This window comes from Lytechinus pictus, chromosome 5 (assembly GCF_037042905.1).
Source record: "Lytechinus pictus isolate F3 Inbred chromosome 5, Lp3.0, whole genome shotgun sequence".
In the NCBI taxonomy this organism is placed as follows: domain Eukaryota; kingdom Metazoa; phylum Echinodermata; class Echinoidea; order Temnopleuroida; family Toxopneustidae; genus Lytechinus; species Lytechinus pictus.
Genome location: NC_087249.1, coordinates 37585985 through 37658073, shown reverse-complemented (window position 1 = coordinate 37658073; position 72089 = coordinate 37585985). Strand labels below are relative to the sequence as shown.

Here is a 72089-nt window from a genome sequence, read left to right as displayed (position 1 = left end):
CGGTTTAGGCCTGTTTTCTAGTCCTGGAAACCTAGATCTAAACAAGTCCCCAAAATGTATAAAATAAAAACTCCTCCAAACAAACAAATGGACCCTAAAAGTAACAGTCAGTAGATCTAGATCTACTAAACGGCGTAGGCCTAGTTGACAAGCAATGCAGAGCGATAGATCTAGCCCTGTAGACAGGAATAACCGTCGTTTCTGGGGATTTGTTTAAAAGTTTCTGACATTTACTGTCATATCACATTGGCGAGACTTGGCCATTGTAGTAACGTTAGACTGTCGAGTGTTGTACTCGTACTTGGGCTTAGCGGAACAACCAAAATACAGTCGGAGACTGAAGCTTTTGGTCTAACGTTAAGTCAGATCTATTCTAGACCTACATGTAGATCTAAATAGATCTATCCCTGTCCTAAGGCTAAGCCAGGCTAAGTCGTGAATGTTCTCGGCCTAGACCAATAATAATATAGGTCTAACGTTAGATCTAGGCCTATGTAGCTTTAGTCTCGGTTGCTCCACTATGGCACTAGACTAACAAAGTTACGTTTTGCTTCAGCCTTCAGGAAAGTAAAAAAGTCAAAACAATGTTCAATTCTCCTCCAAACAGACGGATGTTAGTTGTACATCTTGGGCCTAGGCTAGATTTAGGCCTAATGTTAGACCCAAGACTAGTCTTGAAAGTTACAAAAGTTTTCCCTTAGGTCTAATTCAACTAAAGTTAGAATAAAGATGTCGAGAGGAATCTATTCAATTTAGATTTTGACAAACAATACATGAAAAGTAATAAATGGGACTGATACACAAAACACTGTGCAAGTCACTCGGTTTGGGATTGAAATGTTTCGGTAATTAATCAAAATATAGATAATCTGAATAAAAAAATCTTACCATATATGGGTGATGAATGCTCTTCTTTTACTACAATAGTTGTAAATAGTTTCCATAAAATTAAAATTTTTAATAAAAAACAACTTTAGTAACATTTTTTCAACTTTGTTGCAGTCACCCCTGCAGCAGTAATTTACCCAAAAGTTGCTAGTCTTCGTCAAAAGAGGCTGAATATTTCCAAAAAGAATTTTAAACCCGGGTTTAACCCAGGTTTAGTTAAACCTGGCTATCAGAATACCAAAATAATTAAACTACACTTAGACCAGAGGTGAGGTTTAGAGGAGGTTTAGTTAAACCAGGGTTAACTTTAGACCAGGGTTAACTTTAGACTAGGGTTAAATTAAACCTGCTATCAGAATACGGGCCATTAGGTTTACAAGGAAAAGTTAACGGACGGACAGACAGAAAGACAGACAGACGGACAGGCACCTAGCATGATACCATAATACGTCCCGTAGGACGGGCGTATAAAAAGAAAGAAAATGAAAACTGGACAAGTTTTTCATGACAAAGCCATGAACATAGCCATCATAAATGATGGGAGAACTAGATTATCAATCTGTGTTGTAAATGCTTCTAATAGAGAAGTAAGAATAATGGTCCATGTGATGGGTATCCAAGCACTACTAAATGATGGTTCAACTCCAAGGAAGATTGATAATAATGCACATACTATCAGCTGAGACACCACAGCACCTAAAGTCCCTTCTATTGTTTTTCTAGAACCTGCAGATAGAGAAAAATACAAGTACAATATTAACCCTTTGCACAATCATACAATTGATTTGAACTCCCTTACGTTTATACTAGAGAAGCTATAATTGGTGAACACTCTTAGGTAACATCTACAGAATGAATTATCAGTATAAATATTGCTCTATGGAAATCTACATTCAAAGAAAATATTGTGAAAACAATTGTCATTATATTCTAGAAATTAATTTGACATGACAACAGACTATTATTGACCTCAATTATATTGCAGCCTTGTAATTCATGGTTCGGTCGGATGAGAAAATGGGCCAGGCAAAACCAGCCACTTGCCTACAAAAGAGAAAATCTAAAATTCCCTAATGATAATACGATCACCTCAGGCATTCATTCTATAGGTTATTCATCAAATTATTGTATTTCCAGGGGGGAAGAGGGGGGCAATATGTATCCCAATGTGTATCCCAATCATATTCTTGTATTTTCAGAAGGCAAGGCATAAGTTTTCTCATCACATACCCATTGTACAGTCATTTTTTTGACAAATTTGGTCAAAATACATATTACCTTGGGAAACATCTAGGGTAGTATGTCTCCAGAACACAATTTCTTGTAGTGTTTTAATATTCACAAAACATTCATTTGATACCAGGGGGGGGCAGTTTATAATCACTCGCGTCGCGTTCTGGTTCGTAATCACTCGCGTTTTGAATTTTTGGCGATTTTTTTTATTTCGGTGCGATTTTTTTTTAACGGTGTCTTCAATGGGACAGACATGCAGGGAAATTTGAGTTTCGTTTTAAGCCGGCAATTAAGTGCCTTAAAATAAAATGTACTCGACTACTGTTCTAAGTACCAATAATAGATAACAAGCTTGATCCGCCCCAGACAGCTGGCAGCAGTCTGTTTCGAGGAGTTTTTTTCAAACATTTTTAATTTTTTTTTAAATTTCTCTGTATTTGGTGAGTGGAGCCAACGGAGTTCAGCGGAACAACCAACATAATAATTAATAGACACAAAGACCGAAGCTTTTGGTCAATATCAACGAACGTAGAGGGCAGCAACACACAAGCGTGTTGCTCTAAGGAAGGTCAACTCCGCTCGAATTTTGTGACCACTCTAAAAAATAAAAAAAAACTTATATCACACACACACACACACACACACAATTATTTGTATAAAGGAACAATTTTGCTGGTCCCTCGGACTTCTTTATAACCAGAGTGCACTTTACTCCCCCTCCTACTTCTCTTTCTTCTCAGTCTTTTTTTTATTCCCATTATTATGTCATCTTATTCTTCTCCCTGTTCTTCTACTTCTCAATTTCTTCCCTTTCTCCTTATTGTTCATCTCCCTTCTCACTTCTTCCTTTTCTCTTCTCAGTCTTCCCCTTATTTTATCTTCTCTTTCTCTTCTTCTACATCCTCCCCTCAATTTTCTCTTTTTAGTTTCATTTTTACCCCCTTATGTCCTCCAACTTCTTTTTTCTTCTTCTACTTCTCCTCCTTCCTTCTTGCTTTTCTTCTTCAGCACTTTTTTCCTCCCTGATTTTTACGTTAGTGTAGAATAATTCACAAAGAAAGGGAGAAGTAAATAAATAGTGATATTATGAAATTGTAGCACGTACCTCACTATGCTTTATAAAGAATACCACAGACTTCAGGAAAATCCTCCAAAGGCAAAGCTAAATCGAAAGTAGCCTTTCCTCCTTTTTCTTCTTTATTCCTTTTCTCCTTTCTTTCTCCTTTTTTTCTTGCTTGTTTCTTTCTGTCTGTCTTTTTTTTTCTTTATCTTTTCTCGCTCTTTCCCTTCCTTTCTCCCCCCTCTCTCTTTTTTTAGGGGGAGCCCCCCACCCCCCCCCCCCCGCTTCCGCCGCCTATGGCTCTAAGATTTAAGATGTGGAATGTGATTATGTTAAAACAGTAGTCAAAATTTGCTTGTTATCTTAAAACAGTGGTCGAGAACGTTTTATTTAAGGACGTTCCACAGTTATGTTTGTGCGCATTATGATCTGCGCATAGTTTACACTCTGCGCGCTGACGTCACAATGGATGAACAAGTGATTAATTAGCTGCGGGTATGAGCTGATTTTTCTCATCTTCTGCACTTTAACTGCAGATCCGATGCGTTATTTCATGAAGCTAAAAAATTGAATTATTCCATGGACCATTAAAAAAAAAATTATACAATTTCAAAATACTTTACTCTGCATTGCTGCCAAGAATCACGGATATTACCCCGAGTTTGAATAAATGGTAGAGTGATTTTGATTTTTTTCTTCACATAGATACAAAGCATTCGGCGCATTTTTGGTGTTTTAAAAAGCACATTTGCTCTAATAAAAATGCTGATAGTTTAAAAACAAGCACATGAACCCCTATTTTTCAATGTTTGTACCTCTTAGGTATACCTTCCTCTACAACTCTGCAAATTTTGGTGAAAATGACATGGATTTTGAATAAAGTGCAGCATTTATTGTACGTTTGTAGTTTGTTACTGAAATTTTAAATTTTTCAGATTGGGATTTTGTTATCGTTTACGCCTTTTTTAAGAACTGACAGAGCTGTTAAACTTAAAATTGCAAACAAATAGCACTATAAATAGATTCTCCATTCTAACGATACAATTATTAACTCTCTTGCGAAATTTGATGACTTTTTCATGTATTTTGACTGAGTAATAGAGGTTTAAACTCATTGTAGTAATCTTGGGCGGTCTAAAAATGCCAAATTCTTTTGAATGCGCAATTTTTAAGAACATCAATTTGGGTGAACTTTGAAGCGCTATAGCAAAAAATCAAGCACATGGACCTATGTTAATTTTTGCATATTTCGAATATTAAGGTTCTAAAGTATCTATGTGCAAAGTTTGGTGAAAATGACATGGATTTCACTTTAACTGTGGAACGTCCTTAAGGCACTTACCAGCTTAAAATAAAACGAAACTCGAATTTCAATATTATTTTATTTTTCCAGTACGTTTGTCCCATTGAAGACACCGTTAAAAAAAAAATCGCACCGAAAAAAAAAAAATCGCCAAAAATAAAAAACGCGTGTGATTACCAACCCGACGCGAGTGATTACGAACGCGAGTGAATATAATAAGCCCCAGGGGGGGGGGGGAGGCACTTACATTGACGAGTGGATACCATGCGCGACCCCAAAACACGTAAAAAGGATGTCTTTTTCAAGATAGGGCATGTTACGTACGTAACATAATAAGGGGGTCAAAAACGCTAAAATAATTTTAAAAGGGTATCTATTTCGCTAGGAAAGTTATGTGTTTAGGGTCAAATTTGCGAGGGTGTAAAAAAGACCATATGTTTTATAAAGGATGTACTTTTTACCCCAGAATTCAACACAACGTGAACGTGTTTAGAGTCCGTTCTGCGCGAGGACTAAACCCCGGCCATGATGTAGGTAAAGGTAAAGCCAACGTCCAAGACATAGCAATTAAAAATAGCGCTGTACTTGTTTAGGGGTTCAATTCAGGGAATACTTGCCAAGGGTATTGTTTTGTTTCCAATACTTGTTAAGGGTAGGGTTTCACACGCCAATACTTGCTAAGGGGTGCATTTTCAGAATATGGAAAATACTTGTTTAGGGTGCTTTTCGAGAACCCATGGTTGCGCATGGTATCCACTCGTCAATGGGAGTGGCCCCCCGGGATTTAATATTTATTTTAAACCTGGGGAACGAACTGACCACCAGTGTGTCTTGTCTCTCTTCCACTGTGTGTTATAAATTTCTTGTCTTAAAATATACCTTTTGAGAATTAATTTTTTAATAATACAGATAATAAATTAGCATATAGGAATTAAAATCTTTTGAGAGAAAAGTACTTGTTTTGCTATTTGGTAACATCTTTATCATGACATTGAGTGTAGTGAATTGGGGGAATTACGTCAAACCCTTGTTGGGGAGATGGCTGCAGTTAATAGCCTGAACTGCGGTTTTATACCCCTTAACAATAACCTCGTTAGAGGATCCAAGACATTTCATTCCCAAGCGCTATCAACCCTGTATCGCCTAATAATCCCTCTTATGTAACATTTCACCTCCGCAGGCAAGCCCGAGGGTTAGACCATAAACAACAGCTGTGATATTACGTAAGAACAGCTCTGCCTGCAGTAGGCCTTTCGGAATTTCATTATTGTATTTGATATTTAATCAAATTCTCAAAGGCATATTGTATTTTGAAATCCAATGTTATTTTGTTTTCAATTTCGAAAAAAATCTGCCCCAAAATAAGGAAACAATTAAAGAAAAATAAAAACAAAGAGTGTCACTAAGGCGAGCACATAATACGTCCGCCTGTAACACAGAAAATTGAATTATTGGTCAAGCAAGAAAAGTGAAAGGTGGAGACTTCATCTGTGACTGTCTGACCTCAAAATCAATAGAATTCCTGGGATCTTTGCTGGTATCATACACACCAAATTATATGAGCCTACACTAGTACAGGTTAAGTTAAACTAAAGTTATCACGTTAACTATGAAAATACTTACCATGAGTTTCTTATTTACAAAATAACTAGATATACTCATTTGATTTGCTAGTTCGTTATGATTAACTTGCACGCCGAATAAAAGGTACACAATTTTCCTGCGCGCACGTGCTGCATCTCCCTATGAACGCACTCCGAAGATCATCGCGCAGTTGGGCGTCCATTTCCTCTCATGAGCCTGTACGCAAGACATGTTGCCACGCAAGGCGGAGGGGTAGGTGGGAGGGTTGAAATGAGTATATCCAGTTATTTCATAAATAAGAAAATCATGGTAAGTATTTTCATAATTTACTATCAATAACTGGGATATACTCATTTGATTTGCTAGACCAACACGGATTCAACGTGAAGGGAGGCATGTCTAGAAAAAAAGAGCGCAAAATAAGGGAGATTAAGACACGGAGGCCGCTGCCTTGAGGGCAGAGGAGGCAAATAAGGCCTCTCCCGAAGGAATGTCCTTAAAATACAAGGAAGTAAAGGCGTTGGAAGAGCGCCAAAAGGCAGCTATTAAAATGTCGTCTAAGGCGACTCCATTGAAAAGAGCCCAAGAAGTAGCGATACTTCGAGTATCATGGGCTCTCGGCCTAGTGTCCGAAAGGAGAGCATCATCACCAGCTGATTTGATCAAGCGGGAGATGGTGTCTCGCAACGCTGCCGCAAACGGCTCGCGCGACGTGACAAACAACTGATCAGAGTTGCGAAGCGAGTTCGTTCTATCCAGATACCATTTCAACGCCCTGACCGGGCACCAGACTTTGTCCTCGGCAACTGAGGAAAGATCTGAAAGAGGAGCTAGGAAGAACTCAATCGAACCAGAGGTGGCAGTCTGGTTCTTGGCAATGAAGGACGGTGTGGGGATCAAGCGGACTCCACGCCGTTCCCACCGGATGTGACCAAGAGAAATACACACAGCGTGAATAGAGCTGTGTCTTTGACTGGATGCTACAGCGAATAGAAAGGCAGTCTTGACAGACAAATCATGCAAGGAGCTCTTGGCCAGAGGCTCAAACGGAGGCCTAGCCAAGGCGTTAAGCACAGCCGGTAGACTCCAGGAAGGAGCCAGACTTTTCTTCGGAGGTCGCTTTAGGAAAAACGCTCTCATCAGTCTAGTGAGAAAACTGGAATTAGAGACGTTGGAGCCATCTGGGAATCCGGAATGAAACGCGGAAATAGCCGACCGGAAGCCCCTAATGGTGGAAAGCTAACGACCGATGTCGAAAAGGTGAACAAAGAAATCCGCGATCGCGGCAAGAGAAGCGTTGCGAGGATCAACAGACCGCGCAGCGCACCAATCTGAAAATCGGCCCAAACGAGAATTGTAAAGATCAAGAGTCGAGTTTCTCTGACTTTGAATCACCAATTGTAAGGCACAATCAGAAAGGCCTAACGCTCTCGCGTCCTGCCCAATAACGGCCATGCGGTTAAGTGGAGGACCGCTGGCCGAGGATGCACGATCCCCGACAGAGGTTAAAAACAAGTCTATTTCCAGGGGCCCCCAGTGGGCTTGGAGAGACTGAAATATCTCCGGGTGGAGCGACCATTCGGATGGTAGGCACCAGCCCCGGGACAGAAAATCCGCTATCAGGTTGTCGCTGCCTGGAATGTACAAGGCAATTGGAACGATCTTCGCATGGCGGCACCACTCCCAGAGCTCTGCAGCGAGGGCGTTGAGAGAGCTTGATCGGGTACCGCCTTGGCGATTGATGTACGCCACAACTGACTTGTTGTCTGTGCGAATCAGGACCGTTCGATCGACTAACCTGTGTCGGAAATGCTGAAGGGAGTTGATGACAGCCTTCATCTCCAACACATTGATATGAGGTAAGGTGTGTTGGGACGACCAGACACCCGAGGCCATCTCCCCTGCACAATGGCCGCCCCATCCCGTAATCGACGCATCTGTGGTCAGAGCGGCTGATGGGAGGGGAGTTAGGAAGGGCTTGCCCCTTGCTACAAAGGACGTTTGCGTCCAGGCTGATACGGATCTCCTAAGACAGGGGGATCCGGAGATGCAGAGAATCTGCGCTCGGTCTGTAGGATGTCCACAAGGCTTGCCATAAACCCGAGCAACCTCAGCCATGTGCGAGCTTTCACAAAGCTGCGCTCTCTGAGAGAGCAAGCCAGAGAGACGATTGCCCGAACTCTGTCAGGGCTTGGTCGAGTGATCTGGTTTGGTAGGTCTAGAACCGCGCCCAATTATGTGGGTACGCGGGAAGGCGAGAGATCCGATTTCTCCCAATTCACAAAAGGAGTTTGGTCTTTGGGTTCGCGACGAGCAACCAGTCGTCTAGATAAACGAAAAGCCTCAGGCCTCGTTCTCTCTAGTCTAGTTCTAGACGATTTTCATCGAATCTATTTTCACCAATATATACGTACTATTCCGTGCGTACGCCCAGCCGAGTGTGCGCGCAAAACCGAGAACCTGTACTCCGAGGAAAAATTGTCTAGACCAGTTGCTCAGCGGTGACGTCAGAGGTCAAAGGTCAACGGACGAGTGCTTCATAAATATGCATGAGTTACCTGTCAATCTCGCCGCGCCGTACAACAGTGCAACGTTGTTTACGTTTTGCACGTGTTATCAGCTGTGTGCATGCATTGTGCACGTGGGATTGATGTAATAGATCTATGTGATATGAATACATGTACATGTATCATACGAAAGTTTGAGATAGTTCATTATTTTTAAGGCTACAAATAGACATTTCATTGTTGGGAAATTACTGTAACATGCATAGGCCTATAGTTATTTCACTCAATGTGCATATCTTGGTTAAATATGTGGGTATGATGTTACCATCATGATATATGAAAGAAGGTGCTAATGTACCAAATTTCAAACTTCTAAACAATACAGACTACTTTTTCCACTTTATTCAGATATGGAATAATTAATATACATGTTTGAATGATATATTTTATATTTTTCTTCATCTACACATGTAATTACATAGAGGTATTTTGTCTTAGTATGGGTATTGAAAATTCAGACTCATACATGTAAACTCTCATTCTTGTGAATGGATCACATCACGGTACATTTTACTGTGGGCATTTGTAAATATATTATTTTCAATGTCTTCTTCACATATTTCACTGTCAGAGAGTATGACAAAAAGGGTTGAGAAGTACATGTACTTTGTACAGATTAGTACAGAGCTGTGAAAGGGATAAGGAAAACAGAATAAAAATCATTATTGATTTTTAAAAGTAGATTAATCTCCCCGTTAATCTCACAAAAATTTTGTATGCGGATTTTGATGCGTGCATCAGATTTTGGAAGAAAATCTTTGCAATTGTCCTTGGAACTTTTAGTTTATTTATTTACTTTACATGAACATGTAGATAATGCGCACAATTATTTTTGTTGTTCAGCTACATTATAATCTAGCTACATGTAGCCAGGAAATGATATTGCCAATGATGTACATGAAGCCTCTTAGATAAATAAAGGCACCTTTTCTCATTACATTTGAAGTACAGTATTTATGAAATATATTTTTTGCAGCCATTATGAAAGAGCATTATGTTCAGATCTACATGTACCTTGCCAGTTAATTAAATTGCTAGTAACTATTCCATTGCAGTGTAAGTTTTACATATAGTTTGCATAGGCGGATCCAGCTTTTGGCGAAAGGGGGGGGGGGGGCACACTGCCGAGCGGCGCATTATATTTTTGCTCTTCACCGGTGCCATAAAAGAAAATGTTGAAAAAGGGGTAAAGTCTGACCCTGTCAAATGCTCTTTTCAAAATGTAGGATTTCCAGTCATGCCATTTTGCATGACCACACGCAGATAATATTTCCGGGGGGTGGGGGGGGGGGGGCAATTAACTCGAACATATTTTTGAAAAAATTAAAAATAAAAACGATAGAGTAAACGGACTGAGCTGCTCAATGGGGCGATTATTTTTTTTTTTACAAGTGTAATAAAAGTATTTGGTGCACATCTCACATTTGCACATTTTTCATAGTTTTCATGAAATGTTAAGGGAAAAAATGTGTTTATACAACAACTGATCGGGAATTTGCCCCCCCCCCCCCTGCTGCGTACGAACATTCCCTGAAGTCCACTTAAACATAAATCATTATAACAGAAAATATACATGAATTTAAACATATAATCTTTCTAAGACATATATAGAGAGAGATTGAAAAACTTATTAAAGAAAGAAACAAGCAAAAAGTAACACAAATTATGCATGTTATGTGCGATTTCAAAATCTCCTGTACTTACCCTTTTATTGCGATGAGGCAAATACTTGTGTATATTAATTGAGATACAAGTTTATTTTTACTATTATGTACACAGGGGCGTCGATCCTTTTTTTCAGATGGGGGGGGGGCAAAATCATGAATCAACTTTCCAAAGGCGCTCGATCACACATAACAAACAAACTAACACACACTCATATGTATATATATATATATTTTAGCGCGAGCTGAAATTTTTAGTATACCGACCTGAAAACAGGAAAAGGTGCCTTTTAAAGACTGTTTGTAGTAACTCATGAGGAGAATACATATCTCACTACACAGATAATGCGAGTGCCGAGGGCGAGCTGAAATTTCTTTATATTCTGACCAGAAAGCTTGATATCCTATGCATTTTGGTACCAATGATTAAGATGGGTATCTAAAAAAGAGAGAGCTTTGGAAATCGTTCTCCTGTTTTACAGGTATCGTTATCTTTGTTTTTAACTTCTTCCTGAGTGATCAGATATTTAACTTAATGGAAGATGAAAATAAATCAAATTTTGTGGCGTAAACATTTAAACGTTAAAACAAAGATATTGACAAACTGTATTAATACATGGAAAATGATATTTAGTGGTTTAAGGTCTAACGAATATGCGTCTGGTTGCGTAATTATACACTCCCGGTAATAGCAACGGGTTTTAGCAAAGTTTTGGACTAAAATATCGAATCATCTTCATAAAACACTTTAGTAGCTGTCTTACACTAAAGGCCATAGAGGTGGCACAACGTGGAATGTGTAAAGAAGAAAAGTGACTGACCTTTTTTATTAAAGCATTGGAAAATAAGATCAAAATTAAAGGATTTGCTCTACGCTTTTGTATGATTCTGGGATATTTTTTAATAACAAAATTTAAGATTTCATGACATCTGTGTGAAACTCCCCCGCCCCAGTCCACTCTGTAAGGGCATGTGATAAGCTTTGTTATGACCATTCAACAATAAAATGTATAACCAGGTGCCGCTTATCATTCTTGACCGTCGGCGATCTAGATTTGGTTGGCAATAGGCCCTTCTTCATTATTCTACCGGCGCCTAATTATTGGAATCAGGGGACGCTGATTATTCTTGACCGGCGCATATTTAAATTTAGGTGGCGCCGGTTAAGACAAATCGGCGCTGCCTTTGTCTTAACCGGCGCCGATTTAGAACAAGTAGTGCTGATTATATTTACCGACGTCCAGACGTCACGTAAGATTCAGGCAGCGGCAAATAATCGACTGGCGCCGATTTAGAACCAGGAGGCGCCGATTATTCTTGTCCGTTGCCGATTTAGATTTAGGTGGAGCTGATTATTCTTGATCGGCGCCGGTTAAGACTCAGGCAGCGCCGATTTATAACCAAATGGCGGTGATTATTCTTGCTTATTCTTATTTTTGCTTGTCAATTTTTTTTGGCGGACGGTTTTGCCCCCCCCCCCCCCTGTGGAAAATTCTAGGTACGCCACTGTTTAAATACTGTACGTACAAATATGACCGACTTGTTTCGAGTTTTGTTTTACCGCATTCAGGTCATGGTTCTTTATGATTTTTTTTTTGTTCCAGAGAGAGTTTACTCAGTCCACTTCAATATATGCAAAATGGAGACATTCTTGTACTACTGCAATATGCCAATTATTGTTTGGTCAGCCATACTATGAAAAAACAGTACATTTCAGATCAAACTTGCCAGTTAAAGGACAAGTCCACCCCAACAAAAAGCTGACTTGAATAGATAAAGAAAAATCAAACAAACATAACTCTGAAAATTTCATCAAAATCGGATGTAAAATAAGAAAGTTATAACATTTTTAAGTTTCGCTTAATTTTTCAAAACAGTTATATGCACATCTTAGTCAGTATGCAAATGAGGGGACCGATGACATCATCTACTCACTATATCTTTTGTATTTTATTTTATGAAATATTTTGATTTTCTCGTCATTGTCTGTGAAACAAAGTTGTCTGTGAAACAAAGTTTCATTCCTCCCTGAACACAAGTAATTCCATTATTCTAACATTTTGTGGTTCGAGCAAAGGGGTACTAATTGTCGAATTCGTAAAAATTGAAATATTGTATCATTCAAACAATAAAAAACACAAGAAATAGTGAGTGAGTGACATCATCGACTCTCTCATTTGCATATCACTGAGTTGAGTATAGAACTGTTTTGTGAAAAATAAGCAAAACTTTAAAATGTCATAACTTTCCTATTTTACGTCCGATTTTGATGAAATTTTCAGCATTATTCATGTTTGATTTTTCTCTATTTATTCAAATCAATTTTTTCTGGGGTGGACTTGACCTTTAATGACTTTGCCATTATTTTCCTGTTATATATTACTGTCATGTGAACAAAGGAAGCAACTCTGTGGAACAAGTTTATGAGGAAATGAGTAAAATTGTCATTGTCATTTTACATGTGGAAATATAGAATTTCTTGCTTTTTAAGTGACTCCATTTAAGAAACTTGGGGCCATGTGACTTCAATTAAACTGGCATCATGAAGAGCTTACATAATTAACCCAAATCAAGGGGGAGGGTCAATTTTGAAGGATAAAAAGTTGCTACCCTCCCAGTAGGTACACTCAAGAAGACATCGTGGCCTCGGAGGAAACTTTTTAATTTGAGAACTTTGTTCTGTTGGATCTTCAAAGTCGTTGTTCCCAACTGTTTGGACATATAGTCTGGTCTGTTAGCGGAATTATGTGGACACGGTGGACAAAAGCATGATTTTTTCTCCAGACCTTTGTTTATGTATGAGAATTAAAAATGGGGTATGCTCCAAAAAATCTGGCTGCAGGAACAGTGAAAAAATGGGTGAAAATGTCAGAATTTATGAGTTTAGATTGGTCTGATATATAGACTAGCGCTAGTGCAAAACTCAATAGCAGTGCATTATTTTGCATTGGTTTAGTTCTTGAATTCAGACCCTTTTTGAACAGATATTCTGTTTGTCCTCACATCTCAATGCACTAAATATCTGAATGCAGATGCTAAACAAGCCGAATGGTGGTGATGGAGGGGGTTGAATGTTGGTTTGTATGTACATATTTTGGTCTTGGGGTAAAGATGTGCAAGACACATTTTTTTTGCATGTGTTGGAAATTGTGTTGCCATGGTAACAGTGTATTATGGCAAAAATAAGGTACAAATCTTGCAGTTAGAACTACTTCCTCTGTTGTCACCCGATTCTCATGAAATTTGGCACACACATTGGTCTTGAGGTGAAGATGTCTAAGACACATTTTGTGTGTCTTTCAAAAATCTTGTTACCATGGTAACAACATACTATTTGGTGAAAATTGGGGAAAAAATTACAATTCAAACTGCTTCATCAGTTTTAAATCAATTCTCATGAAATTTGACACACACATTGGTATTAGAGTAAAGATGTACAAGGCACTTTTTGTATGTGTTTCATAAATTGTGTTGCCATGGTAACAACATATTATATGGCAAAATTTAGGTAAAAACCTTGCAATTTGAACAACTTCATCAGTTTTGAACCATTTCTCATGAAATTTGGCTCATACATTTGCTTTGAGGTAAAGATGTGCAAGAACCATTTTATGTGTGCATTTGTCAGAGTATATTGCCATGGTAACCACATATGATAGCCAGAAATGCAGGAAAACTCATTGTGGATCAAACAACTTCCCCCTTTTTTAGTCAGTGCTCATAAAAGTTGGAAGAAATATTCATCTTTGGGTAAAGATTCATATTAAATTCTAAACTGCATTAAAATATATGAGTGTGGGGATATTAATCACCTTCAGTAATATTTCTAGGTTTTGGGGGAGGAGCGGGATTGGTCCTTAAAATCTGACATCAAAATAAAGGTTAAAGGCGGTGTCCATTAACACTCTTGAAATAAGCATCCCCTCAAGGGCATAGGCTGGGGGTACACTGGGTGAATGTGAAACCTTCTGCTCTGGCAAAGGAGTTCAACACTGGCAAGCAAAACAAAATGTGTACCCCTTCTACTTTCAACGGCTGATTTTCCAAACCTTAGTTCCACCTTCCCAAGATGTGCACCCCTCCCCATACCACTTCTATCTCCCTATGCTCAACCAGTCTACGCCTTTGCCCCTCAGGGGTCTTTGTATTTTAAAGCGAGACATTACTCCCTTTTTTTTTGGGGGGGGGGTCTTTAGAAAATGACCTCATAAAAGTAAAAGTTAAAGGATTATGACTAAGAACTTAACCCCCCCCCCCGCAAACAAATGGGGCTGATATATTTTTTGAGCAGAAAAATGCCCCCCCCCCCCCATTAAAAGGTAAAAAGATTCATTTGCACTTCAGAGTTCAGACCATTCATTTGATGTTTAATGCATTCTGCTTTGGTAAAAAATTGTTTACAGTAGCCAATTAATCATTGTTTATTTATATTCTCATACTCAGTCTTTTATTCATATTCCATTCCAACTCTTTCTTTTTAACTATATCACATCACTCTTGATTTTGAGCTTCACCATACCATCTTATGTTTCCTCTCTCCTTTTTTTACCCTCTCTTCTCTCCAAGTATATTTTTTCTGACATATTATAAAGTGAACCTTTAATCATGCAACTAATTATAGAAATATATATATATATATATACAAAAATCTCTGCACTTGTTTTAGAAATTCACTTGCAAATCCATGACTCAATAGCATACCATATCAAAAATATGCATATGTGCACAATAATTTTTTGCCTTCAATTTTATTTCATTTAATTTTTTCAGTATAATTGTCAAAAAATGAATATTATGTTTCAGTAGCAAAATTGTTGGATGCAAGATCTGACTGTCACAAAAAATGCAAATAATTTTGCATTGGAGTAAGGACGAACGTATTCACTGTTCATTGAGCAAATGATGACTTTTATTTCTCTACATATATTCTAGTCATATCCCTTTCAGATGGTGGTAACTGCAGGAATGGGAAAACTCAGTGATATAACTAAAATTTTCACAGAGGATTTTCGGAAAACAACTAAATCCATTTTTTTCAAGCAACAGTTATTCCATACTGAATGCTGCAACTATGAATTTGATGCACCTTTACCGAAATATAATATCATGACAGCCATTTCTTCAATTCTTTAAACTAGACATTAAATATAGCTAATAGTATTATTTAGGACAGAGTGTAGCCAAAATAGAGTTTAGAAGATTATGAAGAAAAGAATAAATGACATGGTATTATATTTCAGTGTAGGTGTAAGCATTCAAAATGGAATAATTGTTGCTAGATAATAATGAATTAAAATAGCAAAAAAATGTACTTAGAGAGGGAGGAAAAGAGGGGGGGGGGGAGGAAACAAAACAAGAAGGTATGGTAAAGCTCTAAAGTGCAAAAAGTGCAAAAAGTGATGTAAGAAAGTCAAAGTAAACACTGAAATGAACAAAGACTGAGTAGAAGGAGATAAATAAAACGTTGATTAATTGGGCACCGGAAATGATCTTTTATCAAACCAGAATGTTTTAGGCTTTAAATTAATACGCTGAAGTGTAAAGGATTTTTCTTCCCCCCCTTTTTTTTTTTTTTTTTTTTTTTTTTGGGGGGGGGGGGGGGTCAGTTCCTAGTTGTAATTATTTCCTTTTACTCTTTATGTGGCAATTTTCTAAAGGCCCCCCCCCAAAAAAAAAAAATGGAAGGGGTGCTTTCTTTAAGAGTGTTTAAGTTCCTAATGGCCATGTCCTTTAACCTTCTATATTTTTATGTTGTCAGTTTTTAAGGACCTCCTCCGCCCCCCCCCCAAAAAAAAAAAAAACCTATAAATATTATTGAAGGTGATTAATACCATGAATACCCTGCGCTATTTTATGATGTTAAAGGGGAATCCAAACCAAATAAACACTTGTTTTTATGAGGAAAAGAAAACATCAGACAATAGGTCAAAGTTTGAACAATATCGGACAAACCATAAGAAAGTTGTGAATATATAAAAGTTGTAAACATTGGTAATCACTATATACCCATGAAGACTTCAAATTGGCCGCACATGTGATGTCATAATGATGTAAGGGAAGGACCACTCTTCCATGTACAGAAATAATTATTTGACTAAAATGTCTTTTTCAAAAGTTTTACTTCAAATTGTATCTTTCTTTCATGAGGACATAAAGCATTATACTAACAGGTTTATATTACGGCCCCAATGAAATTTAGGAGAAAACCAAAAATCAAAGTACAAGGCCAATGGGAAAGTTGTCCTTGCGGCCTCACCCCTTGTCATAATTTACTTACCCATTATCAATTTGAAATCTACATACTAGTAGCCTTAGGGATCTTAATTTTAAAGCAGCCATAACTTTATTTTGCTTGTCCGATTGCTTTCAAACTTTCACCATTCTTATTTTTCTCCTTTTCCACACAACATTTTATGACCAAGGCTGGATTCCCCTTTAACACTGAATGTGAATCTTTACCCAAAATGAATATTTGTGTAAACTTTTCTGAGCACAGGCTGAAAACTGAGAAGTAGATTGATCCACAATTGATGAGTTTTCCCTGCATTTCTGGCTATATGTGGTTATCAAGGCAATGCACTCTCTGACAAATGAAAAAAAAAAAGGTTCTTGCACATCTTTATCTCAAGGCCAATGTGTGAGCCATATCATGCATGAGAATTGGTTTGAAACTGATGAAGTAGTTAAAATTGCAAGGTTTTTACCTAAATTTTGCCATATAATATGTTGTTACCATGGCAACACAATTTCTGAAACAATCACAAAAAGTGCCTTGTACATCTTTACTTTAATACCAATGTGTGTGCCAAATTTCATGAGAATTGATTTAAAACTGATGAAGCAGTTTGAATTGTAAGGTTTTTTCCCCAATTTTCACCAAATGTTATGTTGTTACCATGGCAACAAAATTTCCGAAAGACACACAAAATGTGTCTTAGACATCTTCACCTCAAGACCAATGTGTGTGCCAAATTTCATGAGAATCGGATGAAAACAGAGGAAGTAGTTCTAACTGCAAGATTTGTAACCTTATTTTGCCATAATACACTGTTACCATGGCAACACATGCAAAAAAATGTGTCTTGCACATCTTTACACCAAGACCAAAATATGTACATACACACCAACATTCAACCCCCTCCACCGCCACCCTTCGGCTTGTTTAGCATCTGCATTCAGATATTTAGTGCATTGAGATGTGAGGACAAACAGAATATCTGTTCAAAAAGGGTCTGAATTCAAGAACTAAACCAATGCAAAATAATGCACTGCTATTGAGTTTTGCACTAGCGCTAGTCTATATATCAGACCAATCTAAACTCATAAATTCTGACATTTTCACCCATTTTTTCACTGTTCCTGCAGCCAGATTTTTTGGAGCATACCCCATTTTTAATTCTCATACATAAACAAAGGTCTGGAGAAAAAATCATGCTTTTGTCCACTGTGTCCACAAGTAGGGTGTTTTTGACGCTAACAGACCGGACTAATAGGCCTATGCAGGATTTAATCTCTGATAGAAAGGCGTTCATTTCCCGTCGCCATCACACCATACATGAAAAAAAAAACGAAGATAAGTGATCAAGACCTGTATGCACTAGCTGATTTGGTAAACAAGCAAGAAACTGAATTTGGAAACCGCGCGCAGTATACAATACACAATACAACCAGGGAGTTGGGAGTCTCCCTGATACAACAGCACGGTACAGTACACAAATCTATGGCTTATGTTCATGTGTGTGTTGTGCTGCTTTGTGCGATCCAATTGATTCTGTAATCCATATACGATAGTCTACGCTTATAAACCCTATTGTAGGTGTCAGGGGAAACATACACGATACGATTCATTTCTGATGTTTTTGTGTGTTTAAGTTGATTTATTTTATCAATTATTTATAACAAAAAGTCCTTTCTTAGGTAATTAATATTCATTTTATCGGTAGATCACACCATATTTCTCAACCGAGTAATCTTCCCTGCTGTTAACAAAGACTAGCGGCTGAACGGGAGGCGTGTCCACTTTCAACGACTTTCCCTCAAAAATCTGAGGGAGTGACGTCACCGCTGAGCAACTGGTCTAGATGATTTTTCCTCGGAGTACAGGTTCTCGGTTTTGCGCACACACTCGGCTAGGCGTACACACGGGATAGTACGTATATATCGGTGAAAATAGAGATTCGATGAAAATCGTCTAGAACTAGACTACGTTCTCTCAGGTGGGCGGCCACTACTGTGACCACCCGAGTGAAGACTCTGGGTGCCGGGCGTAAGCCGAAAGGCATTACCCGGTATCTGTACGTTGCTTCTTTTAAGCGAAAACCCAACAGGTCCCGTGAAGCGGGATGAATTGGTATGTGGAAATAGGCGTCCCTGAGGTCTAGGGAGACGGTCCAATCCGATGCTTGTAGCAACGGCAGAATCGATGCCAGTGTTTCCATTCTGAAATGGTCTGGCTGGATGAATTTGTTGATCATTTTCATGTTCAAAATCATCCTCAATTTCCCCGAGCGCTTGGGGACAACGAAGGTAGGAGAGAGACAGAGATGTGGACTGTCTGGAACCCTCTCTATCACCTCCTTCTCCAGCAGTGCACCGATTTCTGCTTCGATGTACTGCTGATGAAGAATAAAAACGGTCGGCGGGGTGGATCGAATCGCGCTGTGCGGGAAGGCCTCTATATCAATATAGAAGCCATCTCGCACAACGGATAAGATAAAAGCGTCGTCCGTTATTCCCTCCCATGTGGGGAGGAAATAACGGAGACGACCACCGACCGGTCACAGCACTCGAGGAAACACGTCAAAGAGGCTGTTTGGGCCTGGCTTGAGCCTTGGAGGCTGGCTGGCTGCCCCTACCCCGACCACCACGTGAGGCTCTCACCGGAGGTCTAGTGCGAGCTCTGTGACTTGGCGGAGTGGGTGCACGGGGTCAAGATGGGGCCACCACGGGACGAAAGGAAGGACGGGCCTTGGAGGCCGGCTTCTTCGTGGGTGGAGCCGTCGGGCGCGAGGCTTTGAATTCTTTAAGAAGCTCCAAAGCCTGTTTGCGTCCGTCGATCTCTTCTTTCAAAAGAGAGGCCACTTCGCCCCCGAACAAATGTTTGTTCGATTGGGGGACGCCCGGGAGGAACTCTAGCAAGTCCTTGGATGAGATGCCCAGTCTATTAAGGACACGAGTTCTGCTCGAGTTGGATGCAGTAGTGGCTGCAGTAGCTAGTTGTATCCAGAGCTCGCCTACCAAGGACAAAAGTGCCTCATCAAGAAGGACCCTGTCGTTGGCTGTCACTTCCAGTTCGGAGGACTGCGCTCGTACACCGAGGAAGGCTGTAAGTCTGAGGGCTGAACGAGTCAAGGCCTCATATATAACGTCCGCTTTCTCAACAGTAGCAAAATGACTGGAAGAGAAACGGGTCCCCAAACGTGCCCCGATGCGGTTAAGCTGGGGGGAGAACGTTTTGGGGGTGAAGAACGCCTCGGTGTCGTCCTTGAAGAAGGCAAAGCCCTTTCCGAAGGACACCGGTTTTCTTCCCTGGGCAGCAGGCATGCTAGCCTGTACGGCGGCCCTCTCGTATGCAGCCTTGAAATCATTGGTGAGTGGAATACCTTGAGGGGTTTTCCGTGGCTGCGAGAAGAAAAGAGAGTCCATATCTCCCTCTACCGGCTCATTAGCAGGGTAGATATGCGGGAGATATCTATAGAGGATCTCTGTGGCCGTGCTGGCAGACGGTTGAGGAGCCAGGCTACCTGGGGGATTGAACTCGTCCCCCGATAAAGCCTGTTCCTCCTCTAGAGGGGGGGGGAACCAACCCACGTCTCCTCGCCGGGCGGAGCCCCAAGGGTAGCAGGCGCCCGTGAAAGGCTTGAGTGCAGGCCATGGCCGGGCTCGCAGGGGCGATCCCCTGAAGTCGGCCGAGCCTGGATGCTCACGGGCGTAGCCTGGGTGGGTTCGAGAGCCGGCGATTCGTAAGAATTGCTCGAGGTGTCGGATGGCCGATGTCTGCTTGATCCGCTCGGTTGGTAGTACTGTCGGCTGAAGCAGGTGAGCCTGGGAGTAATAACCCGCAGTGCTCGAAGGCGCTCTGAAGCAACTTAAGTAGTTGTGAGGCCTGGCCATCAGCAGAAGAATTAGAAGGCGGACCGCCTGGTGGAACGGGGCTTACGGCCGCGGATTTCTTCTTCTTCTTTTTCTTCTTCTTAAGCGGCTCCGACGGCGGAGCAGAAGAAGGGACAAGAGACTGGGCGGGCCTTGATCTCTTCGCCTTAGCTCTCCCCCCGGGGAGCGCTCACCGACCGAGAAGAGAGGTCAGCCGAATCTGACGGGGTCAGATGAAATCGAGAGTCCGACGGGGTCAGGCTACGCTGTCTCTTGCGACTAGGGGCTGGTAGCCCTTTGCTGAAACTCCCTTGAGGAGTCTGACAAGACATCAAGCCTAGTCTGTGCCGGGAAGAGAGGCCTGTGCTCTCCCCCGGTCTTTGGGTGACTTGATAGCCGGTGGGTCTGGCAGCCCTGGAGGAGTCGGCGTTTTCTAAGCTAGTACGACGCTCCCCAAAATGGTTCAGGTTCCGGGACGGAAGACTGGGCTATCACTTTGCGGGCACGTGGTCGCAGTTCCACGGTTCCACCCTTCTTAAGTGGGGCAAATGAATGCTCTTCCATGGTTCCACCCCCATGGGCACGTGGACTCGGGTCCACGGTTCCATCCTTCTTAGAACCCACGAGGTCGCTTTCTACATTACCACTGGTGGGAAACAGAACCCCGGTGTTGGACACCTCTTCAGCGGCCATTTCGAGCTCTTCTAGGGAGGAATCCGAGAGGCTCATGCTCACATAAACGTAAATCTAGTAGCGAGTAGAAAGAACAAAACAGAGAGAAAACGGGGGGTAGGGGGGTGAAAGAACCCCAACCCCAGAAGTCAAGTGACTTCAAACAAAACGAACTGCGAGAATTAAATGAATTTAAAAGGATAAGTACAAAGAAGTACTATCACAGTAAAAGGGAACAGTAATAATTAAGAAATTATTATGAAAAAATTCTCCTTTTTTTTGTCCATTAAGAAAACACAACAAGAAAAACCACTCCTGCTAGATTCCTGAAAGGAAAAGGGAAGAAGCACCTAAGAAAAAACAGGGTTTTTTTTGTTGTTGTGTGAAAACCTGTTCCGGAAAAAAAATTTAAGTCTGAGGCAAAGAACAGGTTCAGCTGAGAAAAAAAAACAATTTTTTTTTTTTTTTTTTTTGACAAGAAGTAAAAAAAAAATAAGTATCCGGAGACCGGCAGCTGATCTGAAAAGGAAAGAAGAAAATGACAGCTTGCTTTGCTGAAAAAAGGAAGACCAGAAAGGAAATTAGCAAGAAGGGACGCTAACAAGAAACGGCTTCCAAAAAAGAAATAATTTTTTTGTGAAGGAAAAAAAATTCTCAAGACAAATAATTAATTCAATTAATTAATTCACAAGAACGAAAGAATACAAGGATTGATTGGAACAAAAGAACAATCAACTAACTCGAAACAAGAACAACAGAAGTTGAAACGAGTTTAAGATAAACACGACGCTCCTGACAGTCCAACAGAACCTCTCTGTGGAAAGAGAAATGAATTCAAAGAAATTCAAGACGTAAGCGTAGAAGCGAGAAGTCAATGAATTAAAAAGAATTAATAAAGAATAAAGAGAGCAACGGCTCAACGCATGCGACACGCAGGAGAGCGGGGAGCTACGGCAAGGCAACACGTCTTGCGAGAACACGTATCTTATGTTTAGACTCACAAGAAGAGAAGAACAAAATACGTGAAAATGAATATCACGGAGGGCTCTGCACGATGGGATATGCTTAAAACAATCTTAAATCAAAAAATAAGATTGAAATAAGGGAATAAATGCACAATTATGAAAATACTTACCTGATTTTCTGATTTACGAGATAACTGATACATCTACTTGATTTATGCTAGTTCAGCCCTTGAACAAGCCATACCCGAATAGTACTCCCAAAGATTTTTGCGCCATAGCGCCATCTCCTGTTAGCGCTTACTACCCATAGAACATCGCGCGATGTGCGACCATCTTCCTCGTACTGCAAGCCTCTATGTTGAAACATGTTGCTACGCAAGGCGGAGGGTTGGTGGGTGGGGATCAAGTAGATGTATCAGTTATCTCGTAAATCAGAAAATCAGGTAAGTATTTTCATAATTTACTTCAATAACTGCATACATCTACTTGATTTATGCTAGACCAACACGGAATCACCCGTGGGGAGGCATGTTTTCAAAAGGTAAGCACAAGAAAAATTAAGATAATTTAGGGAGATGAAGATACAGCCGTCGCTGCTTTTAGCGCTGAAGAGGCAAACCTTTCCTCGCTGGACGGGATGTCCTTAAAATAAAAAGCTGTAAAAGAATTGGCAGAGCGCCAAAAGGCGGCTCTCAAGATGTCTTTGACTGGAATCCCTTGGAAGAGGGCCAACGAAGTACTAATACTTCTAGTATCATGGGCCTTTGGCCTGGCTGTATCTGCAAGCAACGCGTCGACGCCCGCTGAGCTGATAGCTTCAACGATCCATCTAGAGATTGTATCGCGAGACGCTGCAGAAAACGGCTCGCGAGATATTACAAACAACTGATCTGATTTCCTGATCGACTTTGTACGGTCGATATACCACTTTAACGCTCCCACGGGACACCACAATTTATCCTCAAGAACTTAGGAAAAATTTGACAATGGTGCAAGGAAGACTTCGACTGAACCAGAAGACATCGTCTGATTCTTGGCAATAAATGAGGTCGGAATTAACCTAACACCCCGTCTTTCCAAGCGAATATGTCCCAGAGAGATACATAGAGCGTTAATAGAACTCCACCTCTGCCCCGAGACGATAGCTATTAAAAACGCCGTCTTAATAGCTAAATTATGGAGAGAAGCCTCCGCTAGAGGCTCAAACGGTGGCTTCGCAAGGGCCCTAAGTACCGCAGACAAGCTCCACGATGGAGCTAATGATTTGACTGGCGGACGCTTAAAAAAGGACTTCAGTAAACTCAAAATGACTGACGAGTTGGATACCGAAGAGCCGTCCGAGAAACCGCGATGCGTCGCCGCAATCGCGGACCGATAACCCCTGATAGTTGCAATCGCTTTGCCTTTATCAAAAAGGCCAACGAGAAACTCTGCAACTGACGCAACCGAAGCAGTGCGAGGATTGAGTGAGCGTTGATTGCACCACTCCGAAAAAACACCAAGTCTGGAGTTGTATAAACCCAGCGTAGAGTTTCGCCTGCTTTCCAAAACAAACTTAGCTGCCCGAACGGAAAGGCCTAGGGCCCGAGCATCCTCCCCGAGAGCGGCCATGCAGTCAAGTGAAGGACTCCGGCCTCGGATGCATGATCCCAGAGAGGGGTTGGGAAACTAAGTTCCGCGTCACTGGAAGAGTGAGAGGATCACCCCTCACTAGCGCAAGTAGTTGAGGGAACCACGACCTCCTCGGCCACCTGGGCACCTTAGCACCCAAGCCCCGTCTGCTTTGATTTTGCGGAGAACCTGCGGAATCAGTGCAAAGGGAGGGAACGCATAACACCTTCGATGCCCCCACTGAAGGGAGAACGCATCGACATGACCTGCCTCTGTCTCGTTTACGCGAGAACAAAACACCGGGAGTTTTCGGTTCAGTGTCGTGGCAAACAAGTCGATGTCGAGTGGCCCCCAACGGTGTAGGATCGACTTGAAGACCTCCGGATTGAGTGACCACTCGGAGGGCAGGCAGCGCCCCCGAGATAGAAAGTCGGCAATCAGATTGTCCCTGCCTGGAATGTAAGAGGCAATCGGAACAATCTTCACGGCACGGCACCACCTCCAGAGATCCGCGGCCATCGCATCAAGAGTGGATGACGGGGGGCCCCCTTGCTTGTTGATATATGCCGCCACGGATATGTTGTCCTTGCAGACAAGCACCGACCGCCCGACCAGCCTGGGCTGGAAGTGGCGGAGTGAGTTGGACACCGCTTGCATCTCCAACACATTGATGTGAGGGAGAGCGCGCGGATAAGTCCAAACTCCTGACACCATCTCCCCCTCGCTGTGGCCGCCCCAACCTGAGAGGGAGGCATCGGTGGTCACCGAGGCAGACGGGAGCGATGTCCGTAGTGGCTTGCCCCGAGCCACAAATGCTGGGCGAGTCCAGACAGCTAAGCTGCGACGGATAGGCAGCGGAAGAGGGATCCGTAAATGCAGCGGGTCTACTCCGGGCCTGTAGTGTCGGAGGAGATGCCTCTGGAAATGCCTCATGTACAGCCGACAGTCTTGAATTACATCGACTAGGCTGGCCATGTAACCCAGGAGCTGAAGCCAGACACAGGCCTTCACCTGACTGCACCCCAGGAGGGAGCGGGCGAGAGACGTGATTGACCGCACCCTGTCTGGACCGCGCGAGCTGGTTTGGGATGTCCACGCCAAGATAAGTGGGGACGCAGGAGGGAGTGAGCTCCAACTTCTCCCAATTGACAATGAACCCCAGCTCCCGAGTCACCCGTAGAAGTAAGGCGAGATGAGATCGTAACTTCGCCTCCGAGTCTGCGATAAGAAGCCAGTCGTCTAAGTAGAGGAAGAGCTGCAGGCCTCGGCTTCTTAAATGGGCCGCCACAGCGGTGACCACGCGAGTGAACACCCTGGGTGCCAGTCGCAGCCCGAACGGGAGGGCCCGATAACGATATGTTACGCCGTCGAAACGAAAGCCCAGTAGGTCCCGCGATGCGGGGTGGATGGGTATGTGGAAGTACGCGTCACGTAAATCCAACGAGACGGCGAGATCTGATGTCTCCAGTGATGGGAGGATCGTGGCCAGCGTTTCCATCCGGATATGCTCGGCCAGAATGAAGGTGTTGATCACCTTCATATTGAGAATCATTCTCAATTTGCCCGAGCGCTTGGGAATCACAAAGATTGGGGATAGACAAAGATTGGGGTTGTCTGTCACCCTCTCGATCGCATCCTTCTCCACCAGTATGGCTATCTTGGCCGCGATGTATTGTTGGTGGAGGGTGGAGGTAGGCAGAGAGGCCATGCGCCGTGCGGGAAGGCTTCTATATCTATAGAGAAGCCGTCTCGCACGATGGATAAGATGAATGCGTCTTCCGTGATTTCCTCCCATGCGGGGAGGAAATAACGAACGGGACCTGCCTTCTTCCTGCCTGTAGTATCTGACCGCAAATTCAGATTACTGCCCATCGAGACCCTTATACTCACCGCCGCCGCTGGAGACTGCCAAAATCTAGGCGCTTGGTATCGGATCGATCCCAGCGGCGGGCACAAGGTCCTCCGGGGCTTGTTCCGCCCCACTCATCAAGCAATTCTCGTAAACCCTGAAAAAACCAGAAAACAAGTTTTTTCTTGGGGGTGGGGGGGGGGGGGAGAAACAGAGAAGAAATTTTCTTGTAACCACCACCAATCTAGGAAACACCTAAAAAGGATACCTGAAAGAAATAACACTCTATCCAATGGGTAAGCTGTGTAAAAAAAAAAAATTATGTTTGCCTATTTGCCAAAACAGAAATTATTATTATTATTTTTTTTTTTTGGGGCGTAAGCTAGAAAAACCTGTAAATAAGAATTCCTGTGAAGGAAAGGAAAAAATAGGGAAAAACAAACTAGAAAGACCGGTCCGGCCTAAACGTCCTCCTATGAGAAAAAAGCCGACAGACTTGCCAGTTTTTTTGTTTTGTTTTTTATATAGGGCAAAAGAATTTACGCTGAGACAAGAAGGAGGAACAAATTGTAAAGAAACTTGTAACTCCCACTCCTGAAAAAGAGGAACCGAAAATAGGAGAGACCTAAGAAGACAGACAGTTTTTAACAATCAACGATCAATTAAAAACAATCAGAACAAAGAGGCGATTAAAAGATTTTAATCAACCAGAAAACAATCAACAAGTGATTGAAGCAAGAATTCAACAAAGAGTGAATAAAAGCAAAAGGAAAATATTTGAAGGCCCCACCTGTGAAGAAAAAAAATTCAGAGCAGGGAGGGAAGGATATAGGAATTGATCAATTAATTAATCAATTTAATGATTCTCTTAATTAATCAGTCCCAGAAGAGTAACAATAAAATTCCTTCAAGAAAGAAAAGAATTGAAGACTCCGCCTTAAGAAAAAAATTTGGAATAAGAAATTTTCAAAACAGGAAGAAGAAAAATAAAAATTGATCAAACGATCAAACAAATAAGTGATTCTCTAAATTAATCAATCCCAAGAAGTGCAACAACAACAATCCGATTTAAAAGCAAGCAGAAAAGAAAATGTCGAGACCAACGTTCCGACAAGAAGCACTTCAAAATTTTAAAGGACAAGTCCACCCCAACAAAAAGTTGATTTGAATAAAAAGAGAAAAATCCAACAAGCATAACACTGAAAATTTCATCAAAATCGGATGTAAAATAACAGTTGTATGCACATCCTGGCTGGTATGCAAATGAGGAGACTATGACGTCATCCACTCACTATTTCTTTTGTATTTTATTATATGAAATATTCTAATTTTCACCTCATTGTCAAGTGATACAACAATTAATTCCTCCCTGAACATGTGGAATAAGCATTGTTTAATACTATATGGTTCAGTCAAGTTGGTCCTTATATCGTCAAATTTATGAAAAAAGAAATATTGTATAATTCAAACAATAAAAAACAAAAGAAATAGTGAGTGATGGACATCATCGACTGACTCACCTAGTTGTGCATATCACTGTTTTGTGAAAAATAAGTGAAACTTTAAAATGTCATAACTTTCTTATTTTTCATCCGATTTTTTAAGGGATAGAGCAACGTCTGATGTGGCGCTGCTAAGTTGCTGCCGGGCTCACAATCTACAGGGTATGGGCAAAATAAATTTTGGGAGCATTTCTGTTACTGAATTCTATTTTGAACAATAAAATATGTATTATTATCATCCATCATTAATATTGATTTCATCATCATACCACTATATAACCATCAGTACTTCAAGTCAGGAGCAGTTTTCTCCATGTCGATTTTTAATAAAATATTGCAATTATTGAAGCAATATTCTAAAACCAGCAGGCCAAAAACCTGCCTGTTTGTCTAAAATGCAGTGCGTCAAATTATTTAAAACCAAGAAAATGATTTTAATGAATTTTCATGACAGTCGATCCTCTCTAGATTTCAAGGTGGTGGCAATTTTGCAGCATATCTATTGGACAGATTACTGGGGGCAATCTCAATATCTCTAGATGCCAAATTTTAAAATAATACGTTACGTGATACTAGATAAAGTGATTGTTTTCAATGATATTTTTTCATGGCAGCCATCTTGGATTTCAAGATGGCTGACATTTTGCTTCTGAATCAGGGGATCAGATCGCTGAGGGCCAGCAATATTTGAAATAAGCACCAGTCGATATGTCAAAGTGCAATACTGCAGATCATATAAAACTCAAAGAAATAATTTACAGCCTCTCAACAGAAAATTATTGTTGCGGATGGTTATTATTCAACCAAAGGTGCTTCAAATGTGTAACTGCAGAAGAAGCTAGCTGGTTTGTGTATTTATGGTGCTTCATACTTACGTAACATCTATATCAGCAATTAAGGGTGCCAAAGTATTATAATCCTTGCAACGGACAAAGATGTGCTTGTGTTGGATTTGTTTTCAGTGCCAATACAATGGGTTTAACTCACCATTATAATGTTGTACATCATTCAAACCTGGTAACCATATTGGAATTCAAAATAGCATCTATTTATGTTTTTTTCATTGATCAAGGATGCAAAGATTAAGTTTTCTCCAAATTCAAAGTGTTACAGGCCATACGTAAGACTTGAGCAAATTATCTTTCATGGCGGCCATCTTGTATTTCAAAATGGCAACCAAACAGGGGTCCGACAATAATCAGTGCCTAAATATATGCCTACATGACAACTTTCAGGGCCAGAGTTCATATTACACTCAAGACAATTATCATTGCTTTTAATTCATGGCGGTCATTTTGCCAAAACCCGGTGGTTACATTGCTGGTGGCCGGCAAAATTCAGTGCCACATACTTCTGTATGCCAAATTTTGGTAATATATACACAACAAAAAAGTAAATCCCCCCTTAAACAAACATCAATAATTTCCGAACCAATGCGAGTTTTTAATATATTTTTACATGAGCGGGTAGGTAATTTTATAAGCTACCCTCTGAGTAAATGTTATGGACGTATTTTACGTCTTGCTTCAGTGAGCACCGTCAGAAGGCAAAAATGTCACTTTTCAAAAGTCACAAGCCAAATATCATGACTTTTATTCCATTTTATTGGAACTAATTGCACATTCTCATCATGAAAAATAGTCAGAAGGCTTGTAAAAGGTTTTTTTTTTTCATTCATTGGTATATATGCACATAAAAATTGACCAGCAGCACAAGCTGAAAAGGTCAATTTACAAAAATTCATGAAGTAGAATATACAAATATAACAAAGCAAATGAATAAAAACGTAATTACAGTATTCTACGTCAAAACTTATCTCCAATTAAAAGATGTATCTCATAAATAAAAGTTTGAGAAAGAGAGAAATAAGCAAAGGGGAGGAGGGAGAGAGAAGAAGAGAGAGAGAGAAATGAGAGTAATGGAAAGAAAGAGAGGGAGAGAGGGAGTATGTCCTCCAAATATCCTTTTGGATAGTGTTACTATGAAGCCATGTGCGAAGTTTCATGAAATAACTGTTGGCAGAAGTAACAAAAACCGTCCATGAAACAAACCCTCATTTCATATTTGTTAAAATTTTGACTTCGTCTCTCATAGACTTGTGTACATTATGGGTCCATATGTTTAAGAATAAGTAACCCCTTATTCAATATGGTGGAACTTTTTTCCAAGGCTGTCTTTAGCAATGTCATTTGGCAGTAATGTTTATCAACCTATGGGCAGAATTCTGTGCAAAAATTAAATCGACTTGTTTATTTATGGATGTGTGAGCACGCATCAAAGTGGAAAAAATTGTATTTTCAACGTCACAGACTCATTTTAAAGGGTAATAAAGTGAATATTGAGGGCAAATTCGGTTTCAAATGTGACTTTAAGTGCTGTTGTTTTTATCATCCATCATTTCTATCACCACACACTTTCCAAATTTTTAACATATTCATGGTTAAGTGAGCACATTAAAAAAAACTTAGGATGAATACTCTTTATACTGCATAAATGTATTCTTTTCTTAACAATTTCTCATGATCAGTTTAATTCATGGCCAACAAATCAGTGGTGGATCCAGAATTTTGAAATGGGGGAAGGGGCCTATAATCGGGGGAGCCACCAACATTTTCAAATTTTAACATGATCTAACAAGTTGTAGAGGATACTACCATAAACCCCTATGATGATACGTCACAATACAGGGGCTGCGGAATGGTTTTCAAAGTGGGGGGGGGGGGGCAGGCTGACCATGAAAAAAATCCCAATCGTATGGTCATTTTTACATTTTGTACATGCTTTTGGAAAAATGGGGGCTGCCCCGGCCCCCTCCCCCGCTTCCGCGGCCCCTGCAATAATACATTGTGCTCACTCAACCATGAACATACGATATCACAAAAGTGTGGAGTGGCTAAAATGATGGATAGTAAATAGCATAACACCATAAAATTCACCTAAAAACAACTTTTGCCCAACTTTGTATTTGCACAATCTGAAAAACGACTCTTGTGACTTTCAAAAATTGTCATTTTTAATTCAATCTTTGACTACTCATGCATGACTCAACCGATCAATATCATTTTTCCTCAGGAGTTGTTTAATGAGTGTAGAAAACCACCTACGAAATATCATATCTCGAAATAATTCCGTTCAAAAGTCACAGCTATTTGATTTAGGGGGGACTTACTTTTTTTGTTGTGTATATAATGTAAAATCCTAGAAAATTATTTGATATGGTTTTTCATGGCAGCCATCTTGCCGCTGAACTGATGATCAGATCACTTGTGGCTGGCAATATTTGGCAATCAGCAACCCAAAATAGGTACTCTATTTGCCAAAGTTCAGAGCACATGTAAAATTCAAGAAAATGATTTTTAGTGATTTTCATGGTGGCCATCTTAGATTTCAAGATGGCGGCTGACCTGGTGGTAAGACTATTTGAAATAAGTGCCCTAACTACACCTACACTGTATATGCTAAATTTCAATACCATAGCTCATACAAAACTAGAGAAAATTATTGCAACGATATTTAATGGTGGCCATCTTGGATTTTAAGATGGCGGCCGTTTTGCCGCTGACCCGATGGTCGAATCACTTGAGGCTGGCAATATTTGAAATCAGCGCCCAAAATTAAGCCTATATGCTAAATTTTAATACCGCAGTTCATATAAAACTCAAGAAAATGATTGCAATAATATATCATGGCGGCCATCTTGGATTTCAAGATAGCGGCAACCAAATTGTCATATTGCTGAAGGCTGGCAATATTTGAAATCGGTGCCTAAAAATCCCCCAACATACCAAATTTCAGTGTCACATGTCATGTAAAACTCAAGAAAATGACATTGATTATTTTTCATGGCGGCCATCTTGGATTTCAAAATGGCGGCCGACCCGATGGTTAAATAACTTGGGGTCGGCAATATTTGAAATCAGCACCCCGAATTAAGCCAATATGCCAAATTTCAATACCGCAGTTCATATAAAACTCGAAAAAATGATAGCAATAATATATGGCGGCCATCTTGGATTTCAAGATGGCGGCCATTTTGCCGCCGACCACATGGTCAAATTGCAGGGGGCCGGCAATATTTGAAATCAATGCCTCAAAATACCCCTATATATGCCAAATTTCAGTGTCACGTGCCATGTAAAACTCAAGAAAATGACATTTAATGATTTTTCATGGCGGCCATCTTGGATTTTAAAATGGCGGCCGACCCGATGGTCAAATCACTTGGGGCCGGCAATTTTTTTGATCAGCGCCCAAAATTACCCCTGTATGCCAAATTTCACACTTTCTGCCAGATTCGAGCATCTTTTTCACATATCTACTGGACTATCCCCTAACCTGTAGAAATGAAGGAAACAACCGTGGCAGAGAGTGAGGTTTGCCACGTAAATACACCGGCGTCTCGCGCAATCAAGCAAACAGCGCGACCCTGACAGTAGGGTGGGACGCCCGCCTACCATGAGACGTGTGTCAACGTATAAATGCACGGACGAGAAAATCGGATAAACAGTGCAACAAAAACACACCAAAGCCGCGCTGGGTATCAAATTATAACAATCTCACACACAATATAGTAAAAAGATTGCAAAAGGGAGATATATGCTTAAACGATAAGTGAGGAAAATGAACAAAATACAATAATTTTCAGCGATTTTCAAGAGCACTTAGCTGATACGTCCTAGTCTTGAGGACGCAATGATGATGACTTTTAAAATAATGAAATATACTTCTTCATCATTGACGTCTTGACACTCTTCCCATAGTCGCAGAAGAGAAGGACCAAAACAAAGATGGATTTCCCTAGGAAATCCATCTTTTGAAACCAAAATCATGTGAAGTTTATGAATTTTATTGATTTTTACACCTTCCTACACCTAATGCGTAGGAAGGTTTTTAAAATTATTATATAAAAATGTAGAAAATAAAGGTCTCTTTTTAACTGATGCCGCGTAGACCCCTCGATCCACATGTAAACAACGCAAAGACAATAACTTCGACCCTTGAACCGTTTATGTATGACGTACTTCCGGCTAGCAATGCCGTTCTGACGAATAATTTATAGAAAAAAATTATTTCACAAATACTAAAATTTATTACGTAATTATGAATAATTAGTTTAATACTGATAATTATTTATAATTACGTAATAAACTTTAGTATCAGTTACATAAGAAACCTTCATTTTCTACATTTTTATATAATAACTTTTAAAACCTTTCTACGCATTAGGCGTAGGAAGGTGTAAAAATCAATAAAATTCATAAACTTCACGTGATTTTGGTTTCAAAAGATGGATTTCCTAGGGAAATCCATCTTGGTTTTGGTCCTTCTCTTCTGCGACTATGGGAAGAGTGTCAAGACGTCCATGATGAAGAAGTATATTTCATTATTTTAAAAGTCATCATCATTGCGTCCTCAAGACTAAATACTTCCTACTCGTAGGCTTGTGATAAGCAAAGAGAGGAAGATGGTCGCACATCGCGCGATGTTCTATGGGTAGTAAGCACTAACGGGAGATGGCGCTATCGCGCAAAAATCTTTGGGAGTATTAATCGGGTATAGCTTGTTCAAGCATATGAACTAGCATAAATCAAGTGGATGTATGCGGTTATTGAAGTAAATTATAGAATCCAAAGTGTGAAACAAAATTGCAATTTTGGGAGTGTACTTAGCTTGCGACTATACTCGACGGCAGGCGAAAGTAAAAGAGGAAATGGACGCCCAATTGTGCGATGATCTTGGGATAGTGCGTTCATAGGAAGATGCAGCGCGCGCGCAGGAAAATTGTGTCGCAAATCAAATGAGTATATCCCAGTTATTGATAGTAAATAAGGACTTCAGAAGGGTTAGAAGAAAACATGTCACTGTGATCTTGGCCTTTGACCTTTTGACCTCAAAATCAATAGGCTTCCTGGGATCTATGCTAGTATCATACGCACCAAATTAAATGAGCCTATAGGTTAAGTTAAACTAAAGTTATCATGTTCACAAGGACTTCAGAAGGGTAAGATGAAAACATGTCACTGTGATCTTGACCTTTGATCTTTTGACCTTAAAATCAGTAGGCTTCCTGGGATCCATGCTAGTATCATACACACCAAATTATATGAGCTTAGGTTAAGTTAAATTGAAGTTATCGCGTTTACAAGGAAAAGTTAATGGACAGACACCGAGCGTGACACCATAATGCGTCCCGTCTAGATGGGCATATAAAAATGACTGCATGCGATGGCAAGCGAGTTTGCTCGAATCGGCAAGCTGTGTATGTAATTGCGGTCTTAGTTCTTTTCGGACCCATCGAGGTCAAGAAACACATGTTTAGATAATTAAATAACTTGCCCGGGGTGATTTAGGTTTTCCATGGTTCGTAACGGGTTTGCCTTCTCCAACGATGGTCTCATCAGTCAAGTGGGTCTATATTACAAGACTTCACTGCATGCACTCTAGAATTGGATCCTGGCCAGAGTTGAGATCTTGGGATGGCTACTGGTTCATATTTGCTTTAATATGCATTGTGCAAAAAGGGGAGGTTTATTTTCAATTGGTCTATTGCCAAGTCGTCCAATTGTCAACTAGTCTACTATCATTTGGTCTAATGTCAGTTCGTCCATTATCCACATGGTCTAATTGCCATTTCGTCCACTCACCATTTCGTCTAATAACCAGTTGGTCAAACAGCCATCTAATCCATATAACATTTGGTCTAACATTTAGGCCGGTTTTGAGTACATGTGTACACGCCCGGTCAAGTCAGTGCATGTGTAGTGAATTCCGTGACTGTGTACACGGTAAGAGTAACTGTATAAAACTTGCGTGGGTGTTGTAAACAATTGACAATTATTTAATTGAACACAATTCTATTACCATGCTCACAGCCTCACATTAAAAACAAGTTCTCAGACACAACACAAGTTTGAATCACTAAAATTCCACTTTCATACCCACCCTTGAAGTTCTGTATTTGCACACAAAGCCTCAGTGCTCACTCACAATTTTTTCTTTATGAATGAAATCTGTCTTGGGCCCGGGGTGCGGGCAGCATGCACAAAGTTTACATACAATGCAGTGATGTTATGCTTGATAAAACAATAGTACTTAACTACCAATACTTGATTTATATCTCCCCAAAATGAAACCTATTTTGTAATTATGATGCCTATTCTACATTAATTTTACGTTCTTTTGATCCTAGTTCCAGTCTCACTCATATGTTTGTGCTGAATATGTTTCATCTTTATTAATTAAAAGAATTTATATATTCAACCCAGGTTCATGGCACAGGACTAAAACAATATAATCATTGTGCCATTGGCAGGGTGTAATACATAGGCAATACATACATACATTGGTGTTGTATAAACACATATCTGGTATTAGACCAAAACCAAACTGGTGTTGTTTAACACTTCTCTGGTGTGGACAGATATAGATTCCGGGCTGGTGATAAATCAACACCAGAGTTTTTGCAGTGTAAGAGGAAACCAAAAAAAGAAAATTAATGAAAAATAACCTTCATACCTCCAAAGTCATGTATCAATTGCTTCAATGCAAACAGAAATAAATGCGAATAAAGCAGAAATTTGACATAACCTTGAAAGAAGTCAAACATCAATTAATTTTTCTGATGAAACATATTGCCCTGCATTAGATAATAGTAGGAACATATCTAATTTTCTGAACGCTTAAATGCATTCCTATTTGTACACATCAAAACATGTTACGTAAATACAATTTAAGGACGTTCCATAGTTATGTTTGTGCGCATCTTGATCTGCCCATATTTTACACTCTGCGCGCTGACGTCACAATGGATGGACAGGTGATTAATCAGCTGTAGGTATGAGCCGATTTTTCTCATTATGCACTCTAACTGCAGATCCAATGTTTTATTTTATGAAGCTAATAAACTGGAATTATTCCATAGACCTATTCCTAAAAATACTTCGACAAATTAAAAAAACTTTACTCTGTAGTGCTGCATAGTATAATGAATATTACCCCGCCATTGTGGATTGCTGCCCTCTGTTGGGCAGGGTTGTATATGTTACACATGCGATCGTTGTCATCGGCCCTTATCCGGCCGGCTCTGTGTAGAGGTACATTGTCATTAAAAATATAGACCATAAGATTATTGTGATTGACGTCTAATCATTTAATGGTGTGGTGACAGCTGGGATCTACCCTGTCATTGACTGTTTATGATGGCATTTGCTAAAACTAGCAGTCAGTCGGTCGGCCAAAACTAGTCGTGATAGGTAATCTTTCTTCATTTGTCGGTCTTGGCTCGTACCTCTCGCAGTAGCTGTAGTCCCATGTATAGCCTCAGCTATGGCTTTACCCCCACAGAGGTTGCACCCTCAACCTCGCCCCCAGTGCCAGGCCCCAACCCGCGGCCGCCCTCACGTAGATTTCTTTAATCACTATAACTTACACATTAATACAAATCAAAAGAATGAAAGAGTGACTGAGAATGCGAATGAATGTAACAGTCTTGATTATGATTATGATGATTTTGATGATTATGTTGAGAAGTTAAATGATGGTGATTGTAGAGAAAAGATCTCAGAGTCAGAGTTTGAGTTAGTTGAGTTTGACAATCATAATGAGTTTGAGTTTGATTACAATCTCAATGAGTCTGAGTTTGATTACAATCACAATGAGTCTGAGTTTGATGATGAGCCCATATGGGACAATCCTATTCCTAACAATCATCCTCCCTCAGTTAAGGTTTTACATACTAGTAACAACAGTAGGCCAAATGTTAGTCTAGGTCCTATAGATCTAGTAGATCTAGATAGTTGCCCTTTATGTTTAGGAGCTAAGCGCCCAAGTCACCACCACATCGGTGACTGTGAATACCTCCCTCAACATGAGAATAATATCATTGCGCAAGCTCGCCAAGCAACAAGTATACTCGGATATACTAGAAAACTCACAGTGAATGATTGTTACGAAAAGTATAATTGTGAGTCTGACAATTTGTCAGATTGTGACAGTGATTTAGATTATGATAGTGATTTTGACAATTTGTCCAATATTGATTGTGACGAAGTTCCTGGTAGTGCTCTAACCGCAGATCCAGATATTTCTGGAATCAGTCGTCAGTCACATGTTCATTGTGATAGTCCTCTTGGTTGCCTTGTCGACACGTCGAAGTCAGACGAGTCGCCTCTAGTTCTTGAAGTTGCTCTCAGTGGTACTAATGAAGTTGATTCATCGAAGACCGATGGATTACACCAATGATACCAGTCTTTGCCACATTGTCCAGTGGCTGACTCATCCGTGGGGCCTAAGCAGGCCAAGATACTTCCATTTATTGACCTGTATCATGGTCAGCAGTGTGTCCGGGTCACCTTAGTCAGTGGGTCATCACAGAATTTCATAGGTTACTCAACTGCTATGAGTCTTTGTGCTGATATCTTTGACACGTCCTCAGGTATGTGTCATCTCGATAGTTCAAGCCTACCTTATGTAATTGTTGGAGAAACGCAGTTCGTACTTACAAGGGATGATAATGAATTCATCTTTAAAGGCCTAGTCGTCGAGGCCGATACGGAATTAGCCCGAGCTGGTATCCCTTTCTTAGAAGTGAATGATATCTCTGTTCGTCCTTCTCGGCGTTCGGTCACGATTGCTAATGGGTCCTCTTACACATATGGCCCAGCGCCGGCCCCTGCGCATTTCGATACAGCGCATTCGGTTGTCGCCTCGTCAGTCGTTCCTCCCATTAGCGATCATAGCATTACATCTCGGGTACCTCGCACTGATCCTCTGGCCAATGTGGAGACAAATTCCTCCAACTGCAACGTCAATGACGAGTCTCACGTTCACGTCAAGCCTATACTTACCAGTAACCAAGTCACCGTGGATGCCTGTCAGGATGCAGTTTGTTCTGAGATACCCCGATCGTACAACCTTGGTGGTACCTTCACTGCTCTTGAAGTCCATCCTGATAGTGAGATCACCACAGTCCAACCGGAACCTCAATCCGGTATTCAGTCCTCCCAAGTACCATCATCAGATACCGACCAGTGCCGCCTTGGTGATTCTCTGGCAGATGCGTCCCCTACTCATGAGCCCGGGGATTGCTCCTTAGTCACCAACCTCAATGGCGAACCAAACCTTCACTGTTCCTTGAAGGTTGAGTACCCTCCGGGACGCCCCCCTGATTGGACTCCTCCTACTACCCTTGAACTGTTTGCCTCCATCCCTGCCTATGTGCACTCCAGGATGGTCTCTATCACGCCCATGATGTCTGACGTAAGGTTTGCCCTGCCCCTTCCATTGATCGCTCGTACTCGGCCAGGTCTCCCTTTCAGCTTGAGATTGGGACCCCCTCATGGACGCCCCCCGGACCACACCTATAATCGCTACCCGTGATTGATTCTCTGGACACTTGGACCATGTTATTCCCATGTACCATGCTGGATGAACTATGAACTCTTAGCCTTTACCCAGGATTTGGTTGCTTCTGTTTTTGCGAAAAATGGACTGCTTAATTGGTTTCCTTTAACTTTGATGTCATTATGGACATTCTTGCTTTTGGTTGTAATCTGATTTTATTGATATTAAAATAATTGATTGCCTTATGTATTTTTTATGTTTTTATACTTTTGTTTGTATGGACTTTTTTGGGGTTTAGAATAACCCTGATAATTGAAGTCGCTATATGAATAAAGCTTTTTATGCAATTCATGTATTGATTTACTACAGAAACTGATTTGATGTCTGCTTGTAATTATGAGACGTGTGTGATCTTGTATGTAGTGTGATTTTTAACAGATGTTTGTTATGCATGGGTATGAGTTTGTTTTAATGCATGCCTGTTGTTCCTTTGCTGGAATTATTTTGGGTGTATCAAATTGTTTCATTTATTTGAACTTTATATATCATGACAATGACATTGTTGTATGATACATGTATTTTGCATTGATAAGCTTTGATTGTTGTACACCCCCCCCCCCCAGTTTATTGCCCTTAATTGTTTGTGATTATTTGGTATGATTAGGATTGCTCTCTTTTACACGGGCTTTTACAGCTATATGAAGTGAGCTATTTATGTATTGTTTATTGTGAATTGCTTGGACTATAGTTTTAAATATCTCCCTTTTGACTGATGGTTTTATTGAGAGTGGTCATTTTGTATATTACTTTATCAGTTAATACCTTTATTTATGTTGTTTATTAGCTGTACAGGTTGGATGGACTGTTGTCTTATTATTTCTTGGTGTAATTCTTTTCATGTTGCAGGTAGGGAGTTGTGTACAAATAGGCCTATGTGTGTGTTTTAGTAATTTGTACTCATTTATTATATTTATATATCAAAAGTTGTAGTTTATTTATGATTTATGGATGATTTTATTTGACTTGTATATATGTTATAACATGTGGTAAGTTTTAGACTTATTACTGTAACCATATTTAGAGATTGAGGGGTATCAGTTTGCATGCCCCTTGCACAGTATTCATTCTAAGGCTTTGTATAAAGGAAAGGGTTTTTTATTTTATTTTAGTTCATGGTGATTAAGACACATATCTTATTTTTGCTTTTTACAAACAACTTAGGCTGATTTATATGGGCAATGTTTTGCATAGGTGGAAATTGATTTTTATTCTAGTTGCTGTATTTACATAGCTTGTTCATTGTTAAAAGAAGTTGGCTTTTATTCAGTTCCCTATTATGTTAAAAGAAAAAAAAAGGTTGCCATGGTAAGCTATTATCTGTCTACGACATGTTGTGATGGGTTAATAGGTGGAAAAAGTAATTGTGTTATTTTAATTGAGTTGTATGTATCTTATGTTGGTAAACAGGTATGTACACTGTACTTGATGATAGTGATACAGGTAATTTGTATTAGTGATAAGACAATGATTATTTATAGTGATACAGGTACTTTGAAATATTAATAAGACAATCATTTATGTAAGTGAACTGGTATATGCATTATAGTTGGTAATAGTGATACAGGCACTTTGAATGATTGATAAGGCAATGATTATTTGCAGAGTCAAAATTGTTACTGTTGAGCATTCCTTTATTTAAATTTAATGGAATTTATGTGAAGGCCAGTTTGCATTACTGTTACTGTTATTGTTTAAATAGTTGTATTGCTTTATATTTTCACAGTTGAGTTGTATTTTTCATGGCTTAAATGTGATCGTATGGTTTAAACGTGATTTTATAGTTAACAAGCTATTCGGATGTCAGATGAGTAATTGCAGTAATTTAGAAAGTTGGTTGAAGGGAAAGTTAGAAAAGTTAGTAGAGGGAAAGAAAAAATGGTCACGCCATTGTGGATTGCTGCCCTCTGTTGGGCAGGGTTGTATATGTTACACATGCGATCGTTGTCATCGGCCCTTATCCGGCCGGCTCTGTGTAGAGGTACATTGTCATTAAAAATATAGACCATAAGATTATTGTGATTGACGTCTAATCATTTAATGGTGCCCCGAGTTCGAGTTTGAATAAATGGTAGTGTGGTTTGAGATTTTTACTCACACACTGCAAAAACTCCGGTGTTGATTTAACACCAGCCAGGAATCTATATATGTCCACACCAGAGAAGTATTGAAACAACGTCAACACCAGTTTGGAATCAAATCCATGCTGTTTTAATTCCAATTGGTGTTGTATAAACACCTATCTGGTGTTAGACCGAAACCAAACTGGTGTAGTTTAACACTTCTCTGGTGTGGAAATATATAGATTCTGGACTGGTGTTAAATCAACACCGGTGTTTTTGCAGTGCAGAGCTACAAAGCATTTGGCACGTAGTTTTGTATTTTTAAAAAGCACATGTGCTCTAATAAAAGTGCTGATAGTTTGAAAACAAGCACTTGAACCCCTATTTTTTTATGTTTGCACCTCTTAGGTATGATTTCCTCTACAACTTTGCAAAGTTTGGTGAAAATGACATGGGTTTTGAATAAAGTGCAGCATTTATTGTACTTCTCAAGTTTGTTATTGAAATCTCAGTCTCACAGGCTGGGTTTTTGTTATCCTTCACATCATTTTTAAGAACTGGCAGTGCTGTTTAGATTTAAAAGAGCAAAAACAAATAGCAATATAAATAGATTCTTCATCTTGAGCATACAATTATTAACTATATTTCAAAATTTGATGAAATTTTCATGGATTTTGAGTGAGTAATAGAGGTTTAAACTGATTGTATTGATCGCGTGAGGTCTAAAAATGCCAATTTTTTTAAATGCGCAATTCTTAAAAACATCCATTTGGGTGAAGTTTGAAGCTCTATAGCAGAAAATCAAGCACATGGACCCATGTTATATTTTGCATATTTGGAATATTCAGGTGCTAAATTATCTCTGTGTAAAAGTTTGGTAAAAATGACATGGATTTCACTTTAACTGTGGAACATCCTTAAAATGTAAACTCAACAATTCGAAAAAAAACTACCCGCTAATAATTTTAGTCAGCCTCATATGGTAGACAAAAAAATCAATTTCAACAATACTTTGCCTGAGAATGTTGAAGTAATGTGATAAATCTGCATCATTAGGGTTAATAAAAATTATTTACCAATAACTTGTGAATAACGTGGCAGTTTGAATCATCATATTACCACGATTACAAAATTATCAGGTGTATACTCCCTATCATTAATTATTATTGGCACCAGTGCTTTGTTTTTCTCTCTCCGTAAAAATGCCCTGAACGTATTGGTGATCATAACCAAAATCATATGATATATGTATATTGTGGATGAGGTTCAGCTCTTTTTTTATGTACCACTGTACAATCAGTATAAAGAGAAGTGGCTGAAAACAGAAAAGGCAGAAGAGATACTTTTTTCACTTACGACTTTAAAAGTAATATGACTAAACAAGGCAAAAGCAATTTTGTGTCTCGCCCACTTATGAAAATTAGAGAAGAGAATTATATCGAAACTTCATGGTGAAATGACTGGGATGGAATAACACTTGTCATAAGAGAGTCTTGTATGTAAACAATAATGTTGACCTGAAATGACCTTTGACCTTACCATGTGACCTCTGACTGCAGCATAACATGCACATCCCCCAAGTCTATCTAACATCCAAGTTTGGTTGAAAAGTGACTTACGGTTGCGGAGTTAGGTGTCATAAGAGAGTCTTGCATGTAAACTTTAAAATTGACCTGAAAACGACCTTTGACCTTACCGTGTGACCTCCGACTGCAGCATAACATGCAAGTCCCCTAAGTCCATCTACCATCCAAGTTTGGTTGAAAAGCGACTTACGGTTACCGAGTTAGGTGTCATAAGAGAGTCTTGCATGTAAACTTCAACGTTGACCTGAAAATGACCTTTGACCTTATATGTGACCTCCGACTGCAGCATAACATGCAAGTCCCCTAAGTCCATCTACCATCCAAGTTTGGTTGAAAAGCGACTTACGGTTACGGAGTTCGGTGTCATAAGAGAGTCTTGCATGTAAACTTTAACGTTGCCCTGATAATGACCTTTGACCTTACCATGTGACCTCCGACTGCAGCATAACATGCAGGTCCCCCAAGTACATCTACCATCCAAGTTTGGTTGAAAAGCGACTTACGGTTGCGGAGTTAGGTGTCATAAGAGAGTCTTGCATGTAAACTTTAACGTTGACCTGAAAATGACCTTTGACCTTACCATATGACCTTCGACTGCAGCATAACATGCAGGTCCCCCAAGTCCATCTACCATCCAACTTTGGTTGAAAAGCGACTTACGGTTGCGGAGTTAGGTGTCATAAGAGAGTCTTGCATGTAAACTTTAACGTTGACCTGAAAATTACCTTTGACCTTACCATGTGACCTCCGTCTGCAGCATAACAAGAAGGTCCACCTAGTCCATCTACCATCCAAGTTTGGTTGAAAAGCGACTTACGGTTGCGGAGTAAGGTGTCATAAGAGAGTCTTGCATGTAAACTTTAACGTTGACCTGAAAATGACCTTTGACCTTACCATGTGACCTCTGACTGCATCATAACATGCAGGTCCCCCAAGTCCATCTACCATCCAACTTTGGTTGAAAAGCGACTTACGGTTGTGGAGTTGGGTGTCATAAGAGTCTTGCATGTAAACTTTAACGTTGACCTGAAAATTACCTTTGACCTTACCATGTGACCTCAGACTGCATCATAACATGCAGGTCCCCCAAGTCCATCTACCATCCAACTTTGGTTGAAAAGCGACTTACGGTTGTGGAGTTGGGTGTCATAAGAGTCTTGCATGTAAACTTTAACGTTGACCTGAAAATGACCTTTGACCTTACCATGTGACCTCCTACTGCAGCATAACATGCAGGTCCCCCAAGTCCATCTACCATCCAACTTTGGTTGAAAAGCGACTTACGGTTGTGGAGTTGGGTGTCATAAGAGTCTTGCATGTAAACTTTAACGTTGACCTGAAAATGACCTTTGACCTTACCATGTGACCTCCTACTGCAGCATAACATGCAGGTCCCCCAAGTCCATCTACCATCCAAGTTTGGTTGAAAAGCGACTTACGGTTGCGGAGTTAGGTGTCATAAGAGAGTCTTGCATGTAAACTTTAACGTTGACCTGAAAATGACCTTTGACCTTAGCATGTGACCTCAGACTGCATCATAACATGCAGGTCCCCCAAGTCCATCTACCATCCAAGTTTGGTTGAAAAGCAACTTACGGTTGTGGAGTTATGTGTCATTACAGGTTTGTGACGGACGGACGACGAACGACATTTGGATCCCTAAGTCTCGCCCCCGGGGGGGCCACTTACATTGACGAGTGGATACCATGCGCGACCCAAAAAACACGTAAAAAGGATGTCTTTTTCAAGATAGGGCACGTTACGTACGTAATGTGATAAGGGTGTAAAAAGAAAAAAGAAAAAAAAAAAGGGTATCTATTTCGCTAGAAAAGTTACGTGTTTAGGGTCAAATTTGCGGGGATGATAAAACAGACATAAAATGTTTCATAAAGGATGTCCTTTTTGCCCCAACACTACGTGTTTACAGTCCGATTTGCGCGAGGTGTGGAAGTTGGGGTCGTACACTCGTACTAAACCAACCCAGAAGGAAAAACCAGTTCCACTGGACCAGTTAGACCAGTAGAATTTTCCATAATTCGTCTGGAAATTGGAACATCGGTTTACTGGTCTAACTGGTCGTACTGGTCCAGTGAAAATTTTACTGATCCAGTTAAAAATTAAACTGGTCTTGAATTACTGGAATTTTATACTGGTCTCACTGGTCTCGATACTGGTATCCAATTTAAGCTGGTCTTTACTGGTATGTTCTTGGTCTGACTGGTCGAACTGGTCCTCGTACTGGTCTTACTGGATCAATTTATTACATGCATTTGGTTTCTTATATATCTTCGTCAGTGAAATGTGATGGAAAAGATGGTTAGTAAATTAATCTTTCTGCTGTTATTTTACATGTGATATATGAAATTACACATTTTCATTGTGAATTAGTTCACACACTTATTTAGAAAGTTTTTAAATAACAATGAGTGCCATTGCAAGGATATTTCATTCTAAATCCTGATTTTTCTTTCAAAAACTGGAAATATGCAAATGAGGTAACCCACTTGACCAGTTCAATTTCAAACAATGAATTACTTTAGACCAGTTGACTATATCAGAGGAATATATCTTGCTTTGATCTTAATCATAATTAAAGGAGATAATTATTTTAATGAAAATGTTAATACTTGATAATTATGATGATATTAATAATAATAATTACAATATCAATAACAACTTGATAACAGTAATAAGAATGATAACAATGATCATAATAATCATAATGATAACAATCATGATAATTAGTAGAATGATGATAACAATGATAAATGATAACGATAATAACTCTCTGAATTGCAAGATTCATTTTCCATAATTCGTCAAATGATCTGACTTGTAATAAAGTTATTATTTATTGGACCAGTAACACCACTTTGATGAAATACAATTTAACTGGTATTACTACTTTGCTTCAACTGGAATGCAATTGTTTGAACTGGTCTCCAGTTGATTTTTACTGGTCCAGTTATAAATCAACTGGTTACTGGTCCAGTAAACATATACTGGAAACCAGTAAAAATCTACTGGAAACCATTTATTGGAGCAGTAACACCAGTTTGATGAAAAACAATTTAACTGGTATTACTAATTGCTTGAACTGGAATGCAATTGTTGGAACTGGTCTCCAGTTGATTTTTACTGGTCCAGTTAAAAATCAACTGGCCCAGTAAAAATATACTGGAAACCAGTAAAATTCTACTGGAAACCAGTAAAAATTCTTACTGGTCTTTCCTTCTGGGAAATGATGTGTAAAGGTAAAACCGACGACCGAAGGACCCATGGCATAACAATAAAGTATTCCTGTACTTGTTTAGGGGTTCATTTCAGGGAATACTTGTCAACAGTATCGTTTTGTTTCCAATACTTGTTAAGGGTAGGGTTTTACACGCCAATACTTGTTAAGGGGTGCATTTTCAGTATATAGAAAATACATATGTTTAGGGTGCTTTTCGAGACCCCATGGTCGCGCATGGTATCCACTCGTGAATGGAAGTGCCCCCCCCCCCCCCGGGTCTCGCCTTCACCTCTGGTGGGCGAGACAAAAATTATACAATTATGAAACGATAATCTGAACTTAAAAATTAGTCCAGTTGATTTATGAATGAAAATGCATGAAAGATAAAAAACCAACAGCATATCACAATCCATGAACCTTATTGTGTTATTGCATTACACATGTATGTTACTGTTGACACATTCACACAGACACACAAATCTTAATTTGTTTGTAGTTAGCAAGGCAATTTCTCCAGTCTCGTAACAGGAGGGGGGGGGGAAGCAGGCTGCCTGGCAGATGGAAGATGGGCCCTCACGTACACAGATATGTGTTTATCTGATAAATCAAAACTGTGTAAAGGCATCAATGTTATTATCACTCATCCAAGAATTGCAAGTTTGCAAATAAACTGCACATGCACCAACGCTCTGAATATATGGAGAGCTCCTGGCTTTCCATCTAGGCAAGATTGATTTGACCAATCTTCATATCAGGCCCAGGACCTGTTGCAGATTTCACCGGGGAAAAAAGGGGGGAAGATAAAAGCGAGAAAAAAAAGAAAAGGAAGAAAAAAAAAAGGGAGGGAAAGTGGAAGAAAAAGGGGAAAAGAGGGAGGGGAGAGAATGGAAAGGGAAAAAGTGAACTGAAGAAAAGGGAAAGCAAGAACGTATAAAAGTGAAAGCAAGAACATAAAAAAGGGAAAACGAAAGGAAATCGGGAAAAGGAAAGAAAAACTCATGAGAAAGAACAAATCATCGTGAAATACTAATAGGCTACACTAGCATGTTTGGTAAAAAAGTCAAATAAATGACAAAATTGGACATAAAAGGAGAAGAAAGAGGCAAAAATAAGCGGAAAATGGAATGAGCAAAAACCTAAATTTGAAAATGAAGAAAAGGGACAAGAAAAAAAAGAGAACTTAAAAACACGACCGGTCTGCCGAGGATTAAAAACAAAGAATGGGAAGAAAAATAGATGCCATAATTGTGTATGAAGTCTATTATATACTTTATCAATTTAATGCAGTAATGGTCGCAACCAGGACAAAAAAAGTCCTAGGCCAAGGTCTAGACACATCCTCCTATTTATGTTATATATCCCTACCTAAGTAAAGCTTTACGCAGGCAAGAGTTATCGTAAAAAGCTTCTTAATGTCTACAATCTCAAAAGCTACCGGGGACTTTGCCCCAGACCTCATGCAGCAGGGGCTCTTCATCTGTAATAGTAGAGCGGATAAGCTCAAAAAATCACAACAATTGTGCAAATTTTGACTAAAGCATGAAACTTTCACAAGTATTAGTATATGCCGTAAGATTTATTTTAAAGATGGAAGGTAAATTTAGAATTGATATTTTCGGCCGTTGCCATGGCAACGAATTAATTTCTCCAAAATAACATACATTCCCATATAAATGTTAAATAAACATGATATAGATGACCAAAATGATAATTTTCAGGCCCCAAATTGAATACATATGAAATTTAGAAATATTCAAGATCATCAAGATAGTTCCAATTGGTCCGTTGCCATGGCAACGGCTTGCTTTTCCACAGAAAAATAAAAATTTTGATTAAAAAACGTAGAATATGATTTATCTTTTATTTCCCCTAATTTTACAGTGCTAAGCAAAGATATATTGGTTGCTGAATGTATAAATTACATTTCGAGCTATTGCCATGGCAACCAAATAACTTCTAATTTACAAAAATAATATGGTTGTCATGACAATGGACAGGTGGAAAATACAATTGGAATTGACTTAATCTGTATGCTTAAGTTTTGACCCCCTCATTTGAACAAAAAATACAGAAAGTGTTCTGCAGGAGTTCTTTATAAAGATAAAAACATTATGTTGCCTTGGTAATGCTTGAATTAAATTTGAAAAGAAACAATTTAGCTAAGGGCCCATTGCCATGGCAACAGCTTATTTCCCTCTAAAAAGGTAAAATTATTGATAAAAATGTAGAATACATGTATGATAATCGTTCCATTATCCCTAATTTTAAGGTACTAATCGAGATGTTGTGTCTAAATTTATAGATATAACATCTTAAGCCATTGCATGGCAACCAGATAACATGTAATAAAAAAAATAAAAAAACCATGGATGACAAGGTTATGGACAGGTGAAAAATACAATGAAAATTAACTTAAAGGGGAATCCAACCCAAATAAAACCTTGTTTTTATAAGGAAAAGAAAAATCAGACAAGTTGATAGGTGAAAGTTTTAACAATATTGGACAAACAACAAGAAAGTTATGAATTTTTAAAAGTTGTAAATATTGGTAATCACTATACCCATGGAGACTTCAAATTGGCCGCATATGTGATTTCATAGTGATGTAAGGCAAGGACTACTCTTCCATGTACTCCAGTACATATTATGGCTAAAATGTCATTTTCCCCAAAAGTTTTATTTCAAATTATATTTTTCTTCCATGAGGACATAAAACAATATACTACCTGGGTTATATTTAGATTACTGCCCCAGGGGAATGGGCACTTAGGAGAAAACCACAAATCCCTGATAATAAAGTACATGGCCTATGGGAAAGTTGTCCTTGCCCCTTGTCATAATTTACTTACCCAGTTGCCAATTTGAAATCTACATGGTATTAGTGATCTCAATTTTAAAGCAGCTATAACTTTCTTATTGCTTGTCCGATTTCTTTCAAACTTTCACCATTCTGTTTAATTTATTTTTCTCCGTCCCAACACATCATTTTATGGCCAAGGCTGGATTCCCCTTTAATGTACATGCATAAGGTTTGACCTACTCAATTAATTTAGGGGAAATAATACAGTGAGTGTTCTGCATGAACTAATTAGAATGATAAACATTGATGTTGCCTTGGTAATACTTGAATTCAACAATAAATACATATATCAATGTTGCAAATGGCCAGTTGCCATAGCAACGGCTCATTTACCCAAGAAAAGTACCAGTTTTGATTTAAAAAAGGACTGTATAATCTGATTTTTCTTTCATTTCCCCTAATTTTAGGGTAAGAATGGATATGTTAGCTGTTAACAAGCAAATAACATCTAAAGCCATATTTCTAAATTTCATATGTATTCGATTGGGAGCCTGAAAATTATCATTTTTGTCATCTATATCATGTTTATTTACCATTTACATGGGAATGTATGTTATTTTGGAGAAATTAAACCATTGCCATGGCAACGGCCGAAAATGGCATTTATAAATTTACCTCCCATCTTTAAAATAAATATTGCGGCATATACTTATACTTGTGAAAGTTTCATGCTTTAGTCATAATTTGCACAATTGTTTGGCTTATCCGCTCTACTATAACCTCCAAAGGGCCCTAGTACGGGGCCCCTGTATGGACCCTCCTGCATTGAGCTTTATGTTGAAGCACTGGCATATATGGGAAGGGGGGCTTGGTTCCACAGCCAAGGGGGAAAAAATAAAGATGACAAGGACAGGAAATGCAATTGGGGGAAAATGAAATAATTATGATATATAATAGTAAGATTAAACGAGAACTTACCTGTTTGAAGTTTAATTGTTATTTTATAAGTAATGTAAGGGGAGATATTACGTCACAATGAGAGAGCCCGCCAGTGAGCGCACGAGGTCTTGACTTCAATCTTAGAAGCAAAATTCAGATCGTGACATCTGTAGCAACGGAAAAGGAAGATTACTGAAACTTGACCTGTTTGATAACCACTCAGGGTGGGAGGGAGGGGACGTAATATCTCCCCTTACATTACTTATAAAATAACAATTAAACTTCAAACAGGTAAGTTCTCGTGTAATCTTACTATTTATGACGTAATGACGTTGAGAATTACGTCACAATGAGAGGTTCGAAGCCAGGTGTCACATTCTGACCAGAAATGTATAAAAACAAACAAGATTTTTTCATAGAAAAAATACCTGAAAACCATCGTTTCATGCTCATTGTCCAATCACTGCTGATGCAAAATCTGCTTGATGCACACTTGTCTGAGAGCTTTCCTTTGGCTTGTTATAGTACTTGTGGAAAGTCTTTTCATTTGACCACCCTGCTTGATCAAGTATCAGTTTGACTGGTAAATTTGCACTGTTAGCAGCCGATGAAGCTGCAGCCCTCGTGGAGTGGGCCTTATACACGTCTGTATTGATTCCAGCTGCAGCCATAGTTTGCTTAATCCACCTGGAGATGGTTGCTGCAGTGACACATTTGTGTGGTTTCCGGTAACTAATGAAAAGGGCACGTTCCTGCCCCTGAATTCTTTCAGTTCTCAAAATGTACTCCTTTAGGTAGTGAACAATGCACAGCCTTCTGTCAAGGGCATAAGCTTTAAGTTTCAATACATAGTCTGCTTTCCCTGGTCTGTCTTGTTTAAGTAGCTACTTAAACTGAAAAAGGATCACACTGCCTTTCATGACCATGATGTCCAAATTAAGAAGGTGCAAGGACTGTACACGTTGGGCCGACAGTAAGGCAATCAGCATGCACAGCTTTAGAGTCAATGCTCTCAGATTCAGTACTCTTCTTGGAGATAGGTTTCAAAGGTAATCTAAGACTGGGGACACATCCCAGACTTCCTTATATCTGGATTGTGGTGGTCTTTTGTTGACTTTCGTGATGGGGAGTCGAATTTCCATTTATATGGTGTCTAGTTCAAACCCTAGGAATTGCAATTTAGTTGTGGGAGTTAAGACTGATTGGTCTGGATGTACCAAAAACCCCAATTTAGTTAGCAGATCAGTAGTGGCCCTTTCTGATCAAAGTATCATCCAGGAATCCTAAAACAACATGCCCTGCTTTTCTCAGATGTGCAAAAACAGGCTTCAAAATTTTTGTGAAAAGTCTTGGTGCAGTGCTGAGACCATTGGGCAGAACCTTGAACTGCCAAACTGATTTGTTCCAAATGAATTTCAAGAATTTTCTGTGCTTGGGGTGGATTGGCACTGAGTAATAGGCATCTGGGAGGTCGACTGAGGTGACCATACAGTTAGGGGTTAAGATATGAGCAGCAGTGTGAACGTTATCCATTTTAAAATGATGGTAATTGAGAAATTTGTTAAGGTCTGAGAGATGTAGAATGATACGAATACCATCACTCTTTTTGGGTCTGGAGATGTTGGAGATAAATTCTCCCTCTTCGTGAAAGGTGGCTTCAATGACCCCTTTATCTCGTAAGACCTGAATTTCATTGTTTACTTTATTAAAATCCTCACAGCCACGATATTTGACAGGTGGATCTTGCTGTGAGGGGATTGCTGCAAACTCTATCTCATAACCCTGAACTGCGTTCAAAATAAAAGGGTCAGATGTTAATTTGCACCATTCTTGGTAATGCTCTTTCAGTCGGCCTCCCACTGCTTTCTTTTCCTCACAATTAGTGGGTACATAATTTTGAGAGGCACTTACCTCTTTGTTTTCTGCTTCGTGAGCTATTTCCTCCTTTGGCTCAGCATGTTGCTCTGGCCTGGTCCGGCTTGTTGAGCGTGTGACTTTGTCTGATGGGGCCAGCCCTGTGCTTGGGCTTGGCGTGGTTTCCCTCTCCCCCGACCTCGGGGGGCATGGCCTAAAAAATGACTGTCAGAGTTCCCGCTGTGCGGTTCGTAGGGTTGGGTAGCAGTGCTGCTGGCTTTGCCTTTAGAACGAGCCCACCCCGCTACAGCAAACTTGTGTTGAGCGGCAGTTGAATTCCTCTGGTAGGGGTGGTAGTGGGGTACATGTTATGAGGTGCAAATAAAACCTAGCCCTTTACTCCCGAGGCCTGCTACTGCTTGTTGCTGATCCCTCAAGTCCTTGACTTGTTTACTCAAGTCATCTCCAAACAGAAATCTCGTCACTGGAGTGTCAGGCTTACAGAGGTGGTTATATCTGCGGTGCAGACTAGGCTTGATGAACTCCTTTCGGAGACAATTCATCTCAATTGTGCGTTACAGATGAGTGCCATGGCATCTTGCTGCGTTTCAGTCATAGACTGGGATGAGAGGGTTTGAAGGAAAGCATTCAGTCCTTTGGACAGGGATTTTTGTACCCTTTGCATCTTAAGATACCTCGACTTTGTTTGCGGTGTTAAAATTTCTCATATAGCTGGGTTTACGCGTGGAGTAACGATGGACAGGCAGTTATCTGGTAATGGATACTTCGCAACCACATCGGTAAGAGTTTTGGCCTCTAATTGGTTGCCGACAAGAAAGTTGGCTGACTGTGCTATGTCCTGATCTATGGGCTCCCCAATGTCAGTTGGCGTAGCAAATTTTGCCGCAAGAGAAGGAACTGCGATCGGTTGGGGCTGCTTCTGACTAGATCTAGTCCGACTCTGATTCTGTGCCTGTGGCCAGGAGTCTGCAAATTCAATTTCATCATGTTCATTCCCATAGTCATAACTAGATAAGTTCTCAGAAACACACAAATCATGCTCCATGTACATGTAATCCATAGGCATAATGAATTCTTCGTAATCCAGATTACCGGTAGACTCACCCGCGGTGAAAATCTTGCCAGGCTCTACATCCCTTGCCCTCGGCAACCCCGACCCAGCGGGTGCGGGTTTGGCCGGCTTGCCGACCGGTGCCGGCTGCTGCCCCACAGCGGGAGGCGAAAACATGTGGCGCTGAGTCTCAGCAATATTGGCCACCATTTTCTCTAGCGCTTGGAAACGTCTGTCCATATCGTCCGACAATTTCGGGGCTGTAGATTTTACCTTTGGCTGAGCTGAGGGCTTGGACTTCCCACTCGATTTATGGCTTTTAGCCTTGGGTGGCATAGTCAAAAGTGTCACGTCGCTTCCATTTCCAGCTTTGCTGGCCTCATTGACGGAACGTTCATCCGCCTTCCCTGCGAGCGCGGAGGCGGAGGTGGTGGGCTTTGCCCTCGAGATCGTGCCTTTGGCACTGATACTAGAGTCATCGTTTTTACGATCCGACATTATGCCTTAAAATCCACAAACACGCAAGAAAATCCTTGAAAGGGGTGAACGAAGATCACGACCACGAAAAAGTTGATGAAACTGTCCAAAAACACAAAAATCCTTTGGAAAAAAGTTGAAAAAAGTAGTCTCAAGACTAAAAATATTCCATGACCTTGCTAAAATGGCGCTACTAACGAATTGAAGTCAAGACCTCGTGCGCTCACTGGCAGGCTCTCTCATTGTGACGTAATTCTCAACGTCATTACGTCATAAAATAAATAATTATGATATATAATGTAAACAAGGCAAACGCCAAGCGTTGTCTCGCCTGCATATTGCAGTCATGAAGAGACTGCATGTCAAAACTACATGTATGCTATATGACTTAGATGGACCTCTGTTATGAGTTTGGCGATCCCACCTCGAAGCTATAGAAAGTGATTGATTGATTGGTAGTGATTTTTTTTACCTGATTGCTAAGAAAGCATGAATGCTTGTAAGCAAGCAACCAGAGGACCGACGGCTTAAGGTCCCCTCCGAAGGACCTGGTACTGAGGATTAATGCCTTACCAAAGGGCACTAGCGCACCAAGTGGGAATCGAACCCGGGTCACCGGAATACGAGTCCCCCGCTCTACCGACTGAGCTATCGCGTACAACACAGCAGTGCCAGTCATGGAAAGTTCATTGACATTTGACCTTAATCAAATTCAACTCACATTCGAACTTGACCTTCAAGAGATGGACCTCTTGTTTGAATTTGGCAATCCTACCTCGAAGATATAAAAAGTTTTTTATGTATACAACACAGCACAGTGCCAGTCATGGAAAGTTCATTGACCTTTGACCTTATTCAAATTCGACTCATATTCGAACTTGACATGTGCCTTCAGGAGATGGACCTCTGGTATGAATTTGGTGATCCCACCTCGAAGCTATAGAAAGTTATTGGGTGTACAAAGTTATTATGTGTACAACACAGCACAGTGCCAGTCATGGAAAGTTCATTGACCTTTGACCTTATTCAAATTCGACTCATATTCGAACTTGACCTGTGCCTTCAGGAGATGGACCTCTGGTATGAATTTGGTGATCCCACCTCGAAGCTATAGAAAGTTATTGGGTGTACAACACAATTGTTGACGACGACGACGACACCGACACCGGAAATAGTGATACCTATGTCTCGCTCCGCTACGCAGGCGAGACAAAAACTATCACATAATTAGAATTTCATTTCACTTGGCCATTTTTTTTTCTTGCTCGCTTTTCTCGCTGGCAACAATTTCCCACATTGCTATATGTGCCACCTCAAAATATTAGGTTTATTACGCAACTGCGTTGAAGTAATGTGTTGTGTAAATGGTATACCTGGGATTTATTCTATAAGGTTTAAAATGGCTTAATATAAAGAGGTAACGAGGGCTCCGCCACCTGACCCACCCGCATATCACTAGCACACAGACAACTAAGAACAAAAAGAAAAAGATAAGAAAAGTAAGAATTTAATTCCAGCTGATCTAGCCCAATTTGGGCGCCCCAAATCGGGGGCGTCTGCCGGGGGAGAGGGTGCACCACTACTTAAATTGTCAGTTAAGTGTCATTCATGTACAAGTGAACTATGCCAAACATTTTCTTGTTGGTTTCAGGTGGTTACCTTTCCAGCTGATCTATCTCAATTTTGGGGCCTCTTTTAAGGGCCCCTACGGCCACACCCACCACTTAGGACATAGCAGACGCCCCATTCATTGCATTTTGTGATATGGAGAATCACGTCATTAACATGAAAATTGTCTACCTTTTCAGCTATGCTGGCTCCCGTACTATTAATACCCTTCTTGGAAGATTGTAAATGATACTTTTCCAGGATATATCAGCATCTTGTTCATTTAGTAAATTCAAGTATTGACCTTGTACTACTAGTGCTTTAATTTTACTAGCCCATTTCTGTCTCTCTCCTCTTTAACGTTAGATTTGACACGTACCCTTTCTCAGCGTTTTCCAATTACTATCTTGCATTGACATTCTCAACAATAACAGCCGCATCTACATTTCCATAGGATTTGTTGGTGTAAGTTAACTAGCGATCAAGTTTTTGTTCGACAGCGGCCTGTACCCTAGTGTCTGCTCTTGTAAGACCATGTGCAATAAGGAGCTTTCGATTGTCTGCGACTGCAACGTAGTCCTAGTTCACCGGAAGTGGTGACACCGCTCGTTCAGTATCACGTTCGTACATTGATGAAAACAGTTTCGATTTAAGTCGACGTACCCGTACCAGGCCACAGCATATACCACCGTGATAGCGAGCGGGCCGTGGGCCGATGCTCGGCCGGAGAATCAGGCGTAGCATCACGCTACGAACAAGTGGGGCGACTGTCAGTGCAACATTTGCACTCTTGCGCAAAAAGCCGAAAAAAAACACAGTTGTTTGGAAATAGAACATCAGTTACCTATCGGATATATAGTGTCTGAAAACAGGACACACTAAATGTAATGGAAATGCTGGTAACAAGCAGTAATTTGCAGTTTACCAGCCCTGCTGAATCAACGAAACTCGAATGTTGATGCGGCTTCATTCATTTTTGCTAAGCTTGGATGATCTCATCATGTACGAACTAGCGCTCGTTCGAGCACTATGACACCGAACGTCAAAACCCTCAAATACGAGTCACAGATTTGGGCAGTGAACGAGAAGGCTCGTCACAGATTACTCCGCGCATGCGCAGTGCTCCCAAAATTCCTTAATCTCGTACGTCCACATGGCTCGTCACAGAAAACGAAAGGTCTCCAATGCTCATACAGTGACATTCAAAATTTACATCAGATAACTGTGGAATATCCAGTCCAGTTGGGCTATGGATAATTGCAGATGTTGCACCACGTGAGGGAAATTCTAGCCACTTTTTCAAGTAGCTAGCATTAAGGGAATCTAGTTTGTACAGTTGTGTTTTGGTAAGATCGTGCACTGTTAGGAGAAATTTTACAGAAGACAATGTATCTCTCGTAGATTTTGAGCTTGAAATCTGGTCTCACAAGAGTAGACTGCACATTATCTAGCATTTTTTCCAACTTGTTGTGAATGAGCTCATACGCCTCTTGGGATGTACCCTTAAAAGTAATATACGAGCCTAGAAACTTTTCTGGTGAATCTTTGACATTTGTCAGAACCTCTCCATTGATTATGAAATTCACTTCCTTTGATTTTTCCACCCGAGATAGACATAGATTTACATTTGCTGATTTTAAGCTGAAAATTCATACTTTCCGTAATGTCGACAATTTCGTTAAAAAGTTTTTGATGTCTTCTTTTGTCTGTTGTTATTAAAATAAAATCGTCTGCATATGGCAAGGTGATGTATTTTTGGCCATTGAGTGAATAACCATGCATATTCTCATATTGCTTAAGACATTCTATTATCGGGTTGAAAAACAAGATGAATATTATTGGAGAGAAAGGGTCACCCTGGAAAGTTCCTCTTGCAAAGCGGAACTTAGCCGATCTCCAACTGGGCCCTTGTACATAACCCAAGAGTCAACTATAAAGATTATTTACGTAGTCGACTATAGAGGGCGGGATTCCGTTTCTCTCGAGTGTGTGTCGGGTCATTTCGTGGCTAACGGACCCAAATGCATCTGTGAGATCAAAGAAAGTTATATGTGCCGTCCGCTTGACATGGCGGGCATGCGCAATAATTTCTCTGAGACACAAAGTATGATCGACACTAAGCCTGAGTCGAATCGATTTTAAAATCAGTGTTCAATCGATGTCATCGAGCGACGGTGCAGATTTTGCAAAATCGGTGCATCGAAAAAAGAAAAAAAATATGTCAGCCGGCCGATTCGTTTGGTTCACACAATCAATCATAAAAATAAACAGTAATGTCCAACTTGACTACTACTTACTTGATTTGTATTCCCCCGAAAATGAAACAGATTGTGTAATTATGATGCCTATTCACCATCAATTTGAAGTTTATTTCGATCATAGATCGAGTCTTACTCGTCTGCTCGTGCCGTGATAATTTATGCATGATGAATTCATGAATGGAAGTCATCAATCGTGCAGCGCATGCGCAGTAATGTGCTTTAATCAAACCAGAAAATAGCCGGAAAATTGATGCGATCAACGTAAAATAAACATTGCTATCATGAACAATATTAATATCATGACCATAGAACATTAATTAATCGTAATATTTAACAATAATTTGCACATGAAAATCATTAATATGAATTTAAAACTTGATGTGTAACGTTTGTATTTCGTTTCAATTTTAAATGACGGACATCACATGACGAACGACTTGAGTGCACTTGTCTAAAAAAAATCACGTCAGGATTGATTCTCGAACATTGTCAACATGCAGTCATGCAGAAACTCTTTTTAAGATCATAATATCACCATATAATAACATTTTAGATGACAAAACAGAGAAAATTGTGTTTGATATTTTTTCCCATCAATTTGAAGCTAGTTTGTGCCCAACTTTGGGCTCTGATTTCATATGAATGGAAAATGGAGACCTTTCGTTTTCTGTGACGAGCCATGTGGACATACGAGATTAAGGAATTTTGGGAGCGCTGCGCATGCGCGAAGTAATCTGTGACGAGCCTTCTCGTGACTCGTATTTGAGGGTTTTGACGTTCGGTGTCATAGTGCTCGAACGAGCGCTAGTTCGTACATGATGACGTCATCCAAGCTTAGCAAAAATGAATGAAGCCGCATCAACATTCGAGTTTCGTTGATTCAGCAGGGCTGGTAAACTGCAAATTACTGCTTATCAGCATTTCCATTACATTTAGTGTGTCCTGTTTTCAGACACTACATATCCTGTTATGTTCTTGTGTTGTGGTTCTTAAAGGGATACATAATAACGAGATAATAGCACAGCGATGTAGAGTAGTGTCAACCGCCATTTAATGTTACGCCATCTTGCTCTCTGTCGCGCATGCGTACAAGGCTGCACATGAAGCTTGCGTCGTTAGTCTTCAGTTCATACATCACATTCCTCCCCTTTTAATTGGGAGCATATCCTGCTTCATTTCAACTGGCTAATGTAATACATTCACTACCCATGTATAACACTAAATACAACAAGTAACACTGTATAACTTGTAACCAGATAACAGTAATACTAAACTAGGCATGCTAGGCTAAACTTCGCCATAATACTTTGCTTAGTCAACAATTAACCATAATCAATTAAACATACATGGCTATTTCAAACTATCCTCTTTGAATATACTTCATCCTAAATCTCACTTTATAAAGAAATAGCTACAGGTGGCATTTTACTTCATTGGGTTATCTCTTAATTGTTAACTAGCATAAACTGTGTGACTCTTATCACATGAATCAGGATATAATAATAATGTAATCCTTAAGACTGTATCATATACTAAACCTTATCAATAAGTTTGCATTAATGTGTTTGCATCAATGAATAATGTCTCGTGAATGACTCCAAATACAATTTTCACGACTCATATAACGGCTAAAATCTAAATCTCAGATTAGTTTACTATATACAATGCGAGTTATGTGCTTTTCATATTTCTCCAATAAACAAACTTTCAAGATTACAACACTTGTGATTGTCATTATTTTCCTCCATATCAAATTTAAAGGTAACACTTTTTCTCTACCTATAGAACTTCATTCTTCTCTCCACCCTCTATTTTTTTTTTTGTTAAATCATTCAACTATCAAATTGAATTACCAATTTATAACATACCTCTTTCCTTTTCTTTACAAATTAGTAACAATACCAACTAGAAGCCTTCTAACGTGGCTATAAGTGTTTCACCTAACTGTATATCCAACAACTATTTACAATCATGATTACCAATTTATAACATACCTCTTTCCTTTTCTTTACAAATTAGTAACAATACCAACTAGAAGCCTTCTAACGTGGCTATAAGTGTTTCACCTAACTGTATATCCAACAACTATTTACAATCATGTTAACAGCTTTTATTTTTATTTTTTATTTTTTTAGCTGCTATCGTGTATAGCTTTAATGATATACAATGAAATCTCTTAACTTTGAGGGTGTCTTTGACTTCCGGTTGGACATTCGTCTTTCTGACATGACTTTAGAATTTGGCATGTTTGGCATGACAGCTCCATCAGAATCACTTAGTGACTCTGTTTGGACCTGCTGTGACATGGCTGTAGTATCAGCGATACTCTGTTCAGTGTTTGAAATTAAGGATTCGCTAGTACTAGGTGCCATATTGGGATTTTCTGTTGTCTGGCTTGGATACTGCGTCTGTTGAATCAGAATCTCTGGTTGTAGATTGGTGTTCTGATCAGGCATTTCTTCCTTGTCATGATCATTTCCATGCGATAGAGTGTAAAGTCTAATGTGATCCACATGGCGGCGTACCTCTCTACCATCCTGTAACTCTATCACGTACATGACTTCATTGAGTGTTTCGGTTACTATTCCTCTGAGCCAAGTTGGTCCGGCTGCAAAGTTCTTCACCAGAACAGTATCATTCAACTTGAACTGTCTCATCTTTGAGCGCTTGTCTGCCGCCTGTTTCATTGCAGATTGCTGCTTCTGAACCGACTTGTGCAGGTTCGGACGGACATGATCCATTCTACTTCTGATCCTCCTTTTGAACATTAGTTCACTTGGTGTTTTCATGGTAGTTCCTTGTGGAGTTATCCGATAGGTCATCAGGAATACTTGGATGCGCATCTCCAATGATGTTCCACTGGTTTTCTTCACTCCACTTTTCAAGGTTTGCACAGCCCTTTCCGCAAGGCCATTGCTGGAAGGGTGTTTTGGGGCTGTTTGCACATGTTCTACATTGTTGTTGAACAGGAAGTTCGAAAAGTCTTCAGAGACAAACTGGGTGCCGTTGTCACTTACGACTGTTTCTGGAATACCATACGTTGCAAAAAGGCGTCGCATGGCAGTGACTGTAGCAGCTGCAGTGGCGTGTGCTACTCTAATAGCTTCAATCCACTTGGTGTATGCGTCAACAACAATCAGCACGTTCTGGTTATCGATGTAGGCGTAATCGATGTGGATCCTACTCCAGGGACGTTCTGGGAACTCCCATGGGTGGATAGGGGCAGGTGATGGGCTTCGCTGGTGCTCCTGACAAGTTGTACAGGTCTTCACCTTCTCTTCCAACATTTTGTCGATGCCTGGCCACCATACAAAGGATCGTGCAAGTGCTTTCATCTTGACTATGCCTGGATGAGTCCCATGAAGTTCATCAAGGATCCTTTGTCTCATCTGCTTGTTGTCTGGAATGACCACTCTATGCCCCCATAATATGATGTCATCCTCAATCGAGAGTTCCTCCTTCTTCTGCGCAAAGGCTTTGAGCTCTGGTGGAACGTTCTTGGGGTTTGGCCATCCATTCATCACATAGGCTGTTACTCTTGCGAGAACAGGATCCCTTTTGGTGATTCTTCTGACTTCATCGGCTTCAACTGGCCTTGTGTCAATATCCAGCATGTTGATTTGAACTGGAGGCTGTTCATCCAGCTCTGCAAGACTCTGATGCGACCACACTGTTTGATCAACTGCCAAGGGTAGGCGTGAAAGGGCGTCTGCATTCTGGTGCTGTTTGCCTTCCTTGTGTATGATGTCATAGTCGTAGGCTGAAAGGATCATGTGCCACCTGGCTAACTGTGCAGAGGCCATGGGGCTTGCAGGTTTGGTGTCACCGAATATGCCTAACAGCGGCTTGTGGTCTGTGACGATTGTAAATCGTCTTCCGTACAGGTACTTGTGAAATTTCTTTAAACCGAAAATGACAGAGAGTCCTTCTTTTTCATATTGGGCGTAATTTGCTTCACTTCTAGTGAGCGTGCGTGATGCAAATGAAATGGGCTGCTCTAGACCGTCTGTTCCTACATGGCTGAGGACTACACCTAGACCATAGGGGCTTGCATCACATTGCAACAACAAAGGCTTACTGGGGTCATAGTGTGTCAACACTGTGTCACTCTGAACCAGTTCCTTTGACTTCTGGAAGGCTCTTTCTTGGTCTCCTCCCCACTTCAGGTTTGGATCTGCTTTGTTCCGGTCTCCCCGCTTCTTTGGCACTGAAGCATACTCAACAGTGTTATTAGTGGGGCGATCTCTTTGGTCAAATTTGGTATAAACTTCCGATAGTAGCCCAGAAGTCCTAGGTATGCCTGCAGCTGACTCTGGTTCTGTGGTCTTGGAGTCTTCTTTATGGCTTCTATCTTGTCTGGGAGTGGGCTAACTCCATGTTGATCCAGCTTGTGGCCAAGGAACTCCACCGAGTCCATCATGAACTCACACTTTTCCCTTTTCAGTCGAAGTCCATTACTCTCTAGGCAATGCAGTACAGCTTGCAAGTTGGCAATGTGTTCTTCATCTGTCTTCCCGCTAACTATAATATCATCTAGGTACGGGCGACACATTGGTATGTCAGCTAAGAGTGACTCCATTGCTCTTTGAAGAGCGCAGGGGCTGTGGCGATACCAAAGGGTAACCTAGTGTACTGAAAAAGTCCTCTGTGTGTATTTACTGTGGTGTACTTCCTTGCTTGTTTATCAAGTTCTATCTGGTGGTATGCATGTGAAAGGTCAAGCTTGCTGAACTGTTGACCTCCACCTAAGTCCTGGAGCATATCCTGGAGCGAAGGAATTGGGTACCGTTCCACCCTTAGAACTTTATTTGCTGTCAACTTATAGTTGCCACAGATGCGGACTTTGCCATTTGGTTTCTTCACCACTACGATAGGACATGCGTAATCAGCAAACTTCACCGGCTCAATCACGCCTTGGTCCTGTAGCTCATCGATGGCTTCGTCAATTTTCTGACGCATTGCATATGGGACTGGTGCAGCTTTGTAGAACCTGGCTTTATCTCCATCATCTTGAGGATGCACCTTTGCCTGGTAGCCTTCAAGTTTACCAACTTTTGAACAGTCAAACACTTGCTTGTGCTTCACTAACATGTCTTGTAAGGTAGCTTGTATCTTATGCACGGTTTCTGGATTGTTGGAAACATGTGTTTGAAGGTTGAGGCGATTCTGTAGGAATCTGTAGATTCCTTCTGGTGCGGCTTGCATCCAGTCTCGGCCCAGTAACGCAACACCTTTCTCAACTACAAGAAGTGTCAACTTCTTTGGTGGTTGGCTGGCATCAAACTTGACTTCTACCATTGCCTCACCAATGATTGGTACTGATGACTCTGTGTACGTTTTCAAGGAAACATTTGTTTGCTTCACATCAGCTCGATGTCCCAGTTTATGGAAATCCTGCTGCGACATCATCGTCCAGGGGCTTCCTGTGTCTATTTCTAAGTTAACTTGGATCCCATTTAGGCTTAGGCTAGTCTGGAACGGTTCACTGTACTTTGCCATCTTATTTACCATTCCACCCTTAAGGTGTCTGAGTTCTCCACCAGGCATGTTTTCTGTCAATTCTGCACCTTCCTCACCATTCAAGTGGTTTGCAAATTTCTTTCTAGATCTGTATTGCTTGATCTTCTCACACTGGCTGCGGGTGTGACCCACTTGAGAACACTGATAGCATTTCTCACCCTTAAATCTACATGCTGACTGGACATGATCACCTGAACCACATCTCCAACATCTTGAGGCAGGTTTTTCCTGTTTCTTTTGGCTTGGCTTTTGCTGCACGTCCTGCTTCTGTCTTTGATGTGTATTTTTACGCGATGAGGACACAAATGGTATACGCTGGCTTCTGCCCTGCATCTTCTGAACTGTAGGTGACTCGGTCCCTTTACTCAATACCTTGAGCTTTTCAACATCTCTGTCTGCTACCTCCATAGCTGTGGCGGTCTGAAGTGCATGTTGTAAGGTTAGGGATGACTCACTTAACAGCTTGCGTTGAATTGCGATATCCCGGCAACCCACTACTAAGCGGTCCCTAATCATGTTATCTAATTCTTTGAAATTACAGCCTTCGCTTAATTGGCGCAAATTTGCCACAAATTGCGGTATGGACTCATCTTGCTTTTGCACACAAGTGTAAAACCTATAGCGCTGAACAATTTCGGTTGGCTTTGGTACGAAGTGTGACTTAAGCGTGTTTTTGCATACTGTGTATGTTTGATCTATTGGTTTACTCGGCTGCAAGAGAGCTCTGAGAATGTGATAGCTCTTGCTACCAAGATTGGTCAGAAATATCGCCCTTCTTTTCCCATCTTCCTGTATATTGTTAGCATCAAACCATGCTTCTAGGAGTTCAAGCCATTCGTCAAAATTGTACCCATCGCTCAGTTTGGGCACACTACCTATATGTTGGCTTGCCATAATTTTGTTTCATATGTTGTACAAAATCCAGCTGTTAACTTGATTGTGACTACACAATAGGTAGCTGTAACACTAAGTATATCAAGACTTATTGATCATAAAATATGATTTTGATCTTGCAATTGCGCGTAAGCAAAGGTTATTTTCTTAGTACATAATGCCTACAAAGCATTAATGTATACTTGAAACAAATGAGCTAGAACGACATAGATAGTCCAACGATTGACAATACTATAACACTACACACAACTGGTATATGTGGGACTACCCTCTTGTGTCGTGGGGCTGCAGTTAGTCAATGTAATAGCAAATATAGGCACTAGGTCCTGGTCCTAATTGCGAAGTCTTAGACTATTATCGATCAACACTTTGGGCCTAAGTTAGTCCTACAACTGATTAGACCTGGTCCCGTTTTCATAGACCTGGACCTTGTTTGGTCCTATAACTCAGAGACTCGGTCCTACTTTAGACCTGCTTATAAGATTAGACCTGGAACTTCTTGTTGGTCCTAAATTTCATAGGCCTGGTCCTACTTGCATAGTCTTAGACCAGTTGACTGGACCAACTTGCTATATGACTACGGCATAAACTCAGCTTAAGTTTATTGTTATTTACTGTATAAACCTCAGACCTCAATTCAGTCTTGGGCTTGGTTCTAGACCTAGATCTATAATTGCTATTTTAATGACCTAAATCTAATTAATACCTAATTGGACCAGTGTAACAACTCACCAGGGCATGTACGGTACTTTGTTACATTAGACCAGATCTATGTTTCGACTAATTCTTTAGTCCAACACGTTGCAATTACAACTATATAATGTATTTTTGGACCTGGACTAATTTGTCTTAATCTTACCTTTAGTCTTAGATTAAGCTTCAGTTCATAATAAATAAATGCTGTGTTTATTATTATTCATAATAAGTCCATCAAAAAGTCTTAAAGTCTTTGATGTTTTGTTTCTGTTTCATTCATTACATATGCAGCTTGGCTTGAATTTGTATTGAGTCTTCTTGGCACGACAACTTTGTCCTGGCTTGCAGACTCAAAACTTGCTTGGCTGGACTTGACTAATGACTGCAACACCGTCTGGGCTGAAACTGGCAAAAGAGGTATCGGCTGGGTCCTCGGCTTGGGCTCTGTTGCTTGCTGCTGGGCTGGGCTGCTTTGGAGACTTCGGGCTTGAAGTTGGCTCCAATTTGCTATGTCAATAGTCAAATGTAGTAATTAACAAGTAACATCTAGGGCTAGGCATAATTTACAGCAATTGACAACGTTATGCCTCTGCTATGGGCTGTAGACACTACATAACTCGGTCTCAACATAGGCTGGCATGAGCGGTGTGAGGCTTCTGCAAAGCGTCCATTTCAACAAGCCACATTCATCCGTCATCCAAATTACGGCTAGGCTGCGATTGACCGATCACACTATGCTGGCTTGCACTGCAGTGTATAATCAATGACAATGTCCATGACAATATCCGCGGCCAATTTCCAAAAGCTATCCGGAATGCATGTCACTGTATAACTGGAAAACAAGTCCAATCTTTACTCTCATTTTTATCCCTGCATCTTCTTTTTATCCCTGCATCCTCGTCGCCAAATTGTTATGTTCTTGTGTTGTGGTTCTTAAAGGGATACATAATAACGAGATAATAGCACAGCGATGTAGAGTAGTGTCAACCGCCATTTAATGTTACGCCATCTTGCTCTCTGTCGCGCATGCGTACAAGGCTGCACATGAAGCTTGCGTCGTTAGTCTTCAGTTCATACATCACATATCCGATAGGTAATTGATGTTCTATTTGCACCCACAGTCGCCCCATTGGTTCGTAACGTGATGCTACGCCTGATTCTCCAGCCAAGCATCGGCCCACGGCCCGCTCGCTATCACGATGGTATATGCTGTGGCCTGGTACGGGTACGTCGACTTAAATCGAAACTGTTTTCATCAATGTACGAACGTGATACTGAACGAGCGGTGTCACCACTTCCGGTGAACTAGGACTACGTTGCAGTCGCAGACTATCGAAAGCTCCTTATTATGTCCACGTCAACGAACGCACATGCGCATTGTGCTTCTTTTTCTCGGAGCTAGCTCCGGAGACGTCCAGGCCGGCCAGAGATGGAATAAAAATAATGCCAGTATAATACTATTAAAGAACATGACATACTTTGCTGACATCGTCAATATTTTTAGTATGGCCATAAAATCTTATTAAATCGTATTTGACATCCAATAATAATCTATATGAATTTAGAGCTCGATCCGAGACTTTCATATTTATTTCAATCGCATGCTCTTGTCTTGTGTCTAAAATATAAAAAAAGTGGATTAGGATTAATTCTCGAACATCGTCATAACTCATATCCCACAATCTTTCCTCACAATTGTTATATCAGCATTGAATACCAATTCAAATGACCATCCAGAGAAAATTACGTATTTATTCCCATCAATTTGGAGCTCATTTTGGATCCAACTACACAATCTCAGGCAAGTTACAGTGCTCCCGCTGGTTGCACTTGTTTGTTGGCGCTGGCATCAAGCACGCCTGTCGTTTCGGGAGAGTGTACGGGGCTGCGGGCGGGGCTGGTGTGTGCGAGTCTGGACCGCGAACGCTAGTTGAAAATCGTTCGGATCGACTCTGCGTGATTCATGTCTTTGATATTGTTTCATTTTAAACTTATATGTTGTCATCTGCAAATATCATTGTTGATGATATTTTTGGAAGAATTCTGCATTGGTCCCCAGCTTTTTTTGTGTTTTGTGATCATGGAAAATACAAACGAACTTTGCTCTGTCATCTGCTTGTGCAACGCTCACCCGGCCAGCGCATACCGTCAGTGCATGCAATGTGTGCATAGCGCATCGATGCGACTGCCGGAGCAAAAAAATAATTGACTTGATTTTCCCCGACGCGCCTTCAAAATTCGATGCATCGATGTTCGATCGAATCAAAGTTGTCGAACACCGGTTTTCAAAATAATCAATATGACTCAGGCTTAATCGACACACCAACTTATTCCGGGCAAAAAAGCCTTCTGTGTTTCATTGTCAACAAGTTTGTTTTCGAGAAGATATTCGATAGTCCTATTTGCCAGAATTTGGTGGAATAGTTTAGAAACACATGATGTTAAGCTGATCATCCTAAAGTTCGAAGGGTCATTGGTTTCACCGCCATTATGGATGAGAGTTATTATACATTGGGACCAAGCTTATGGAGGGTTTCCAAAGAGGAGCTGTTTTGAAAACAGTGTTGCCATAAAATGGTGGGTTCCGGGAAGTTTTCGTAGCAGTCCATTCAGGATACCGTCATCGCCTGGAGCAGACTCTGGTTTCTTCTTTTTTAGTAGCACTCTGATGTGTTTGGGAAGGACTGGGCCAAGGTCAAATGGACTTGGCCTGTCAGTCTGGATGAGCAGAAACCAGTATAGATTTGTGATGTCTATTGGTGGAGAAATAGAATACTTATGGGGATAGTACTGATTAGCGTAGTGTGCTGAAAAGGTCGGACCTGCTGGGTCTTTCAAAAATGATCCATCGGCGGCTCTCCTTGCAAAAGACCAGAAGTTTTCTTTGATCTGTTTATTTATTATTAATTTATGAATTAATGAATGGAATAATTTATCGTTAGCGATTGCGCATACCCATTGTGCTTTAATCAAACCAGATCGACATTGATCTGAAAGGAAAATTATGACGCGATCAACGTAAAATAAATCTTGCTTTCATTAAAAATATTTCTTATTATGACCATAGAACATTATTTAATCTTAATATTCTAATTATTTGCAAATGACAATCGTTATGAATTTAGAGCATGATGTGAAACATTTGTATTTCATTTCCATTTTTAATGACGGACATCACAAATTCCTTAACGAGTAATGGGTGCACTTGTCTAAAAAAATTAAATCATCTCAGGATTGATTTTTAAACGTTGTTGCAGAAACTCTTCTTATGATCGTAATGTCACCATAGAATACAATTTTACATGACAAAGCAGAGAAAATTACGTTTGATATTTATTCCCATCAATTTGAAGCTTGTTTGTGCCCAACTCCGCACTAGAATTTTAAGCTCTCTGAATTCACGAGTGGAAAATTATGTCATCAATTGTGCATGCGCAGTGGGCTTCTTTATCTCGTAGACGCAGAGAGTACTTCCATATTCCAAAATAACATAACTTTGCTGACATCACCAATATTTTTATTACGGCCATAGAATGTTATTAAATCGTGATAATTAAACAATAATTTACATCTAATAATCATTCATACAAATTTAGAGCCCAATTTGAGACATTCGTATTTATTTTGATCGAACCAGAGATCTGCAATTGTCCTGTGTCTAAAAATGGATTATCAATCTCGAACATTGTCATAACTAATATTCCACAAACTTTTCTCACAATCGTTATATCAGCATAGAATACCAATTCAAATTACCATCTAGAGAAAATTACATATGATATTCATTTCCATCAATTTGGAGCTCATTTTGGATCCAACTACATCTAAGTCGAGTTGGTCTCTGCTAGTATAGCACTTGTTGGGCGGCAAGCACGCCTGTCGTTTCGGGAGAGTGAGTGTAGTAATGGGCTGTAATGTGTGTGCGAGTCTGGACTGTGAGTTGACCGAAAATTGTTCGATTGACTCTGCTTGATTCTGTCTTCCATGTTATTTTATTTCAAACGTAGATGTGTCATCTGAAAATATCCTTGTTTTGGATATTTTGGAATTCTGCTTAGATACCTTTTTTTTTTAGTTGTTTTGTGATCATTGAAAATACAGATGATCTTTATTACCGTAAGTAACAGTCTATTAACCGCACCTTTTTCTCGGCGGGATGGAAGCAAAAGTCGGGGGTGCGGTTTATCCACGGTGACGGGTCTGAGCCAGCCAGTCGTAACCCCTCCCGAACATGTAAGACGTCTGCCAGTTCACAACACATCGAGTGGCCGGGCGTAGCCGCCCAGGGCAATGTCGTTTAGAGGGGTATGAGCCGCGAGTAATGAGAAGCGATTATTACGATCTTATCAAATATTGTCCATAACAAACGCACCCACCTTCATGACACTAATTTCGACTTTATTCTCGATTCAAAGCAGCGAAGTTCCCTGGCTAAGTTCAAAGAGACGCCAAGCATACTCGGTAATATTTTGTCACAGCTGAGTGAGAGTTGAGTGAGCTGAGCTAGCTTGTGTTGTATTGTGGTTATAATGCGATTTAAGCTGGCGCTATTCATTTGAACCCCTCCCCTCCAAAGTCCCGTTCCACGCCAGCTTATTTTTTCTTTCCCGTTTGCTTTTCATAAGATACCATGTACACCACGCACGAGAGAGACGGCACGAAGCCGTAAAAACAACTGGAAAAATGCCAATTTCTTTGTTTCTTGAACCTTCATGCTAAGAAATCGAATGCTAGACAAATTCTGAAAGTGATCAAGTTGTGATGCAAGAAATGTGAATGCTTCTTCCTCCTACGCCGGGAAAGACACAGATCATTATTTGATAAGATGTACTGGTATCGTAGTTTGCAATGTACAAGAACGGCAGTGCTGTGTGTGTGTACACTGTGACTGTGAGGTGAGTGTGTAAGTGGCCAATATTGTCGGGACCTTTCTTTCTTGCTAACATTTGTAAATGAATTGATCAAGAACAGCAGATTTCCGCATATCGGTAATCTCTTTGGATACTTTGAAATCTTTAACTTAGTTTTTGTTTCTTCGTACCTCAAATATGCATGTAAATGTGAGAAGGATTTTTTTTTTTTTTTTTTTAGTCCAATTTGGTCCATTTGGGGGTGCGGTTAATCCACGGGTGCGGTTTATAGTCCGTTACTTACGGTACTCTGTATCAGGTCGCTTGTGCAATGCTTGCCCGGCCCTCAACGCATTTTAGCGCGGTCATGACGGAGCAAAAAAATAGACTTGATTTTCCCGCCTTCAAATTTCGATGCATCAATGTTCGACCGAAATAAAGCTGTTTACAAAATAATTGATATGACTTAGGCCTAACACAAGTTATCATATTACGTAACACAACTGGCCCTCAGTGTTTACAAACTTTACAATGTGTACACAGCCGAAAAACACAATTTGTACACGTGCATAAAAAATGGACTTTCAAAACGGGCCTAGTCTAATTGGACTAAGCGTTAACTTTAAATTATGCTACGTGAAATGAATGAAAATAAGATGGATATCTAATAGACCAACCGGTTATGAGACGAATTGGTCATAAACGATCTGGTGATTAGACAAAGTGATGATTGGACCCAAATGGTTGTTAGACTATAATTATGTTGATGGATGGAATGGCAATACACTACATGAAGGTAGACCATGTGGTGAGTGGACGAATTGGCAATAGACGAATTGCCAAACGGGATACAACCTAGAAGAATCTCTTCACTACTCACCAGGCCATCTCACACGCCCATATTTTGTTCCAATGACAGATGCTGCTGTATCACCAATACCTGTTGATAATACACCACTGTACAAAAAGAACTTGGATTCTGAAAATAACAATAAAACAAAAAACCCACATTATCTCATTATCAAAGAAATAAAGCACCACATTGCTGGACATCACACTAGCACAGAAGTGTCTTGGGCTCCATCTTACAAAGAGTTACAATTGATCCAATCAATACCAACTGTATTTCTATACAGTTGAGATTGATTGGATCAATTGTAACTCATCCATCCATACAAGAATTTTTCTACAGGAAATTTGCACAATCTGCTGAGTAAACAAAGAGAATCACACTGAATCTTCACGAGAACAATGAATGCATGAATATTCATAATATCTAGAAAATATTTTCAAAAAATTTGCATTTTAGATGTTGACATTGCTGGCCATCCATATTTGTGGTTGACCAGATCAATTGCAACTCTTTGTAAGACAGGGTCCTGAGCAATGTGCATTCATAACATTGCATACAAGCATCTGTTAAACTGAAAATGCATGTTTCATTTAAGTTTTACTCCACAGGCAGGTTGCTATTAAAAAAAGACTAGTAGTGGATCTCAATGAGATGTGTATGAGATTCTAATAAGAATGTGTGACAGATTCTTTTGCTTTGATACCTCAGTCACATTTGCTCTACGGCGGCCGTACGGAGAGTTGAAAAGAGCAGATTAATTCATTTTTATTCAAACCACCTATATGCACTTATTACAAAATATGTTAAAATGGTCGTTTTCGACTCAGCGTATGGCCGCTGTAGAGCAAATGTGACTGGGATATGAATGACTTGAGTTGATTTACATTAATTATTGTTTGTTGGGCAGTGAACATGTAAAGGTCCCTTTTAGTTGAGCTCAGTGAGCCTTTCTTTCTAACAGCTCTTTGAGATACTTATGGGAAATTTTAAAATTGGTAGGAGATCCCAGGAGTAATTTTCTGAGTATCGCATTGTTAAGACTTCGAGAAGCACACATGTGCAGATTGAGGCAGTCACCATAGCTGCCTTCCTGATATAATTTGATTTTTCAATTTCAAATAAAAAAGCAACCTTGCTTCATTGAAATAATCTGAAGCTTTAGAAACATTGAAGCCATTTTTAAGTTAATTTGTCATTTTTTATAAAAAAATAAACAGGCTTGCGAACACTTGAAAATGAAGAAAAGGAGTCCTAATCACACAACGCTTTTTTAATTTGACACATGTTCAGTATTCTTATTTAAACATTAACAAAATTAGATTTAAGTGTTGAAAATAACACATTTTGACATGCTCACATCCACCACACAAATACACATGTGGGCTTTATACTTATTTTTCATCTTAAATCCATAACCTCCCCCCCCCCCCAATTTTTTTTTTTTAAACATGGGTATGGATGTGGGTGTGTATGAGGGGGATGCGTGTGCGACTGTGAGCTTGACTTGGATTATGTATATAAGTTTAAGAAGTGGCAAAAAGAAGCTGCTGAAAACTGCTTATCTAATAAAAGAGAGCCAATGGAGTAAATTAGAAAGTCAAAAAGGGGCCTAAGCTTTCGATCCTAGCAGAATCTTTGTCGGAGGCAAAATGACAAAATGACGTCGGAGGTCATTTTGCCTCCGACAAAGATTCTGCTAGGATCGAAAGCTTAGGCCCCTTTTTGACTTTCAAGTTTAAGAAGTGAAATCAAAATCTAATTCCAGTACTGCAGCCTGTTAGTATCAGTACACAGCCTACAAGAATTTTTTGTTACCCTTCCACAAGGTTCCTTTATTGAAAATCAATATAATACATATCTTTCAACAGTAAATAACTGAATAATCAACACAGTATATGTCACAAAATTTAAAGATGTATAAGATATTCCATGAAATTGTCATATCATTTGTAAAGAAATTACAAACTCTAAAAAGTGTTTTTTTTTAATCCATGCAAGTAATAGATCCATACGGAGAATGCTATCTGAGAGACTTACCGGTAATGTAGTAAAAGTAAAAACTGACCACTTTTAGTTTTCCCCCCGTTCCCTATCCCAGTTTATTAGTCAGTTTAGTTCCTATCCTTTTAAGTTTATTCCCTAACCTCACTATTTTTACCCCGCTAGCAAATGGTGCATGTTAAAGTTCAAAAGTACACACGTACATGTACCTCATAGTTTATGTATCTATTCTAAGTAGTGTAATAAGTTATTAAGTATTAAGAGTTCTCACTAATAGAATTAATGTAATAGGTACTCAATATTTTGTTTTACATTTATATTGCACCTGTAAGTGTTAGGATCTTATAAGTTGAGAGTAGACTCTCGCCTCATTATAATGGCATTACGTCAAACCCCCGTTTGAGAATTTACCGCAGTTCAGATTGCAAAATGCGGTATTTCACCCCATTTTGCATTTGAAAATCTAAAACATTATTTCCAAGCCCAGGGGGCCGTTTCATAAAGCTGTTCGTAAGTTAAGAGCGACTTAAAGAGCGACTGGTGATTATCGCCAATGGTGTGTACCATTTACCGCAAGACAGGATCACCAGTCGCTCTTAACTTACGAATAGCTTTATAAAACACCCGCCTGATCAACCCCGCTTGCCCAGGTAATCCCCGCTGTCTCAATTTCACCTCCACAGGCCAGATTATGAGCGTTGAGCCAAGGACGAAATGATAAACAACAGCTGTGCTATTACGTAAGACTTCTCTGCCTGTAGTAGGACCTTCTGAATGAAATTATTGTATTCGATATTTAATCACGTTTTCAAAGGCATATTGTATTCAGAAATTCAATGTTAGTCCATTTTTAATTTCGAACGAAGAAAATCGACCTCGAAATAAGGAAAGTAAGCGAATATAAATGACGGCTTGCTTACCGGGTCCGCACTCAGCGCTGCGCATGCATCCCATCGTGTGTAGCCCCCTGCTGTGACTGTATATGCCGGGCTGTTGTGTTATCTTCGGACCGAGGTCAAGAAACAGGTGTTTTGATACTTACATTGCATGCTTGGGGCAGTAGGGTTTGTGGTACTTGGAGAAGATAATTTATTGCAAGAGAAACTGGGGTATAGTGTTCTCAAATGGAGGTTTTTCGTCATGGGGGAGATATGTAGTGCTGCTGCACTTAACATGTTCCCCTAAAAAGCCAGGTCTTAATTTAAAAACAAGGCAAAAGCGATTTTGTGTCTCGCCCACTTATAAAAATAACCAGAAATATCATGATTTGCGAGGGCACACAGCAGAGTTGTATCAAAACTTCATTGTGAAATGACTGGGTTGGAATAAAACTTCTCATAGTCTTGCAAGTAAACTTTAATGTTAACCTCAAAATGAACTTTGACCATACCATGTGACCTCCAAATGCAATAGCATGCAGGTCCCCTAAGAACATCTACCATCTAAGTTTGGTTGAAAAGTGATTTACGGTTGCAGAGTTATGTGTCATAAGAGATTCTTGCACAGAAACTTTAACATTCACCTGAAAATTACCTTTGACCTTACCATGTGACCTCCGACTGCAGCCTAACATGCAGGTCCCCCAAGTCCATCTACCATCCAAGTTTGGTTGAAAAGTGACTTACGGTTGTGGAGTTAGGTGTCATAAGAGAGTCTTGCATGTAAACTTTAACGTTGACCTAAAAATTACCTTTGACCTTACCATGTGACCTCTGACTGCAGCATAACATGCAGGTCCCCCAAGTCCATCTTCCATCAAAGTTTGGTTGAAAAGTGGCTTGCGGTTGCGGAGTTAGATGTCATAAGAGAGTCTTGCATGTAAACTTTAACGTTGATCTGAAAATGACCTTTGACCTTACCATGTGACCTCCGACTGGAGCATAACATACAGGTCTCCCAAGTCCATCTACCATCCAAGTTTGGTTGAAAAGTGACTTACGGTTGCGGAGTTATGTGTCATAAGGTTTATGACGGACGGACGACATTCGGGTC

The 72089-nt window shown here is 40.2% G+C and overlaps 1 protein-coding gene across 1 annotated transcript; it reads right to left on the bottom strand.

Annotated features, from left to right (window-relative positions):
- Positions 1-57436: 57436 nt before the first annotated feature.
- LOC135154184 (uncharacterized protein K02A2.6-like) lies at positions 57437-59086 on the bottom strand. Its single transcript, XM_064099493.1, has one exon. The coding sequence runs from the start codon at positions 59084-59086 to the stop codon at positions 57437-57439; it is 1650 nt and encodes a 549-aa protein (XP_063955563.1).
- Positions 59087-72089: the final 13003 nt, after the last annotated feature.

Excerpts from the sequence above, each read along its gene's own strand:
- LOC135154184 (XM_064099493.1), bottom strand. The coding sequence starts at position 59,086 with ATGGCCTCTGCACAGTTAGCCAGGTGGCACATGATCCTTTCAGCCTAC.